Here is a 55558-nt window from a genome sequence, read left to right as displayed (position 1 = left end):
GTCCGCAGTCATCCCCTATGCTACCATAACACAAATATAGCACGTATAAGGTCCACAGTCCTTTCCTGTGCTGACGCCTATCTACAATACGTATAAGGTCCGCATTCCTTATCTACGTTGGCGTCTATACCTACAACACGTATAAGGCCCACTGTCCCTATCTACGTTATAACTATCATCTATATCACGTATAAGGCCTACAGTCCTTAACTACGCCACCACCTGCCAAGTCTATGTCCAACAGAAGTTAGAGGGGTTTGCCATCCTAACTTGCTACGTCGGACGTAGAACTACCATACCATTCATGTACCTACATACACATCTTCACATACACAATTTATAGCATAAAAACACTCTAAGCGTTCTTTACATCATTCATTTAACAACCATACCCCTTGTCGATACGTGCAATATCCGAAGATCGTTCACGCCCCGACAAGTGTTCATTTGTAATGTTCATACATTTTCCATATATAATATTCATACCTTTATTTATAACCTGACCGTGCGCGCAATATCCGAAGATCGTTCGCGCACCGACAAACAATCATTCATATCTATCACATATATCACATATGGCATACACTTATCACTTAGGATAAATGTATTAACAAGCACATCGAGTATGCACACAGCCCCGAAAACATAACAAGGAATGGGGCAAGAAACTCACCTGAACCCGGTTACTTCTTCCGTTAATGTTTACTTCTTTCTTGAGTAGTGCACAACTAACTGTATAACAATTACACGTATCAATTAACTATCACTACCCATATCGTCTTTCTAGTTCAATTATTACCCTCAACGAACGGGGGTCCGGGGGCAGCGCCCCTGGCAGCGGGGTTCTAGGGGCGGCATCCCCTAGCGGGGTCCAAGGGGCAGAGCCCCTGGCTGGGGTTAAGCTGTCTTAACACATTTTTCACTAGGATTTTAATTCATTTCCTAATTCGTTAGCTCATTCCTCATAACAACTTAAGTCTGATTCGCTATCCGATTCGTTACCAAACTTAACTTACGCGAACTTAATTGTAAGCGAACTTGTATACAAGCGAAGTTATATACAAGCGAACTTAGCATTAAGCGAAGTTAACTACAAGCTAACATATTCAAAAGCGAACTTAACATGCTGCGAACTTAACCAGGAGAACTTAGCATGCTGCGAACTTAGCCAGGCGAACTTAGCCAGGCGAACTTAGCAGGCTGCGAATTTAACCCGACAAAGTTTAACAGTAGCGAACTTAGCTACGGAGAAGTTGCCCAACAACAGTAGCTACGGGTTTTGTCTTAACTCACTAATTGCTTATGTTTCAACGTATAAACCTCGGATATGATCTTAACCATTCCCGTAAACGTTTCCATGACTAATTTCGGATAAGACTCGGCCCGGAAAGCATAAAGTTTGGACCTTTAGCTTAAAAATGTTCAATACTAGGTTTAAGGGTTCATTTAATCGGGCCGCATAGATTTATGAGTTCATTAGCTTCGTTTTAGCATCAACTTTGCATTTCGTTTACACCCGATCTATTCCCGTTCTAAGTTTCAAGACTAAATGTTTATAAAAACGTAAACTTTAAGGTAAAGGAACATACCTTTTGTGTTCGTTTGGAACTCGTTTAGCTTGTTTATGAACTCTAGATCTTGTATAAGCTTGTATAATAAAGATCTAATCACCAACTAGCGTTGTTTGGCCTCGAATCTCACCCTTTCTCTCTCGGCCGTATATGAGTGGTGGTGTGTGTGTGTGTTTTTGAGTGTGTAGAGAATAGGATGGAAAGAAATGAGGGCTTAGGGTTTAAGGGAGTATTTATATCCCTTAAAGCCCATGGACCTAAGGCCCATTCTCTTTAATCCATCCTAATTAGTCCAAGTCCATGATCTTTATTAATACTAATTAATTATTTAGGCCCAATAACTAAACGCGAATTTCGTTTATTAAATACGAAAATTTTAGGATGTTACATAAACCGTGTAGGTTGTTAAAAGTTTGTGTGAATGTATATGTTAATTTGGTTCCATAAATATGTATAAACTGTGTAGGTTGTTAAATGTTTGTGTGAAGGTGTATGTTAATTTGGCTCAAAACGTAGCAACTGTGTAAGCTGTTAAAAAATTTGTGTAGGCATATGTTGGTTGTGTAAGGGTCTGCTATTTAATTGTTGTGTATTAGTATGTTGGTTGTGTATGAGGTTAATGGTTGTGTAGGGATAAGTTTGTTATGTAGGAATATGTTTGATGTGTAGTTATTTAATCTTAGTATTTGAAGTATATGTTATGGTCTTTTAACTACATAAAGACATGTTGATGTGATACAACTATTTTTGTGTAGGTTATTTCAGATTAAGTGCATGTGTATGTTCTTTCTAAATTGAAATGTTTTATTTCGAGTATATATGTTATGTATTGTATTGTGTGTACGATGTGCAGGTTCGCTCTATTTGGTGGGATTAGATCAAGTTTCGTATGAAATTAGTTTTTTTACGTTACTATTAGTTTTTTTTATAAGAGATAATACAAGATTGTGCATGTTTGATTGGTTTGATGTGCATGTTACTTTATAAACTCTAGGATATGATAAAATTAATGTGTACGTAGTATGAACAGTTTGATATTAAAGAAAACATTTTCAATAAAAGTGTTTGCTATATTGTTCATGAGAAAGTGTATGTAATAATATATTTTTGTACAACTAACCTGAAATACGTCAAGGATGAATGAATATGTTGACATGTACTGAGATAGTTTTTATATTAAGTGTGTTATGTGTTGTCATCTAAGATGTTAAAAAAAAGTAGCAATAGAAACCAAAATTGAAATTTAAAAATCATTTTTTTATTATTTACAAAAATATAAACAACTTAATCACTGAATGGATAAAAATATGATATGAAATTAATAAAAATGAAATTAAGTGTATAATCTAATTTGAGATATAAATATTAAAAAAAAACATATCAGTAACTTCCTCAAATAGTATAACTTACCAAAAATAAAAAAAAATGATTCTTACTATTATACCCCTACAATTATATAAATAAAAAAACAAAAGATAAATTGTGATTGGTTAGATTCATTTCTCGCACTTCTCGCAATAATCTCATTTCTTTCTTGAACTTAAACTTATATATATATATATATATATATATATATGTATATATATATATATATTCATTTCTTGTTTTCCAAATTAACCAACACGTAACGAATACTATTGTTTGTACTATCGAACGCTCATCCTTGTTGGTTTTGTGCTTATGAATGAAATCTAATATCTCATTAAACTTATTCAAAATCTGTCGAAGCCGGAAGTTTCACCCAACATTGGATGATGGCCTATCAAACTGTGACTAATTGTATATTGTAATTGTATATTGTGTTAGCAAAGGTACAAGAGGTCTCTATATATTGTGAGAGACTAAAAACTAAAAGCTAGGACTAAGCCTAATATAAAGCCTAAGAATATTCTGGAGCAAAATAACTAGCCTAGAAACAAGTCTTAACATAATCTTGCCTAATTACAATAAAGTCTGTTTAATATTCCCCCTCAAGCTAAGGCCGGGGAGCGGCTTAAATCTAAGTAGAAGAAATCGTTGGGATGATAGAGGCTTGGTAAATACATCTGCAATTTGATCATCTGTGTTAATAAACTGATAAGGAGCTTTCTTTGAGCGACTTTCTCTCTTAACAAAATGAAAATCGATTTCCGCATGTTTTGTGCGTGCATGAAACACCGGATTGGCAGAGAGATAGGTAGCTCCGAGATTGTCACACCATAAAATAGGAGGAGAGGCTGTGGTAACATGAAGTTCCTTTAGGAGTGCCTCAAGCCATGTTAACTCGGCAACGGTGTCAGCTATGGCTTTGTATTCGGCCTCGGTTGATGACCGAGAGATGGTTGGTTGTTTGCGAGCACACCATGAAACAAGATTAGAGCCAAGGTAGATTGCATACCCCCCGGTCGATCGAAGGTCATCGATAGAGCCAGCCCAATCGGCATCGGAAAATGTTGTTAGTGACCGTTGTTGGGCGTCGGTATAGGCGTGAATGACTGCAGCTGACTTTTGTTGAATCAGTAAACCAAAATGAGAGGTGTCGTTAAGATATCGTAGAATTCGTTTAACTGCTGACCAATGATTTTCTGTTGAAGAGTGCATGAACTGACATACTTTATTGACTGCAAAGGTGATATACGGTCTTGAAAGAGTTAAATATTGTAGAGCTCCAACGATTTGTCTAAATTTGACTGGATTGTCAAATTAAGGACTATCGCCAAGAAACGAGATGAAATTAGGAGCCATCGGGGAGTTAGCGGGTTTAGACTGAGAGAGATCGGCATGCTCGATAATGTCATGCCCATATTTTTGTTGAGAGAGGAGCAAATCGTTACTTTTGGGAATCACTTCAATTCCTAAAAAATATGACATCCGCACCATGTCTTGGAGGGCAAAAGTGGTGCTTAATCGTTTAATGGTACTGTTAGTGAGCTGCGGATTGTTGCCTGTTAGGATAATGTCGTCAACATAAACGAGCATGTACATTAACATACCATGGTGGGAGTAAATAAACAATGGTGGATTCGTGAAACCCAAGTTGTAACAAAGCTCCCGTAAGACGATTAAACCATGCCCTTGGAGCCTGTTTGAGTCCATATAAGAACTTGTGATGAAGGCATAAATGATTTTTCTTTTGTGGGTCAATGAAGCTTGATGGTTGTCTTAAGTAGACTGGTTCTTTGAGATCACCGTGTAAGAATGCATTTTGCACATCGAGTTGGCGAAGCGGCCATTGGCGTGTGACGGCTAAGGACAGAACTACACGAACAGTTGTAGATTTACCACCGGACTAAATGTTTCATGATAATCAATTCCCGGCTATTGGCTAAACCCTTTTGCAACTAGACGCGCTTTGTAGCATTTTATATTTCCTTTTTCATCTCGTTTCAACTTGTACACCCACTTACAATCGACAACATTAGCATTAGGAACATGTGGTACCAAGGTTCAGGTGTCGTTTCTCATCAAGGCTTTAAATTCATCTGTCATTGCATTGCGGCATGATGAACTTTTATTGGCAATAGCGAAAGAGGAGGGCTCGAGCGAGGAGGAATCCTTTGAAATGTGAAAGGCGGAGGCATTGTGGGGAGTTCGTTTGGATTTTGTCGGAGGTTGGCTGGTCGGGTTCGAGATTGAGATTCGGCTGTGGTTGAAGATGTTGCGGGCTAATTATTGGTTGGAACGGTCGGCTGATGAGTGGCAGTAGGTGGAGTTTGGGTGCGGCGAGTGTAGGTGTATTGGAAAGGAGGCTGATTATTGGTAGCTGTAGCAGTGGGTTGGGCTAGTGGAGTGGACTGTTGTGTGTCTTGGGCCGTAGGGGAGATTTGGGCAGGTTGAACGTTTGTATTTGTGACTGGGGTAGGTGTTGGGTCTGTGACAGCCTCAGGTGGTGGAGAGGCTGCTGGGGTTGTGTTGTTTGACTCTTGGTCTGCCAGATTTGGGCAGCCTTGTGAGGTAAGTTTATTTCGAATAGGGGATGGAAATGAGGAGAAGTAAGGGTTAGGAGATAGTGTGGGAGGTGTAGGTGAGGAAGGTTGTAGAAGAGGAGAGTGTGCTTCGTTAAACCGTACATGTCGGGCAATATAAATACGGTTAGTGACGAGATCGAGGCATTGATACCCGTGATGAGCGAAGCTATACCCTAAAAAAATGCAGGGTAAAGAGCGGAAATCCATTTTGTGTGGATAATATGGTCGAAGATGAGGGAAGCATTGACACCCAAAAACACGTAGGAATGAGAGATTGGGTTTGCGCTTAAATAGGTGTTCAAAAGGAGAGATGTTTTGAGGAAGTGCGGGAGGGCATACGGTTTATGAGATATGTTGCGGTCTCAAAGGCAAAGTTCCAGAAACGCTTTGGAACATCGGATTGTGCCAAGAGAGTGAGACCGATTTCAACGACATGCCGGTTCCGTCTTTCAACTAAACCATTTTGTTCGCTTGTATGGGGACAAGAATGACAGTGCAAAATTCCAAGAGGTGTGAAAAAGAAGATAAACTTCTGAATTCTCCACCCCCATCGGTTTGAACGAACTTGATTTTTTATTGGAATTGTCTTTCGGCCATTGTATGGAATTGTTTAAAAGTGTGTGAGACATCAGATTTGTGTTGAATGGGAAATAATCACATGTAACGAGTATAATGATCAACACCCAATAAAAAGTAACGATGACCATAAAAGGAATTAATGGGCGCGGGACCCCAAACATCACAAAAGATTAAATCCAAAACACATGTACTTCTATGGGGTGAACTAGTTAAATGTGTTTTTGTAGATTTCCCCATTGGACAAGAATTACAATCAGAAAGAACTGAATTATTAATAGCTGGAACTCTGGAAGGCCATTGTTGGAGATCATACACTTTAACAGTTGCGTGTGAGGGTGGCCAAGTCTTTGATGCCAAGTTGTGGGAGATGCACGAACGGTGGAAAAAGCAACATAGAAACCGTAGAAGCTTCGGCAGATTGAAGGAGTAGATATCGTTTTTAATTGGACCCACGAGGAGGATAGTACGGGTAAGCGTGTCCTTCACACAAATAAGTTAGAATGAAATTCAAATAATACGTTATTGTCTTGACAAATACATTGAACCGAAAGAAGATTACGTTTGATTTGTGGAACATGAAGAATATTTTTAAGAGATAGGGTTTTATTTAGTGAATTAAATGTGGTTGAAGCAATATGAAAGATGGGTAAACTTTTGCCATTACCAACAATTAAAGTGTCGTTACCATAGTACGGTTCAGATTCATCAAAGCCATGGAGATCGGGCGCCACATGACTACTTGCACCGGTGTCTGGCAGCCATGAAGAAGATGCTTGTGAGCGATGATAAGCAAAATTGGCTTGTGAAGGCTGTTTGTTTGAACGAGCTGTTGCGGGGTCACGGTTCTGGCATTGTGACGGGATGTGCCCAATGCCCAAGGAAATCTGGGATTTGTAGGAGGCAGTTGGCGGTTGTTGTGACTGTGGTTGATGTGAACTTTTGCCATTACCAACAATTAAAGTGTCGTTACCATAGTATGGTTCAGATTCATCAAAGCCATGGAGATCGGGCGCCACATAACTACTTGCACCAGTGTCTGGCAACCATGAAGAAGATGCTTGTGAGCAATGATAAGCAAAATTCGCTTGTGAAGGCTGTTTGTTTGAACGAGCTGTTGCGGGGTCACGGTTCTGGCATTGTGATGGGATGTGCCCAATGCCCAAGAAAATCTGGGATTTGTAGGAGGCAGTTGGCGGTTGTTGTGACTGTGGTTGATGTGACGTCCACGACCACGTCGATGGTAGGAAGTATTATAAGGTGTGTTCCGGGTGGTGTGAAAAGCTTGATTCTGTTGTGGGTTGCTTTGGACACTGAGTCCCAATTGTGTTAGAAATTGTTGAAGAGATTAAAGAGTGTCGGGTAGGATTTTTAGGTTGTTGGGTTCGTGACTGGTAGTGGCAGTGAAGGCTTGGGTGGATGGTATGGTGGGGGCTGCTTGTCACACCCTCAAAATTCACTAACGGAGTTTTACCGTCAGAGGGTGTGAACTAACAGGATCAGAATCATTAGTTATAATCTAACCATAAAAACAAAGTTTCAAAACCATGAAAACGTTTACGAGTAATTAAATGCGGAAGCGTAAAAACCATAAAATAAATGTTGCGTCACGCAGGACGACTTAAACCCAATGATAACAGTTTTAAAATAGTTTGCATAACAAAAAACGTTTTCAAGCAATGCATGATCCTATACCGCGCGCCCGCCTCGGCTACCTGAGAATAACATACTAAAAGTGTCAACACAAGGTTGGTGAGTTCACAGTTTATATAAAATAAAGCATTTAGCGTTTGCGTTCAGCGTTTTGCGTTACAGCGTTTTGCGTTACAGCGTTTTGCGTTACCAGATAATGTTATGTCAATTATATATCTATAGGTAGCTAGCCTATAAAACAAGTATCACTAAGTGTTCGACACCGAAGCTGACTGTTTATCGTTTGCCTTGCCACCAGGTCATCCAGACCATGGTATGTGTTTTGCCAAGATTACACCCACTCGACCTCCAGTCGAGTTTAGCGTTGGATGGGGTTTGTCAAACCCAGTAGTACTACTCAACAGTGACTCGCTATTATCCAAATATTAACCGGTTCGATGTTATGAAGGACTTTAGTTATTGCGTTTGCCACTTAGTCTTTACAAGTGATATATAATCTATATTAACAAAATCGTAAATGCGTTTCGGAGTATGTTATCTCCCCCAAGTGAAAAGCGTTTAAAAAGTTTAAAAGGGGAAAGTGAAACTCACTGTTTGCGAAGTATTCCCAAAATAATTCACCAAGATGCGCGTCACAGAAAAACTCTCTCTAGCGTTCTAAAACAATAAAGAGATTTTTCTAAGTGTCGGAATATTATCGAGTCTCTAGACCCGGCACATAATACCTATGCACATAACTTGTTTCGTGTTTCGTTTGTGAATCATGTGTGACTTTAACAAAGGTATTTGTGATACGTTACATGTGTAAGCAATTATTTACGTGTCATGTATTCATAAAGTACATTACTAGCAATTACTCCCCGTAAGGGCAATTTGGTCAACACATAACAATTAGCTAGCAATTATTCCCCATGAGGGCAATTTAGTCAAATCATGACAATCAATTAGCAATTATTCCCCGCAAGGGTAATTTGGTCAAAACATATCAATTATATAGCAAGTATCATGTTTCATGCATTTTCACAAAATTCAGCAGCTAGTTTCACCGAAACAGAAAGCCTACTTGAAAGATTGTACTATCTCACCGATCATAGCATCACAATTAATTTACCAAAAATCATCACAAAAGCATATATGTCTTAGGTTTCCAGAACATATTTTATTATATTTTTATTCCACATAGGTTTCTCACAATCATCAAATCATTACAGCAAACTCATAACAGTCAAATTCATGCGCAACAGAATGTTATTTGAAATTTCTGTTAAACGAAAAATCCAATAAATGCGAGACCACTTGGATTAGGTTCCTAACTCAATGAGTCAACTTCCAGAAGTGGAACCAACCCAATTGGTCTCGTAGTTCATGAGATATAACATTTACAAAACAACCTAACAGCAGGTCTAACAATTCAGCTTTGCACAATGTTTTTGTAAAATCATAAAAGTTAACCTTTACTTGTCCAAAAATTACATGTTTATATTCTTTAGAAACTAGACTCAACCTAGTTTACTGTAGTATCAATAATCTCAACCAATTTTCACATTTACACTTCGTTACAGTCAATTAAACATCAATAACACAATCTGTCCAGAAACTGTTTGCATCCAAACTCAACATATTAACTATCTATGGACCATCATTCATTCATATAACACTCTAGACTCCATAATCACTACTCATGCACATCGATTATACATTACATACATGATTAGGGTTTTTGTTTGAACTCAAATCAAAGACACAAGCAATTAACATGTAACCATATCCATTCTAGTTATCAAATCATCAACAAATCAACAACAATCATAAGAACTACATACACACATAAAATCGGCCTCTAGGGTTTTCAATTAACCCATTAAACATCAAAATTAAGTATAAAGGATGCATAGGATAGTCGTTTATACCTTCCTAGCACCTTAATCTTCAATCAAAGGCTTGAATTCTTGGGTGTATGTGTGTGTATAAGTGGCGGCAGCCAAGAGAGCCAAGGGAGAGGAGTCCGATCGGGATTGTGTGAGGAGAGAAAGAGTTAGGGTTTAACATATTATAAATAATAATATGTTACACTTTGGCCCCTCCACTTCTAAATATTACTTATCTAGCTTAAACTAACTTGTTTACATCTTGAGTTAGTGTTTATAACGATGTTATCACACAACACATAAGTCTAACACATAATTACTGTTTTGACGTTTTTCGTTTATTCACCAATCGTTTGCGTCAACTCGTTTGCATTTCGGTGCAATTCCCGAAAGACTACACATGTAGTAAGTGTTAAGCGTCATTTAAACCCTAGTTTAAATGTAATGAGGTGTGCGTTATAGATTCAGTGATTTTAAGTTTGAATTGACGGAGTTGAGTTAACGGAGTTAACCTGAAATTGACGACTGTCACACTGCTTTTCTTATCATATATTCATAATTAGAAATTAGACCTGAAAGTTCTAGGAAGGTAACAGCAGGTTCTCGAGAGACGAGAGTGGATTTGAGGGAATTGTTTCTTCCCTTAGGCCTGAAATAGTTAACATAACAATATCTTTATCTTTCATGGGTTCACCGATGTTGGCTAAGGCGTCCGAATACTCTTGTGCTCGTGTAAGGTATTCAGCCGATGTCTCATCCGGCTTCATCTCGATTTTGAGTAATTGGGTTTTGAGAGTGTATTCTCGGAAGGATGTGTGAGGCGCATAGGCACGTTCCAAGGAAAGCCATAGGAGACGTGAGGTATCACCTTGCACATGTTTAAATGAGGATTCAGAAATTGTAGAAAGAAGGGGCATTCGGATGTGAGCATCATTGGAAATCCATGCTTGATATTCGGGATTTTCAGCATTTGAAACGGTTGTAGCGGGACAAGAGAGGGAGCCATCGATGTAACTAAATAGATCATTTGTGATTAAGAAGGGTGTGATCATGGTTTTCCAGAATCTGTAGTTGTTGGCGGTGAGTTTGAAACCAAATTTGTGAGAATTATGGTTTGTTTTAGTTTCAGTGGTGAAGGTGGTTATAGCCATGGTGGATAGGCGAGAAGAACATTGGCCAGAGGTCAGAGAGAAAAAAAAGAGAGGAATGGGTTGTGGACATATGATAGTGAAGGTATTATGATCGAATAGGCTGTGATACCATATCAAACTGTGAGTGATTGTATATTGTGTTAGCAAAGGTACAAGAGGTCTCTATATATATAGAGACTAAAAACAGAAAACTAGGACTAAGCCTAATATCAAGCCTAAGAATATTCTGGAGCAAATGACTAGCCTAGAAACAAGCTTTAACATAAGCTTGCCTAATTACAATAAAGTCTGTTTAATATGGCCCAGATCCATTTCACTACTTGACACTGAACCATTAGATATTCGGAAGACTCCGGGAGCAGACTGCATAGCACACATGTTACATCTCCCACATTAACCCCTCTTGTTAGAAGGGTTTACCTACATTGGGACCCAGTTCAACCAAAAGTTACCGCCCACTGTAGGATAATTCAGATTATCGAACTCCCACATTAGATTGTTTACCATGAAATTATCTATAGAACCGTCACACGATTTCCATCTTTAAACATCCGTTCTCCAGTTTACATTAACCTTTGACACCACCTCATATTTAAGAGAGCTTGTGATCGGCTCCGTGAGCCATCTTACCTCATTAATTATCTTATTATAGCAATCAAATTCCAGGAAATCCCTGTGTCTCTTTAAAGTAAATAGGGATTAAACATGCTAGTTATACTAGTAGATGTTGTTATTAGTATTATTATTACATAATTGAATTAAAATAGTTAATGACATTTATAAATTTAGTGTATATGCAGAGGTGTTTACGAAAATTTGCCAGGGAAGGTTATAGCATAAGGCCATAAGCCTAGTCACAAATCACAAACAATCACAACCAAATACGTCTGCTAACCCATACATTAATCCAATCGCAACCCTAATAACCCCTCAGATGGCAAAGCGTAAAGGTGAGAAAGACGTCGTGTGGAGGTTTTGTGTTAAAGTTGATGCCACATGTGCAGTCAGATGCAAGTTGTGCGACGAGAAGTTTAATAATGGAAGGTCTGGGAGGATGAAAGCACATTACGCAAAAGAATGAGATCCAAACATAAAACCATGTGGTAAGGTACCTGAAAATGTACGTAGGTATATGAGTAATATGTTAAAAGGTTTACTAGTTGATGATGCTGATTTGATTGAAGTTACTGAGTTGAATGAATTACTGATTTGAATGAGAATTATGATGTTTATAAAACAAGTGTTGCTGTTGGGAAGTTTCTTTTGAGTTCCAAAATCCCTTTTAGTGTTACGACTTCACCTTTCTTTAAAGATATGCTTGAAACCATTGCTCTTAATGTGCCACATATTGCTAGGAATGATGATATGCAAGAATGGGTGTTAAACTGTTAAATGAAATTGATAAAAAATTACAAAGGAGGTGCAATCAGGTGTTGATTTATGTAAAAAACATGGATGCTCAGTGTTGTTACATGAATTTTTATCAGAAAACAGCGTGAGATATGTTACGGTTACACTTTATACCAATGGAAGGTCGTTTGTTCTTGACACCTTCATTATCAAATCACAGGATTGTTTGCTTCAGTTGATTGCTGAACTTTTAGAGTTTTGGGGGCCAAAAAATGTGTGGCAGATTATCACAAACTGTGAAAAGTTCTATCATGACGCCCTTAACGAGGTACTGAGTACTGATTCTACTTTTTCATGGACTCCTGTTGACCAATCTGTGGAGCTACTTTTAACAGATTTAAAAATGTTGAATGGATTCATCAAGTCATCAAAAGGCCCAAGCAATATCTAAATTTGTTAAATCAGATTTGGTTACATTATCCTTAAATCGATTTTTGACCAAAACACACACATTTTGGACTTCTTTTGTTGCCATTATGAAGTACACTGGGGTGAGGAACATCTCAGCCCAAAAAAGTTACCATTAAAGATCAACTTAGAACCTTATGTTCTTTGTCTCCCCAACTGCATACACCATGATGTATGGATTACATAGGATTCTAGACATGATTATGTGATGGTTTCTATGACCATTTTAAAGAAAATAAGAAGAAGATTTACAACAAAATGAAGAATAACACATGATTTAATATGTACAACTATTCTATTACCTTGAAGATTGAAAGAAAATATGCAAGAGAGGAGAGTTGGGCAAAAAAGGCAATGAAATATGACTGAATTTATAATGAGGCTATTAGGGTTTAAAGGTAAGGACGTTGGGTTTGGGCTTGAAGGAATGGAATGAGGGTTGGGCTTGGGTTTTAATTATTTTTGTAAACTAAGGCTTATAGTTAAACCTAAACATGATTTGCTTGGCGTATAGGGGTATACTTGTACTTTATGCATTATAAATTTTAAAACTCTTAAAAACAAGCGTCTTAATTTACCCTTTACTCATGTATTATATATAGTACAGATGCTTGTAAAAGAAAATTCACAAAATAAAATAAAATAAAACACTTAAAGAGGTATGTAATAAACTTCATGTCATTAAAAAAACCGATTACATATAAATACTGGGTAACTAGGGTATCGTATTTATGAAGAACATATAATTAATATTACATAATCTGTTTGATTACGAAAAATTAAAACACAAAAACTTGATTAAATGTGAATTAACTTAATGTTAAACTAAAGTGCAATTAAATTAAGCAAGACGGGACAAGCAACACAAAATAAATTACACTACAAAAAACAAGTGATCACAATTAGGTTTGGGTTCAGACTACACAATATGTATCCTGATTTATAAAACCAATTAACCAAGATAGAAAGTTACATAGACATAACTTTTATTAATATGAATGTGTAAAGTGTAAATTGATGAATAGACCTTTTACTGTTACCTAAGCCGTAAAGAAGTAACACGGATAAAATGGTGGTCACCTTTTTCTTTATAGGAAATAGACGGGTAACAAATCTGGTGATGTTTGTTATTCTTTAGTTTCGAAAAGACAAAAAACAAATTGGCAAATGGATCTTAATAATATTGTAAAAAGCAGTTTCTACTTTCTAATATCAGTACCATGTGAATTAAGTTGAACGACTTGCTCATTATTTGTGTTTATGTACAATTAAGTTTCTTTTTTCTTTTTTTTTAAATGGTAGTACAATGAAGTATTTTAATATAATGATTCAGGGCCGGCCATGGCCTATGGCAGGGTGGTCGACGGTCATAGGCCCGACTACCCGCTAGGCCCGAATTTATTTATTTATTTTTATGAAAAACGATGTGTGTATTTAATGTTTAAGCTTAATTAGATAACAACTAACTTGGTCTAGTGGCAAAGGGGTATGACTTCCAACTCAAAGGCTGTGGGTTCAAGTCTCATTTGAGACATTTTTTAAGCCTATTTTTTATACAATAGTTTTTTTATACAACCCAAATCATAAATCATAACTAAGGAAGCCAAATTAAAAATTAAATTGTTTAAACCCAACAAATCCTCTTTTTTACTTAAGGCCTAAAATATTTTTCGCCTTCGGCCTATTTTTTTTTTTTCAATTCTCGGAGCCGGGCCTGTAATGATTATAAGAGATAAGAGATCATTTATATATAAAACTAAAATAAATAAAACACTTTTATTATTCATGTTGTGATTTTGGTTACTCAAAAGGTATTCATGTAATAACCCTAAAATAGATATTTTAAAGGAAAATTGGATTTTAATAATCCCTATTGGATGATATTGGCCAATAATAATCTCTATTCATTTTATCGCCACTGTCGGTCCCAAATTCAAAAAAGTTGGCCCCCAATGGTCCCCCGTTAAAAAGGACTTAACGACGTTATACTTTTTTTCCGAATTTCAAACTAACTTTTTAGGGCTATTAATCGGAAGGAAGATGTGAGTCGAATGATATAAAACTTAGCTCCAAGCAATGATCCAAACGACATGAATTTGGTTAATTGTAAATTCAAACACCCGAATTGAAGTATTGTTTCGTCATTTTGAAGCACTGTTTTGAACTAAGTTTTACACAAATCGACTCGTATCCTCCTAACGATCAAAAGCCCTAAAATGTTGGTTTGAAATTCAGAAAAAACTATAACGCCGTTAAGTCAATTTTAACGGGGGGACCATTGGAAACCAACTTTTTTGAGTTTGGGACCGTCAGTGGCAATAAAATGAATAGGGATTATTATCAGCCAATACTATTTAATAGGGATTATTAAAATCCAATATTCCTATTTTAAATGTCTTAGTTATTATGTAGACATCTCTCTAGACTCGAGGCCGAAATTTGCAGTTGGCATCCATGCATACATTGCCCGTTAGGTTATTTCTCGTAGAGAATATGGTGGCAAGGTAAAATATCTTACTTTTATCTTAAATTTTTTTGGTAAGGTTTTTTTGTAGCTGTGAGAACCTAAATTAAGGTAAACTCGTGTGACCTTATTCTATAAAGTAATAGAAAAACACAAAGATAATATAACAAAAAAATAGACATAATTTTTACAAATATATTATTACCATTCAAAGACCATGATAGTAAAAAAAATAAAACTGAAACTTTTATTCAGTAAGAAAAGGACAAAACAAGACAAGAAAACAATTAAAATAAAAATAATATTGTCTAGTAAATATCTTTGTGTACTATATAGTCATTTTTATTGAGTAGTCATTGTTACCATGATTACACCCAATTAACTAAAAATATTTTATAACAAAAATGTACTTAGTTATAAAATATTTATAAATTGTTTTATTGGATGTGACTCAATGGTAGAGCACTAATTTTACTAGTGAGAGTTATGGATTCAAACCTCACTATCACCAATTTATATGGGGATATGTGGGATGACTCTGACTTGCCAGAGTTCGAGTCATGATCTCACCCCGCTATTTCCTGGCTCCTCGTTGTCGTGTCGTTTGACGGGCGTGGGGGTCGGGTTTAACTGGGGCTTCGTCCGTCCGTCCTGCCTCATGGCCGGCTCGGGCTACCTTTAGCCAATGGAGACCGCATACTAAGTACCGGCGTTACTTAGTTGGCCGTTCTAAAAAAAGTTTCAATATACATATACCATTTTTTAGTAATTAAAATAACAAAAGATGTATAACCCAAAAAATATAGACACGATAACAATATAAATTACAAAATCAAAGAAAAATATAGTAAAAGAAAAACTAAAGCTTCTTAGGCAACAAAAAAAAGGGGTAAAAAAGACCAGGACATAAGTAAAATAACAAATATGTCTAGTCAATTTATCTGTTTGTTTTGTTTTTCTGTTACTTTATAGAATAGTCCTTGTTACCTAATCTATACATTTAAAAGAAAGTAAGACAAGATTTACAAATACAATATTGAATCTGTACAACTATTTTATTACCTTGAAGATTGAAAGAAAATATGTAAGAGAGGAGGAGAGTTGGGCAAAAGAGGCCATGGAATATGATTGAATTTATAAGGAGATTATTATGGTTTAAAGTAAAGGAATGAAGGTTGGGTTTGGGCTTAAAGAAAAGGAATGAGGGTGTGCTTGAGTTTTGGTTATTTTTTGTTAACTAAGCCCGCACGCACATATAGTATTAAACATAAATAATATTTGTCTGACGTTCAATGGTGGCACGGTTTGATATTGTGTGGGTGGGGGGGGGGGGGGTGGAGATCATAAAGTCCAAGGGGCCATTGTAAGCAAGAAACATTGAGTCATCGAGTTACCGTTAGTTGGTAAATTTGTTTGTGTGTGTTAGTTTCTATACCCACTTCCAAGTTCAACAACAAATTGACAATTGGATCTTAAAAAATATTGTAAAATGAAGGTTTTTTGTACCATGTGAATCAAGTTTTAACAACTTGTTTCTAGAATTAAGTGTTTCAATACATTGATTGCAAAAGAAAATTCACAAAATAAAATAAAACACTGTAGAGAGGTATGTAATAAACTTTATTGAGTTATTAAAAAAACTTATTACATATAAAGATAGGGTAACTAGGGCATCATATCTATGAAGAACATGCAGTTAATGTTACACATTTTGTTTGATTATGAAAAATTAAAACACAAAAGCTTGATTAATTGTGAATTAACTTAATGTTAACCTAAAGTGCAATTAAATTAAGCAAGATGCAAGCAACACAAAATATACCACACTACAAGAAACAAGTGATCACAATTAGGTTCGGGTTCGACTACACAATTACCAAAATAGAAAGTTACATAGACATAACTTTGATTAATATGAATGTGTAAAGTGTATATTAATGAATAGACCTTCTACTGTTACCTAATCTGTAACGAATTAACACATATAAACCTTAGGTTACACACAATGATCACAAGCAAACACCCTATGAATGTGTTCCAAAACTATTGCTGCGTTTATTTTGATTATGTCGATGTCACACTCCAAGCTCCAGACTCCAGAGCCCGGGCCCAATTGATGTAATTGTATTTCACCAAATAGTCCACGGAATTTAGTTTGAGCCCGCTCTTAATTCTTTAACTAGCCCAGAAAGAATTTAAGTATTAAAAACTCAACATTTAAAGATGATCAACGTCGAGGTACCAATCAAAGATAAAAAGATTTGTGTTTGGTGTTCCTAGATATCTTAATTAGTTCAAGCAAATATGATGTCGAACCATGAAGAAATTGGTTAATGCTTAGTTCCAATTGATTGATAAACATAATGCGAAACTGATTTGTTGATTGGGTATTTAAGATTAATAACTTGCAATCTTGCATAAATAAGAAACAACTTTGACTGATTGAATCTCAAATAAGTAAACGTGATCACACCAAGTTTCGGGTTTAATACATTCAACATCAATAATCTTACTGATATATTTCAGTTCATTACATTCATGCATCGGATAATTAGTAGACTTTTCAAGAAAACAATAACACTTATAACGTTTATAGACATATATTACGGGTTTTTTTTACCAATTACAATCTATAATCTAACGTTCGCAATTCTAGTACTTTAACCAAATAACAATTTAGTAATACAATGTGTTCAAGCTAACAAACTAACATGATAAGCCTATGTAATCACCATAGGTGTAATGCACTAACAACCTAGACTAAATACATATACAAGGTTAGAATAGTGTACATCGGCTTTCAAAACAATTGGAGTGAAACTAATTTTTGCATTGTCACATGACACATTTCCAACTACCTAGCTAGGCCCTTGGACACCCGCTAAAACCACCACGAACCATCAACCAAAACTATGAAACAACAAATATACTTGTTGTCGAGGTAAAAAGTTGAAAAAAATAAATAAAAATAAGTGAATGTTATATGTGGGGGGATAATTAACGTATAAATGAAATTAATGTGTCAAACATGAAAATCTAGTAAAATAATTTTATATATAAGTAAAGTAATTATGTACTTATGTAATTACATAATGCCCTACTTGTATATAATTATTCTACTTGTTTCTCATATTTATCACGTTAATTTTACATAAATAATATATATAATATGTAAGCTCACTTAAATTCCAACAAGAGACATCCCTCGTGTAGTCGTCATGTTCTCTGTCATGTGTAAGAAAAATGACAAAAAGTTTACGTTCAACAAACCCATTCTTTATTAACTCGAATCCGACGGCCTTCATTCAATCAAATCAAACTCTACCCACGTGGCTGCATCCTTTTGCTCATCAAACTAAGCATACTCCATACACTATTCGTCCTCCAAGAAAAGAAGAATCCCATTGGTCTCTTTGTCCACCAAACGAACGGTCGAATTCCTGAAAAGAAGGACCCACACTGAATCGACTACACCAATCCAACGGCAGCTGGAGAGTGTATAGTCCTCTCATCAACGGCCATATTCTCTACAGTAGTTTTTTCACCCATATAAAACCCCGCACTTTCCTATAATACACTCACAGTCTCACTATCATCTGCCAGCTATGACTTCACTCCTCTACACCATTTCCTTAATCTTCTTAACCTTAATTCCACTACTTTCATTTGCAGGTACATTATCTTATTATTGTTCAACTAATTCTTTTTATGTCTTATTAATTCTAGTTTCATTCACACTGATTTTGTTTTTAGGGTTTACACGATTTTTTCTTATTTACATTTGCTACCAAGTAAATTTACCTGTTTTCACATGAATATTTTTATACTTAATGTAAATTTACCGGTTTACAACTGAAAATTTGAGGATCGCACCCATTGCTTATGAATATCTTTATACATTTTAAGCTTCGCCACTGAATTAGTTATAGTTTCAATCACACCGACTTTTTTTTAGTGTTTTTACTTTTTACACGATATTTTTTATATTTTATGTACATTTTCCACCAATTAGTTCTAGTTTCAATCACACCGATTTTGTTTTTATGGTTTACACGATTAATTCAGTGACACAACAATGTAAATTTACCCGTTTTTTCTTCTGAATTTTTTTTTACTTCGGGTAAATATATCCGTTTACAACCAAAAATTTAAGCAATGACACACCTTGTTTATGAAAATCTTTATACATTTTGAGTCAGGCTGGCGTTTTCGTCTAAGTTTCGCCACCGAATCAGTTCTAGTTTCAATCATACTTTTTTTTATTATTATTTGCAGATGGAGGATCAATCGGAGTAAACTACGGTCGAATCGGAGGCGACTTACCATCCGCTTTCAAAGTCGCAAAGCTTCTCAAATCTCAAGGAATCGACCGGGTTAGGGTTTACGACACCGATCCAGCCGTCCTCAAATCATTATCCGGAACCGGGATCAAAGTCACAGTAAACCTCCCAAACGAGCTTCTGTACGCCGCATCAAGAAAACCATCATTCGCGTACGGATGGATCCGTCGAAACGTCGTCGCTTACTTTCCACACACTCAAATCGAATCAATCGCCGTCGGAAACGAAGTATTCGTTGACCCGAAAAACACCACCGGGTTTTTAATACCCGCCATGAGAAACATTCATCAAGCGTTGGTTAAGTTTAAACTTGATTCCGTTATCAAGCTTTCATCTCCGGTTGCTTTGAGTGCGTTGCAAAACTCGTATCCATCGTCAGCCGGTTGTTTTAGACCGGAGTTGATCGAACCGGTTTTTAAACCCATGTTTGAGTTTCTCCGGGAAACCGGGTCTTCGTTAATGGTCAACGCGTATCCTTTTTTTGCTTACGAGTCAAACTCTGACGTCATTTCGTTAGATTACTCACTGTTCCGTCAAAACCCGGGTGTTGTTGACGCGGGTAACGGTTTACGTTACTTTAACCTGTTTGACGCGCAAATTGACGCGGTGTTTGCTGCGATGACGGCGTTAAAATATGACGATATTCCGTTAATTGTTTCGGAAACCGGGTGGCCGTCGAAAGGCGATAGTAATGAAATCGGAGCTAGTTTAGAAAATGCGGCTGCTTATAACGGGAACCTAATTAAACGAGTGCTCACGGGCGGTGGCACGCCTCTCAAGCCGAAAGCGAATTTAACGGTTTTTCTTTTTGCTTTATTTAACGAGAATAAGAAACCCGGGCCCACATCGGAGCGAAACTATGGGTTGTTTTATCCGAATATGGAAAAAGTTTATAATATTCCGTTTACGATGGAGGATTTGAAGAATTTTAGGGATGAGAGAAGCAATAATGGTGGTGGTGGTAATGATGGTAGTGTGGTTAGGGGTTTGACTCCGGTTAAACGTGGAGTAAATGGGTCGGGTGAGTCGTGGTGTGTAGCAAAGGATGTGGGGGAGGATAAGCTTCAGTCGGGTTTGGATTATGCGTGTGGAGAAGGAGGGGCTAATTGTCGCCCGATTCAACCTGGAGCCGCCTGTTACGATCCTAATACGTTGCGAGCACATGCTTCGTATGCGTTTAATAGTTATTACCAGAAGATGGGACGAGTGCCCAATGCATGTTATTTTGATGGGGCTGCGTACGTAGTCACCAAACCACCAAGTGAGTTCTCTTAAAGTATAAAAAATTTAAAATTAAAATATTTATAATTTTTATGTCACTAGATTTGGTCTTATTGCCTTATTGGCATGATAAGGGAGTGCTAAAAAGAATTGCCGTTATTTAAAATGTCCATTTTTGGGGGTTAATGTGTAAAGTATGGGTGAAACATACTAAACGAATCATGACTCCGACTCATGACATTGAACACCTTGTGAGTTTTCAAAAGGTTACCATGAGTTGGTCATTAAAAAATAAAAAATAAAAAAAGTTTATTTTGCACATGTACAAGTTGCATGTTGCCAAAATCTTATCTCACAGCACGTGCGTTTAGTTGATCCCCCGTTACGACATTATCTGATGTTTGTGAACTGTCCATGTTCGCCTGTAAATTGTCTATAATGCCCTTTTGCTTTTTAATAAAATAGAAAATTGTTTGTTTTACTTTATGACAAGAATTTTAAAACAAATTTCTGTTTTCTTATGCAGGATTTGGTAAGTGTGAATTCCCTACTGAATACTAAAAAATTACAGTGCAAGGAAGGAAAAGGAAGACATTTTTGTATCAATTATTATTTATTATCATCTTAAGTAACATTATTTGTAATTATCTTATTGGAAGAACCTTGTATTAACTATTATTATTTAATATAAATTGTTACCCTTCTCTTTATAGTAAATACGGGTAACAACTTTAATTTAGAAAACTTGCTATCGGTTGTTATTTGTTAGACAATTTACTCTTATTATTTTGTGTTGGTAACAAATTTAATTTAGAATACTTGCATGTAACTCATAACTATTTTTTTAACTAAAAAATATTCGCGTTTTGTTCAAGCTCTATAAGTGTCTATCTCACGGGACTAATAAATAATGTTTCATATGTTGCTGATATTTATTTCATTTAAAATTGTTCAAAATAGTTATCTAACATGCAAGTTCTTCAAAAGGTATGCCTTTTTTCCAACACAAAGATGTTATAAAACATCGTTTAGAAGACCAAGCAACGACGGAGGAGACATACATGTATATACCATTTTTTTGTAAAATACTTCTGCATACATGGGTGTCTCATGCATGTTAGTTTTCTGATGGAGAAGATAGGTTATAACTTATAATGTTTATATATATAGAAAAGAAAAGCAATGGAATGGAAACATCCCCATGTTATCCACCACAAATTCAACGCCTTTTGTCCCAAACATTTGTCTTTATCTTTGTCATTCACTCATTTGCATCATTTTTCTTCTTTATGCCTGATTTTTAAATTTTTTACAGCTCCTAAGAAAAATAAATCTAAACTAATAGTTTGAATATAAGAAGATACTTAGTAGTTTAAATTTGTTATGCTATCAACAGTGTTTTTTATATTAATAAAGACATTACTGAATCTATTACAAAATTACTAACTTTTTTTATTTTTAAGAACAGCAACAAAAAATTGATTAACTTGAATGAATACAACTGGATCTCACTACATGTAGTAGAGAGATTCCATCTAGAACCCCACATGCATTCATGGACCATAAGTCATAATTGCTCAAGAAGACCATCATTTTATTAGTATTTTTTTTCTTCTGATTTGTATTTCATAACATATTAACATTCAAACTCCAATTCTTATTTACAAAAACTTAACATTATAAAAAGATGGAATACATTAATCTGGTTAGGTATCTTATTCCAAAAATATAAACTAAAAGAAATTCACATAAGGTTTAATAACTAGAATGTCATTGTATATTATATACATTTGTAATTTTTGGTTTAAAAATGCAAATTAAAGTATTAGAAGGTTAAAAAAAATAAAAACTGTGTCAAAAGGTAGTGTTAGGTCAATCCGCGAATATGTATGCTGTGTTCACATGTCTAACACTATTTTTGGGTTCAGGTCAGGTTCGTGTTAATTTTTCAGGTTTGTGTCAGGTTGGACCAACCCACGAACATAAACACCCTTAATTTTGACCATATTGTTTGTTGTACAGAATTTAGATCGCATAATGTGAATTTTTTTATCTCCATAATCAATGTGTCAATGCTTTATGAAGAAACAAGTTAGCAAAATTATATTGAAACTACTATATTTTGTTGTCTAATTAACTTACTTTCTATTGCTTATTGCTTTCATGTAATCACTACTTCTCTGATTACATATTGGATGCAGAATTTGCCCTTAATATTTAAGTCATTATCTATTTTAATAAGTTACTCTTATATGATCGTATGATCATTTATGCACAATGTAATGCTGATTTTATTGATTGCAGAAATATAACGATGGCTAACCCTGCAAGCAACAATGAATCTGCTAATGCGGATTCACTGACGAATAACAAGCCTAGAAAAAAGAAATCCATGGTTTGGGAACATTTTACAATTCCTGTTGATGCTGGATGTACCCGAGCCTGTTGTATGCATTGCAAGAAATAACTTTCACATACTTCAGGCTTAAAATCATCTAGCACTAGTCACCTAAACCAGCGAGATCTTGCCCCGTTATTCAAATGGACAAGAAAAGCGGTGAACTTATACCACTAATCTCTCAAGATAGTAATATTAATAACAATAATAGCGTCCCAAGCAAACCGCTAAAAGCACTTCAAAATCAAAAAGTGCTTTCTTTAATCAAGAAAAATTCAGGCTGGGTGTACCCTGCAAACAACAATGAACCTGCCTTTTGAGTGATTGTTTAGTGTTATACGAACGGTAAAGACAAGCCCTTATGAATCCGGTTACTTGCAGCGGGTCGTCTTGATTGTTAACCTCTCTCTTGAGTTCCTGGCCATGAATCAATGTGTCGGGTACGTATTCATAACGGGCCAGTTTGTTGACCACGATTGTGAAAAGTCTTGTGCAAAAGAATGGCTGCAACATGGAAATTCACACGCAGGTACCTTCAGTTCTTGAGTATTAATAGTTGCAAGATTTTAATTCATTTTGAAGTAGGCAGTAATATTATATTTTTTTTACTTTTGTGCTTATGTTAAACACCAATTTATGAGTTCATGGTAGTAGTGAATTGTGTTTGAATCTTGCAATTGAAATGTGTAAATGTTGACTATGAGACAACATCAATTTAGAAGAAATCAAGCAATCGAGGGGCCATCAAGCAAATGTGAGAAATTCTTGACCTCTCTTATGTAAGCAATTTCATGAAGGAATTGGGTTCGTTTAGGCACAAAATTTGATTGTAGTTTTAATGACCAAATTGGCAAATTGTGAATAGCTTGATAATAAATTAATACTAGAGTTCTGAGTACACTTGTTTGGGTTCTATATTATTAACTCACTTAGCTTCTTGGCTTCTTGCTAGCATGCCCGTGTATGCTTTCAGGTGAATCGCACGCTGCAGGTTGATCACAAACTGAGTTTCTAGTGGAATCGAACACGTTAATGTTTTGCGACTGTCTTTTGGAAATGTGTCAGCTTACTTTTGTTGTATATATGAACTTAAACCTTTGGCATAGTTATAACGTAAATGAGTTGCTACTAGAACATATTAAACAAAAAATTAGGGACCTGCTTCTTCTGCAAATTATCTTTTAAAATGCCTAGTCATGGTTACAAATTTTCGGACGTTATGACTTATTGACTTATATCTTGAGTTATTTCAAATAATTGACAGAATCTTGTGATCAATTAACTTAACACATAATAATAATAATAATAATAATAATAATAATAATAATAATAAAAAACCTTATCATTTAGCCACGGGTCGCATAACTTCCATACATGTCGTATGGGTTATAGATGTATGATGTCATATGAACATGTCTTCCACATGAGTCGTTTGGTTGGATGGTCGTCATACGAGTCGTATGCAGTCCATAAGGGTCGTATGGGTCATGTTTTTAAGCATTCTTGATAGAAATATTCTTGAGGTGCTTAAGAGTACACCAACCTAGTAATTATTATTGTAAAAATGAAAATGTTTTTAAGCATTCTAGATAGAAATATTCATGAAGGCTTGAAGGGGTGCTTGGGATTCCTTACTTTACCTTCTTATATCTTATAACTTAACTTATAGGTAAGTTGTAAGTCATAAGGCGTTTGAAAAAGTTAGATTTTATGAGTGTATAAGTCATAAGTTACAACTTTATAACTTATTTGTCAAAAGAAGGTAAAGTAAGGGTTTGTTTGGTATGAAGTAATGGAATAGACGAGGAAATGGAATGAACGTGGTAATGGAATAGACATATGAATGGAATATGTTATTACCATTCCAATGAAATGTTTGCTTACCACATTAGAATGAAATGATTACTTTGTGTAGTTTGTTATGTAGGAAAAAAAAAAGAAAAAATAAAATTAAAACGGTAGTGAGTGGCGGTGGTGGTGGGAGGTAGGTGGCGGTCATGGCATTGGTGGGCGGTGATGGTGGTGGTGGTGGTTGGTGGTGTTGGGGTGAGTGGTGGCGATAGCGGTGGTGGGAGTGAGCGGCGAGTGGTGGTGGCGAGGGGCAGGGGTGACGGTCGAAGGTGGCGGCGGGCGGGTGGCGGTGGTGGGCGGTTGTCACTAATGGCGATGGTTGGTGGCGGTGGCTGGTGAACGGTTGTGGTGGTGGTTGGTGGTTAATGTTGATGGTGGTGGTGATAGGAGGATGGTGGAGGTAATGTATGGTGAAAAAGATAAGGAATGAAAAAAAACATGATGTATTAATGGAATAAAATTGAGCTTTTTATAAAGAACGGAATGGAGTAGGTAATGGGTGATTTCATTCTTTTGATTAACCAAACACACTTTTCTCCATTCTTGCATACCAAACGCTACCCAAAAAATCCCAAACAACCCCAAAGGCTTATGCCTCTTACACTCTTTTCTTTTTTCAAAACAACCATTGATAGGCTTGGCAAAAAAACAGTATCTATTTACCTAAATCGATGCTTTAAAAGCTAGTTTTAAGATTCAAAAAGACTGAAGAAAAACATGTATGAAAACTGTGTTGAAAGAAAACTTAAAATAGATCAAATTGACTTGGGTAAAGATGGTACACTATTTCGTTACAACACGACTCAAGTTCAAGATAGAATGGCAAAGTTCGTTATTCAACGAGGTTTGCCGTTTAACCACTTTGATGACCCGGAGTTGACGTCGTTGATTCGCGAAACTCTACAACCGAGATACACACATGTAAGTCGTACTACCTTAAGACGTCATTGTATCAAGTTGTGGGAGTGTGCTAAAAAAGAGTTAATCGAGTCTTTTCATTCTTTAGAAGCCATGGTTAGTTTAACTACCGATGTTTGGTCGGCACCACACGGGTTGCCCGAATCATACATATGTGTCACCGCTCATTGGGTTGATCCGGTGACATGGCAATTGATGAAACGCACCATCGCTTTTGAAAACTTCCCGTTCCCACATACCGCCGAAAAATTGTTTGAATTAATTGATGAAGTTATAACGACTTACAACTTGAGAAATAAAATATTTTCGATTTCGTTTGACAACGCTTCAAACAATACTAAGGCGGCTGAAAAATTTATCATTAAATATTCACCACCTTGTTTCGGGGATTTTTTTCATGTCCGATGTGTTGCACATATCATCAACTTGGTTGTTCAAATAGGTCTTGACAATGAACACATTTGTGATGATTTAAAATACTTTAGACTTATGTTACAAGATGTCTTCAAAAGTGGTAAAAGAAGACATCTTGAATATAAGAACTATTGCAAGTCGGTTGAAAGAAAGTATTTGGGGCCGAATTGGGACGTTCCAACCCGTTGGAACTCAACTTGTCATATGTTAAAGTGTGCTTTTGCCCAACGCAAACTTTACAAGCTTTTCATAACAATCTTGTTGAAGAACGCGAGGCCGATATGTTTCCTGAAAGTGTTTGGGTCCAAGTCGGTTATTTGTTGGAGTATCTTGACGTGTTCAAAAAGTCAACAACAAAATTATCGGGAGTCTATTACCCTACTAGTTGTTGGGTTTTGCAAGAATTGTACTATATGTCTTGTGTTTTTAAAAGCTTTGCGGAGAAGAACAAACTCTTCGAAAATATTGTTGCGGTGATGAAAGAAAAGTTCATAAAATATTTTGAAATCATACCGCCGGTCTTTACTTGTGCCGCCGCATTAAACCCCTATTGGAATGTTAATGGGGTTGAAACAACGATTGAGGAAATATTCGACAACTTAGGTATGCACGAGATTGACCCGAAGTTGTCGACGGAAGCGAAGGACAAGTTCAATAAAAACCTTCAAGACCTTTATGACCATTATTTTCAAATGTATGGTCCAAGCACGAGATCGTCTTTTGTGAAAAAAACAACTGGTAGCCGTGCAATGACCCACTTATAAACTTGATGAATGGGATTCGTGAATCGGCATCTAAGAGGCAAAGAGGAAACACACCAAGTAGCGAACTTGGTCGATATAGTGGAGCAAACTATGTTGAGGGCGCAACGGTCGACGAAATTCGCAATATTGATTTGTTGGCTTGGTGGAAAGGTAAACAAAACGAATTTCCCATTCTATCCGCCATGGCTCGTGATTTGTTTGCCGTACAAGCCTCAACGGTTGCTTCCGAATCGGTTTTTTCTCTTAGTGGGAGGGTGTTATCTATGCGAAGAACAAAACTAACTCCCGAGTCTCTAGAGGTTTGCATTTGCCTAAATGACCATTTGGATGCGGTGGATCGTGTACAACACAAGGCGAACTTTGAAGACGAAATACCAATAGAGCGTCATATTCATGATGAGGAGGCGGAGGACGGGGTTTCTTCCGGTAACGAAGACGAGGGTGAAGACGAAGAAGAGTTGTAATTATTTGTTTTGGTAAAATTATTTGTAACTTGTTCAACTAATATTTAGTTTTGATTTGTTTTATTATAATTACTGTTGTTACTCATGATTAATTTTTGTTACTTTTTTAATAACGACGAACATTTTATTTATTTAAAAACTAACTATTACAAACATTATTAAAACATAAACGATACTAAACATAACAACTAAAACATAAAAAACAAAGTCAATCGTTTTAATCCGGGAATACTTATTTTTGGGTTGTAGAGCCGGACGACTCTCCCACTTCCGTTTTTTTAGCTTCCAATCTTCTTTTCTCTCGACAATACTTATTCGTATGTTTTCGTAATGTCGAGTTGGACCCTGCTTTAAGAAACTTCGAGCAATATTTGCAACGTGCCAACTCATGTGAGTCGGTCATGAGACACAAATCGTAATGAACCTAAACATCGGGGCATCTTGTTGTTTCGATCACCATAACAACGTCATCATTGGTTGCCATTTGTTGTCGGTTTAAGGTTAATTGTGGTTTGGAGTGTGTTTTATAGTTTTGGAAGTGATTTAACAAGTAAACAAACAAACCTTGCTATTTATGGTAAGAAAATAACCTATTTATAGTTAAAAAACCGGTTCCAACGGTCAAAAACGGCTATATAGCCGTTGGAACCGGTTCCTAACGGCTCTAATATTTAAATTTCAAAAAAAACCGGTGGAACCGGTTTTTACGTAAAAACCGGTTCCGGTTCATGCCCTACCCGGTTCTTAAAAGTTCGCATATCTGGGCATCGGTTCGGGTCGGGAACCGAACCGGTTCTTGATTGGAACCGGTGCCATTTTACAACCCGGTGTGAAAAAACCGGTTTGGAACCGATTCGGGTTTTCCATTTGAACCCAATTTGTGCACCTCTACTTTCAGACAACAAAATGCTAGATAATAAATAAAAGCAGCAGCATAGCTTAACAACATTGCAAGTCAAAAAACTGGTAGACAAGAAACATTCTGAAAATGTCACATTTGAAGAATAAGTATCCAACTCTCAAAAAAAGAAAAACAAGTGAACAATCTATAAATTATAAAGCTGGACTCGCTGTGACATCAGTACCACCCATCATCACTCTAGTTCATCCTCCTGATGAGCTCGTTGATGAAATCTTCACGGTTTCCAGCATCCCCACCCTCAACATAATGGTTTCTCTTCTTTTTCAAACCACCCAAAGGTGCCTTCAACTTGAATGGCCACAAGAAGTTGTTGGCTTCCTTGAAGTGAGGTCCGGCTGTCAAGATCTCGTGAATCAAATCCTCAACACAGATGATCCCGAACTTCCCAAGTCCCTGTTATACGAAAAAACAATTCAATTACTGTTATTGTAAAAAAATTTCAAATGTTTTTAGAGAAATTAACAGAAATGAAAATATAAACCTGCTCGACAATTGAGTTGTCAGTTAATGGGATTCTTTGTTTGTTCAGCTTTCCATATCCTCTCTTGTAAATCAACTCCTTCACACTCTTCAAGTTAGGGTAACTGGGAAAAGATTGGAAGTTTTAATAAAAATTATGGTACAAAAAGCAATATAAGGAGTGTTTCAAGTGTAGAGATGCATACCCATAAGTAACATATGGTTCAACCCTGTGAAGCATGTTCAATGTGGCTTTGTTGCATTTCAAGAAAACACCATTGAAAATCTGTTGACAAAAACAGAATAAGTTCAAAAAATCATAAAGGTGGCCAAAAAACTCATTTGTTTTAAGGATTTGCTACAACTACAAGTTTACAACCAAAATAAGGACAAATGAATCAACTTCAACCAAACACCAAGTGCAAGTTTCATTGCCCATTTAGTTAGCATCAATGTTTAAAAAGGCACAAACGAGCCTCCCTTCGAAGTCTCACCACCTCGCAAAGGTCGAGGGTGAGGTTTCAGTAAATCCTAATAAGGCTAAACCTCTTATGCGTTTTTCCACCAAGGCGTATGCCTCGAGGCGCGCCTCAAAAAGCCTTTTTAAATCATGGTTAACATAGAACATCCAAGACAACGTAATAACATCACAAGTAACCCACAAATGTATTCAATGAAAATATAATAATCTTAAAAGGCATAGTGAAGTAACCTGTCTCAGACGCAAAAGCTGCAAGATCTTCTTTGACTTTGGGTCCATGGCATTGATACTAGACAAATTAAAATGAAACAAAATTTTAGCTATTACAATAACATATGCACATAAAAACCCAACTAATGTGACAATAATCATAAATTAAAAACTAGAAATCAGAAGCAACACGCACCCTCTAATACGGATGATGAAAAGCATCTTAGCCTCAGGGTTGACATAAAATCCACCTTTCAATCTCGCCTCACGCTTGAGCTGAATCAACTCCCTGTCCTGCGTTCAATAAAAAACCAATGCATATAAAACATATAACAATTCTACAATCAAACCAACATATACTAACACGAATAAAACAGACAAATAACAAGATAAAATACCTGCGCTTCATACTCCTTGCTGTATTGCTTAGCCCTGTTGAAGATCAACTTCCTGTTGGCTGCATTCTTCTTCTTCAACTCCTCAGCTGCTTGCTTCTTTGCAAGAGCCCACTCTTCATTTCTTTTCTGTTTCTTCAAAACAGACTCCGGCACAATTTGTCCTCCCTTAGCAACTTCAGCCATTTCTTATACCTACTCCACAAATACAATATTAAACAAACAAATTACACATTGTCTAAAAAACAATTCCTTATCAACTAACTTTTATCATAAAATACACACACACACATATAGTGTGTTGATCAAATACAAACAACTGTTAACGTCAAATGCGTACACAATTACTCGAGTTATTTATTCGTTTAATAGGTTAACTGAATCAGTGGATGCACCAAGCCGAGCTTTTTCAAGCTCCATCCTAACCCGAGAATCTCGAGCCTTGGATAAGAAACTCATTCAGGCTCGCCGAGCCTTAAAAAGCCTTATGTATTAACTTTGCATTGCACAACTGAGGCCGAGCCGAGCTTTAGCACATTTATGATACACGAGCTAAAGCCAAGCTTAGGCCTGTTAAAGTTCTTTTTTCAAAATATCTATAAATAATTAAAACCGTATGAAAATTATTTAATATATAATAAATGAGCCAAAATCTTGACATAACAACTTACGAGGCAAGCTCAAGCTTTAAAAAAAATAGCTAAAAATAAACCGTGCTCGAGCCTGAGCGCGGGATCGGCTCGTTAGCAGATATACATACATTCATACAGACACAAACTTATATGAATATAAAACTGCCCTAATTTGATATTTGCAACAAATACGGATTAAAATAAAGATATTAAAGCTTATATGTTTTAAAATGAAGATATTAAAGCTTATATGTTATCAAAATCAAAGATTTAAATCGTAAATGTCTGTTTATGATTTGATGTGATCAAAGAACTAATAATAATAATAATATGGAAGTGCTATTTGATGAAAAAATAATAATAATAATAATAATAATAATAATAATAATAATAATAATAATAATAATAATAATCTGATAGTAGCTGAGTTTAGAGAAGCATACCTAGTTGAAGCGGCACCGGCGACCAAGTGATTTGCATGTGATACAAGAAAGAAAAGAAAAGAAATTAGGGTTTGGTTTTGTAGGGTGTGTTTGTAAAATGAGACGCATCCAATGATTAGGATGAAGGACTGTCAATCTCAGCCGTTGATTTTCGGGCTTAGCCCATTGGGCTTTATAGGCTTGTTTTGTTATACGATGATTTACATTTTACAGGCTTCTGTTCGTTCTCTTCTCGGCACGGTTATAACTTATAAAACTAGATAATGTTATTATTAAATATAATTAACTAGTTTGATCCTCCCTTGTTACGGGAGTTTATTTAAGTTTTTCTTTTTAATCGTTTTGCTATTTTATAATAAATTATTTTATTTTTTAACGTAGTTTTTAATCGTTTATTTTTTAATATTTTATAGCGTAGTTTGTTTTTAATATTATTATTAATGTAGTTTGTTTTAATTAAACGTATTTTTAAGGGATTATTTCACAAATAAATGAGATGTTATAACCCGTTTAAGGGTTATCCGGTTTTGATGAGACCCATGACCCGTGAAAATTATTGTTTGATTATGAAAGAGTTTTAAAAATAAATGAGATGTTATAACTCATTTAAATACTATATGGGTTTAGTAAGACCCATACTGGCGATTTCGGGTCAAATGCATGAAAAGTCTTCATTTAAAAATTAAGCAATCTAGTGGCTCCAGAAAATAGGGGAACAACCTGAGAGCGACAGGTAAGATTTTATGGTAGGCAATTATATAGATAGTTAGATATAAAAGTAATAAAGTATAAAAGTAGAGAGTTATAAATGGGGCGATTTTAGGGTGATTTTGGGTGAAAATCTCTTTCACACCGCCCCCTAGGCAATTTGGGTTGGGGGGGGGGGGGGGGATACATGTCGTCGTTCAATTTGGTAAAATAAAAATATTATATTATTATTACTGGTCGATCTTGCTGATATAATGTCACTTTTCGAATATTGCCCCACAAAGTAGCTCCTCCACTACACATGGTCTAAGTGGTGGTTCTATGCATACTGATAGGACATGTGATTGAGTGCGTTCGCAATTTAACCTCCCACCGTGGTTTTTATTTTAATCCTTGGGAAATTTAAGGTGGTTCATTGATGATAATGTGCAATTCATTGATTCAACCTGTGTTTCAATAAAGATATCAGATTAACCATGGGCGATGGTCCAAACCTTAATTGGGCCAGTTTCGACTAAACCACCCACTTAAGTTTATAAAACAATGATACAATACCTAATAGCCCTGTAAGAACCAAGGGACTTCGATTAGTTGGCATAAAAGTATACAACATATACCTATTAAAGCATTAGTCGAAACAAGAGCAAGCAAAGGTTTGGGTTCATGACAATACGAAACCAATCAATTGGATGGTAGAAGGTGTGAAGGTTAAGATCGAGAATGGAAGGCAAGGTGGGTATAATAGTGGAAGGCAAGGCAAAGGCCTATCAGATCAAGTTTATGCGCATAATGGATGGGATCAAGTTAGCATGGTCGAAAAACAACTCCATGAAACTAGAGCAGGTTACCCAAACAGTACAAACACAATTGATTTGAAACCAAAAGGTTGGAACCAAGGTTTGATTTACTAAATACAATATTCACTAGTTAATGGTAGGTTTAAAGTATTGGCTTCAAAGTGTAGCTTTGGTCCTCTGGACGAAAATAATTGCATGAGATTCATAGCTTGTAATATGAAAGAAAATCTTTACAAGTATCAGGCTTCATGTAGTCTATTGATTTCCACTATTGGTTTCGATATTAAGTAAAGTGACTGTTGGACTTGGATGTGGAAGCAAATTTAGATATTCTATAAGCTCTTCACAGCTTAAGGACATGAAAACATGTAGTGTTATGATAAACATATTTAGAAGTTTTGTATGCGTTGAATTTGTGAGATCCCAATTAACAACTCATTTAGAGATAAGTGTAACTTTTGATGCAGTGAGAGAAAAACAAGTTTTAAGTTTATAAGTTTCTTTAAAATGGTTGCTGATCTCATATCTCTTCTCCTACAGCCACTATTGCATATATCTACTTTCGAGAAACTAAGATATGTTTATTTGTGTCGATATCTGGTATCGTCATTACTAAAAGATGACGACTGGGACTTCCTAGAGGTTAAGTGGTACATCTCGCAACTAAAGGTTGGGAGTTCAAATCCTACAAGATGTATCTTATTGTGTATTATCCTAGAAAGGTTAAAAAGAGCCAACTCTCATCTGATTCTGGTTTTGTTGGCCAGAACAGTTATCAGCCATATTTTAGCCACTTGAAAACACAAGGATAAAAACAAGTTCATATAACAGACTTCGTTCAAATCAATCCATCTTACCTTTTGCTGGTCAGTCCTACAGTTGAAAGTTTCATAAACCTTGACTTAATTACAAAATCTGTGACGTTCCACTTAAATAGAATCATAGCAAAACTGTTGGAAATCAAATGGCTATCGTCGTTTTGACTTCTTATTTGATGACTTTTTGCTCTTCCCTTTATACTTTTCAACTTCTTCCTCTTCATCTTCACTACCTCTTCTTTTCTTACCGCCTCCAGTTTCCTTCATTTTCTACAAAAAACAGAAAATAAAAACAAAATTAACTTACCATAAACCACACATTCTAAGCAATCCAAATAAAAATTCTTACCGCACGGGTCATACGCTCAGCCTCTGTCACACGTTCCAACAATAACAAAACTTCCTCTTCTTGCGCATCAAACTCTGGCAACTTTTTGCCTAAGCCATACAACAATATATATCATATATAACTTTATAAAGATATCGCCCTTTGCAACAAAATAATAAAAAAAAAATTCTTTAGTATATTACCAATAAGCTTTTCTATTTGAATATACCACTCCAGCTCATACTGGTTCACTAGAGAAATAGCAACCCCAGATCGCCCTGCACGTGCAGTCCTTCCAACTCGATGAATATAATCCTGAAATTTCAACTAATAATGGATATATTAAAAAGCCCGATTTCAAATGTCACTTGTACAATAATCATTACATACCTTTGAGTTTGTGGGGATATCATAGTTTATAACCATATCAACAGATGGAATATCGAGTCCTCTACTGGCCACATCAGTGCATATAAGAATATTACACTCTCCAGCTTTAAATTTGTTCAACGCACCAAGCCTGTTTGCCTAATTCGATAAAGTTATAAATTAGAGGCAAAATACACAATGTCACAATCAAGAAAAATTTATGAAAAAGTCAAGGAGTACCTGAGTCATTTGACCGGATATGGGGATTGCACGTAACCCAAGGTTCCTTAGCATCATAGCCAAATGACGAGTTGCTTCACATGTTCGGGTGAATACCATTGATGTACTTCCAGATTTTTCAATCAAGATATATACAAGATAACAATTCTGTAAATAAAATGATTATTTAATTATAAAGCCATATCATATATTTGACCTGTAAACGAACCGAAGGAAAACGAAATAGGAACGTTCATGTTAGTTCGTTTAGTTTAGATTTAATTATCCAGCATGCATAATTAAACGAATATATTTTCTTGTTTGTGTTTTGTACTTATAAAAATGAGTGTGTTCATGTTCATTTAAGTCGACTTTTTAAAAGTATAAACAAACAATTCACGAACTACAGATTATGAATTACAAATAAGGGTAGTGTTTTTGTTTACCATTAATTAGAGTATGCTCGGTTATGTTTGTACATCTATTTTCAGTTATGTATTTTATATTTGATAAAACTATAATAAATAGTATTGGAAATTAAAACAAACATAAATAAACATTCAAAGACATATGTTCAAGTTTGTTCATTTAATTAAATAGACAAAAAAACAAATCTGTTCATGTTTGTTCGTTTACATGATAAACATACAAATAAACTTCCCACTGAATGCTACTCTAAACGTTTGGTTCGTAATACACGATAGTAATCTAGCATCAAATTGCGTACCTTGTACTTAGCTGGAAGAAAACGATACTGCTGTTTCAAGGTATCAACAGTAGAGTATTTAGATGCTGCTTCAATCTGGAAAAAATTAACAAAACAGATTAACATATAAATATGAAAACAACCATGTGAAGTGTAATAAAGTTCCTATTGCTACCTTTACAGGGTTTCTTAGACAAGCTCTCTGAAGTTTTTGCACCTGCAATGCGAAACTTTATTAGCAACAACATTTTATTGTAAAAGATGACGATAACAACAACAATAATAATAATAACAACAACAACAACAACAATAATAATAATAATAATAAACAAAATTGTACCTTTTTGGTCATAGTAGCAGAGAATAAGTATGTCCTTCTTTCACGAGGGATGGCATTTAATATTTCATCAAGAGATTTCTCAAAATCCTCATTTAACAGTCGGTCTGCCTCATCTAACACCTGTCAAATATGCATGTTAACATAATCACAAAATAATGCAGTATTCAAATAAATTATTACCAGATACTGTATTGTGCGAAGAGAAAAACCCTTGGTGTTAGATAAATGATCCACAAGACGTCCAGGTGTTGCAACCTGCATTAAGAAAGAACAGGGAGGCTTTAAAAGTGAGCAATGAGGACGTCCAGCCGGGGCACGTTGTTTTCGGGGGCACAAAGTGTTTAAAAAAATTCCCAATATTATGTTTATTGCTATGACTTTTATCGACGTTTAAACAAAAAATAGCTTACATTATTTAGTTCGTCAAGGCTTAAGATAACATTTTTTCCCGTTCGGCCAAGGCACGTGAATTCTCATGGATGCCACTGAGAAAGATTCAGATTATAATTCATACGTAAAATTTATGAACCTATATAAGAGTTTTAAACCTTCAAATAGACCGATAACAATTAACTATGCTAACAAATCAAACAACAAAGATAATCAGAAAGTAAAACTTACAACAATGTGAGGTCGTTTTCCAAGTGCAATGCTTTGTTGCACATGATCCACCCCTCCAACAAGCTGCAAATTTATATTGCATAGTAATTCAAATAAATTTCATCATATATCCGCAAACTATTATAAATCATTGTCACAACGGAAAATCTCACCACTGCGGATTTTACACCAATGACCGAGCCCCAAGGCCTCAAACTGCTCAGCAATCTGAATTGCAAGCTCCCTAAAATAAATTCAAGACAATTAAGAATAATATTAAGTGCATACTCACAACAAATTTGCTAAACAAATATCCAAACAAAACACAAACCTAGTGGGAGAAAGCACACAAGCGAAAAACGCTTTCGGAGTTTCCAACAGCGCTTGGATTATCGGCAAAGCAAAAGCTCCGGTTTTACCCGAACCGGTTTGCGCTAACCCTATCAAATCCTTACCTAAACATTATAATACATATAAGCTACAAAGCTACACAAACTATGCAAAATATACAAACTGAATAGTATTGTAAAATATAAAAAAGTAATGTAACCTTCAAGAGCATGAGGAATGGCTTCAGCTTGTATTTTAGATGGATGCTTCCAGCCTAAATTGTCACAAGCCTCAATCAATTGGTCAACAATACCTAGCTCTTTGAATGATTTCACTTCTTATTTCTCTTCTTCCATTTTTTAATCTGAAAACAAGGTTTTTAACCTAATTTTAGTGTAAAAAACAATATTAATTGAATTTGAATATGTAGAAGAAATAAAGGATTAGAGAACAAACAATACGAGCAGAATTAGGTTTTGCAGAGGCTAACAAGTGTGTTCAGGAAGACTTTGGTGAATGAATTGTAATGGCAGTTGATATCCGGTTATTGTTGTGGTTCAAGTAAGTTTGGGTTTAGGGTTTCAGTATGTCGGGTATATTTTAGCTTATTATTTTATGGGCCAGCCTTGAATGTACATTGACGTCTTGTGTTAACCCGTTAAGTCAATGGGTTTGGGTTTTAGAAATCACGGTTTGTCAATTGTCATTGGAGGTAACGAGAGGCCATTAAGCGTGGCGCGTGATAGCTACTGAAAATGAGTGGAGTTGGGTGTGATGTGTAGCTGACGTGACACGGTGAAGAAAGTATGAAATTGGTGTCCACATCACACGTTCTAATGGGTGATAAGTTTAATCAAGAGATTCAATTCAATTATATACCGTCCTTCTCTCAATTTTGTTATTGTATCTTACTTTTGTTACGCTTAAACCTAATAGGTTTTGTTAAGGGTAACCGCAGTTTTTACAACATAATATAAGGCAAACAGAAAACAAATTGCGCCACTAGCCCCATTCAAATGGAAAAATTAAGTCTCTTGAAAACTATATTTATGGATTTTTACTTTTTAATAATATGTGTGTGCAAAAAATATCAACTAGTGATTTAAAACTGCATTAATGGATTTTACTTTTCAATATGTGTGTGCAAAAAATATCAACTAGTGATTCACTCTTCCTGTATTATTTGATACAATATTTGGTTAAAATACATTAGTGGGAACGGGTTTTGTTGCTCTTACATATATGGAAATTGCTACAAAATGTGCAAAAATATTATGAAAGAACATTACTCTTTCACGGGTAGACTACAACTTATTAATTCAGTGTTCGATTCGATTCAAGTGTATGTACTTGTCGAGTATCTTCATTCTTCCTATATCAGTCTCCAAGGAAATTGAAAAGTCTATGAGAGGTCAAGCAAAGGTAAAATGGAAATATTTGTGTGTGAGTGCCAAGACACCAAGGAGGCTACACTTGAAAATTTGAAGAACTTGTATTGTTGTTTTTGAACGCCGACATGAAGTTTTCTTCCGTTTTTGTTGGGATATTGTTGTTTCGAAAGTAGTTGGGTCAACATTAGCAAAAAATGCAAAGTCAACAACCTCATTAAAGTTGAGGATGTTAAAACTACTCATTCTTTCAATATAACTAGCTGGGTGCCCGCACGATGCAGCGGGGTATGTACGCAAACATGACATCGAACGCATAGTGTTACTGTTTCAGTAAGTGCGTGACTTCACAACAGTATATGCGTAACTCAGCGATAATATGCTCGTCAAACTGAAGCATTGGAAGCTCAAACCGGTGTACGGTGTTAGTAAGCACGTCAAACGACCGTACGCGCGCAATCAGGTGTCGGTGCACACGTAACGCTACATTGAATGAGTCTTGACCTGCCATCCATTCCGCCTAACAATGTTATAACCCGAAATCCGTACCGATTTAACTCCTTTCGACCCAAACCCGTCTTGACCCCAAACCAAATTAACCTTTTGTGTATCGACTCATTCCAACCTTAACCTTTTAGACCCATGACCCGAACGGCGAACCCGCCCGACCCGTTTTCCTGTTCTTAATGGTAATCACGTAACACATTAAGTTTTTAAAAATGAAAAAAGTATAGCAATGCCACTCAAAATAAAGAGAATAAAATACTCGTTTTCATGGTATAATGTTTTTTAAATGATATTAACATGCGAATAATGGGGGTAGTTGGTTTAAAATAAAAGCTATATATGTAACTATGCTATAAATTAACAAAATGTAATTAAAGTTAAATGACCAAATTTGTAATTATTATTCAATAAATTGACATTAAGTGTACATTATTTTTGCTAAAAGACAAAATTGCCCATAAAATGTTTTAATTATATGCATTATGGTTTGTACTTAAAGCAACAAGTTTGGTACCTCTTAAAATTTAAGAGTTCCCTCACTCATGCTTTATATATAGTATAGATATAACACATCTTTGGTCTCCTTTTACATTCTAACCAGTGTTGGTTTGTTTTTCACATTTGGGTTGCTTGGAGCTTTATGAGTTTATCTTCTCATCCGTTGTGCTAAATCATCTTTCAAGACTTGTTAACCAAATCATGAGTATCTTGGCCCGCTTATTAGCCCATAACTATGGATCCTTCCAACGTCCCATGTCTTGCTTCTCTTTTACCTTCACCAACGGCTCTCGTCCATTTTGTTCTCCAACAATTATGGCTGGCACTCGACCGTTTCTAATCAATCAAGGATTGATTTGGTTACAAAAGGATCGCTTATTTGGAAGGAAAGTAATCTCAATCAACAATATAGTCTTTAATCTTATTTGTTGTTATGGGTTCAGCCCTATAATGTTCATCTTCTTGTATTTGAATATTCTTGTACAAAACATTCGGTTCCAAATCCTTTGTTCAATAATAATCATATCATATCACTCAATTTCTGACAAAGGATTGCTTGAGTACGATCATATGGACCGGTTAGTGTTCATGTAGGTGAGTATAGAACATGCTATACTTCGAGTGGTACACAAACAGTTTGTTGGGCTTTCAATTCGTTTACATGTATATATGTTCTTACACACAAAAACTTCATCCTCTTTCATTTGAACCAACAATAGGTTTATAAACTTTAACCACACATTTTAACTTTTGTTAACCTATTATTAGCCACTACATCAAAAAATATAAAAATTAAAGTAAATCTAAATAAATGAGAATTTCCTAGACATATTTCCTATGCCCATCATTACACCATCTTCTTGCGTATTCAAAACTTCAAATTTCTAAAATCATTTTAAAGTGAACTTCAATTTTTTTTTATTAAAACACTTTATGAAGTGAATAAGTTGTGAGTGTTGGTCAGAATTCTAGTATATTTCTAGAGATTTGTGAATTTATGAGAGATGGTCATTTGTTATAAAGAATTCGATCAAGAGATATCTACCTTGACCTATTGACACAACTTATGAACACGTTGGGTGTTCACATTCGGTGATAACTCAACATTTTGTATCTTTCTTTCTAATTCTAATATATAAAAACGTCACAATTGAAGATAGTTTAGGTCGGTAAGAGGATCAACCGAATTAAGGACTATACCAGGTTTCCACTTGGTTTACTTTGACTTAATCAAAAACTCCAAAATTTCGTTTTTGTTTGAACTTTAAATAGGCAATGCATGTTGAAATGTCAAACCAATGAAACCATAAAGCAAATGAAAGAAAATAAAACATTTTAGCCCCTTTTGACCTCCTTCCTTCCTTCCTTTCCCTTTATCTTTTCTCACACGAATAAAGAAAAAGCACTGCTAAAATCGACTTTCTTCATTGTCACATTTTCACATTATCCAATGTAAAATAGAAAATTAATTATCATAGAGTTATAGTATATTTTTATGCGTCGACAAATGTATAGTGAGAAAAGTAATCTAGAACACTATGACCCATTAAAAGAATACAATAAACTATTTGGGTCATGTATATTTAAGTTTTAGACCCTATTGTGACAGAACTAGTTGGGTCATGTATAATTAATACATATTATATATTATTAGATTCAGGGAATAATTGAGAGGGTGATAGTTTATACGATCAATGATGAGGCACACTATACATTGTAACAGATTAATTATATGAAGTGAAAGTGAACCTTAAGGACGAGATTATGCTCAACTGGAAAGGTCGTTATATAGTCAATTTTTAGTTTGTAGATAAATGGTATGCCTTTAAGAAGAGAGAATACAAACAAAACGCCTTTGAACTCAATAATTGGCGTATAAGGTGGAGAATCTTATTCCTTTTATCACTCAACGAACTTTTCTTTTGTAAGCTGAGCTACATATAGTATTGTGTTTTATATTCAACGGAAAATAAAGTTTTAACCATTTAAATTATTATTCATTGATCGATAGGGAAGCAAACGAGCCAAGGAGCTCATAAGCTAATCGAGATCAGGTTGATAACAAGCTCCAAAGGAATCGAGCATGAGGCCTGAGCTTGAGCCATAGCACCAGTGACATACCTACTCTTTAAGAAGGGGGGGGGGGGTTCAAACATTTGAATTAAATTTTGTAGGTTCTATACGTCTATATATGTGTTAAAATCTCGATCGACCCCTAAGAAAATTGACACCGATCGATGTGAAATTTTGAGAAGGACAAAACGATCTTGTGAAAATTCGAGAACGACCGTTTGAAATTTCAAGACCAGTCGTAATAAAAAATAAATTTATATATTTACAATGTATTTATATAAAAATTAATTCAACTAATTTTGATTTTAATATAAACAAATTTAAACCCAAATGCCTAATCAATATATTCCAAAATTTTAAGCTCAAACCCAAAACTCTCAACGCAATCTATATTTAATCTAGTAAAAGGAAAATGTTATGATGTCGTAAGTAATATGTCGGGTGAGTTAAACAAATTAAAAGTTTTAATTTTAAAAGGAAATGTTTCAACTTTATATATACACATTGTTTCGCTTATCAACATCATTTGCATTGATTTATCGTTTATTGAGGTTAACTCGTATTACCCGTCGCAGCCGTTAACGTTGAAAATGATTTTCGGCGATAAAGTATGTGATGTCCGATTTACATATGAATGATAGACTAGACGTTTTGGTCATGCTTCAAAAAATAAAAACTCATAAATAACAAGTTTAGAGGTTTGACATTTTATTCATGCAATTCTATTGAAGTTTCACGTACTTTTTTTGTTATATATTATTTTGTTTGATTAACTTTTTTCTATATTATCTGACCCGATTCAACCTGATTGGAACGGCATAGCGAACCAATTATATACCGATTATCTGATACGACCGTCGAGTTGAAAAAAATTATGAAGCGATAGTCAATTCAACTGAATACTGATCCAAAAATATATGACCCTTGTTAGAAAATATCTGACTCTCGTTTAGGCTCATTGAGCCTCATGCATTCTTTACCTTTTCTAGTCTTTTACTTCAATGTATAAATTTTATTATCCACAACCGTGCTTGAGCTTGAAAATGACTCACGATGCGAGCTCGAGCTTTAGAAAAAAGCCCGAGCTCGAGCTCTCATAAGTCAAAACTAGTCAAGCTCGGGTTCCACTTGTTTACACCCTTATAGATCGATAATAATCCATTTTAATAATGTGATCAATGACACTTCTAAAACTGATTCTTATTTCATAAACAATCACCCTTCGATAGAAAAAAGTAACTCCATATGACCCTAACGAACAATTGAGTGAATTATATCCCAATAAGAACATAGTAAGCTGTTTTAACGCAACATAAATGAAAATCAAAATGACATTACACTTAACGACGAAAGTTAAAGCTGTGACTATCACCAATCACACTAGTGTGAATTCCAATTAACCTATACTTTACAACCAAAAACCATTGATAATATTGAAGTGTATTTCCCGGAAAGAAGGGTATATTGGTAATTATGTTGGCGGGAAAGACAAGAGAGAGAATGTAGCAAATATCAAAGGGGCCAATGGAGCAGAAATAATAAGAGAGTGTGGGGCTTTACAGCTACTAGATGCTGTTGCTTTGAAGGGACATCACAAGAAACCCTCTGGACCCCTTTCACCTTTGATCATAAAAATTTAAAACCCACCCCCACCCTGACCCAACCTTTATTATTATTTGCCTCTGGTGTATCAAATAAGGTGCCACCCACAGTCTGGTTAGTGGGACGTTCAACCATTTCACATTCTGCCACAATCACCACCGCTACAACACCCGTGATCATTTTTAACTACTTTTTAATATTTTATTTGTATACGGTTAAGGTGCAAGAACAATATAAAAATTAAAAAGATGATAAAGCTAGCACAATGAATAAAATACCCTTTAATTTTTTGACTTAATAATGGTGTCCCTTGCCTAAATGCAAAACCATCCTTTAATTACGCCGTTCATTCCTCTTACTTTATATTTTGATCATCATTCATTTACATTGTTAAAATCCAAGAACTAAGATCCCGTCCTGAAAACAATACTAGCGATAACGACCCGTCACAATATCCAAAACCGCCCACATCTTTATACAAATGTAATTATTATTAAAAAGTAAAAGAGAATAACACAAGTAGATATGAAAGTAAGTATTTATATAACACAAACTCAATAACACCATTCACACTTTCTAACTACAGAATTGGCCATTACACTAAAAACAAGTAGCCTCATCTAACGTATATTAAAAATAAAAAAACAAACAATAATCACTAATAGAAAAAAAAAACGAGGATACTCCCTAAAAACCGCATCCACACCGTTGTTATGTAGTTTTTTTTGTATAATACTAAATAAATCCTTTTTGGGATTTTTTTTTCATATAATAGGACAAAGATAAAGTAGATTGTTACCAAGATGTTTTGGTACTTGGCTTCTTTAACAAGACCAGTAGTTAGATGAGTCCAAACCAAGCCTCCTACAAAGCCAACATAAATTTAAGTTATTATTGCCCTTATTTAAAATTGGTTTTCATGCAATAATAGCTTGTAACACATGCATTGGTGATTGTACTTTCACTGTTGGTTCACGAAATCTAACTTCACGGATTGAATTAACGAAAGAGTCATGTGAAAGCACATTTACGAGTGATTAACAAACAACGGACCCACCGAAAATGGGCCCACCACGTGATATATGTTCCCAAAGGCTTTTTTGTGGGGTTTTACTTCACATTAAATGCTCTTCAGGAATCAAAACAGTCAACAAAAAGGCTAATTTCGTCATTCTATACTAAACTAAATTAATATCCACGTCAGCATTTAAGCCTAGCTGGCAGATTAGACGACTAACACGTGTAGTCTAACACTTTTAAGTTTTTAAGTTAATTATTATTATTTAATTAAAAACTGTAACCAAAATTAATTTACCTTTTTCTTGGCGGGTATTAGTGGACTTTATTCTTATTATTATTCCCTCCAGGTCCGGCTGAATATATGCATCAGCCGGTTGCCGGAAAGTCTATGCAACGCCTTTTTAGCTCCGGCAACTTCCAATTCACTCAGCTTCTGTAAATAGCCTTGTGCACCGGCGTCCACTAGTCTCTTCCGGCAGCCGTTGCTTCCTCCGGTCATCAACGAGTGCACAATCGCCACCGAAAACCGCTTCGGAACCGATTCGTTAATCGGATCCAGCATCTGGATCAATCTCATCATATTCTTCTCGTCCTTAACGAAATCCTTACGGTTAAGTTTAACCTTTAATAGAGAAATTAAAGCCTTCAAAGCCGATTCTTGTAAACCGGCCGGTTTAGCGAATTCCATTAGCTTCATTAGAGATCCCATACATCCGGCTATCGCTCGCTTGTTCGATTCGTTTATTGATAAATTAGCTAAAATTGAGACTGAGATCTGTTGTAGAGTGAAGCTTCCTAGCGAAATGAGTCCGGATAGTTGAGTTATGAACATAGACGATGTAGATAATAACCGATTAACCGAATCGGATGACGATAGCGAGTGAATTGCGCGTAATACGTGTTCTAGCGTGTCAGGATTTGAAGAATATTGAAGCAATTGTAACAGCTTTTGCAAGGGCTTTTCTTGTATTATCAAAGCCCTAAAATACTCACTCGATGATGAAAGTATTGTAATACAATTCGCAGCCTTCTCTTTCGCAGCTGCAGAACTGGATACAAGCAATCCAACTATCACCGGAACACCAGCTTCTTCGCCTATCGAGATCCGAATATCCTCAACTGAAGCCACATTTCTAATAGCTCCAATCGCGTGAGATTGAGCGGTTAACGATCCAGACCTGCACACATCTAGGAGTATAGGAACACCTCCGTAAGCTGAAATCGCCCACGCGTTATCCGGATCAGCGGTTATTGCTTCTACGGCCATAGTCGCCTTTTCCTTCAATTGAAGCGATCCGGATTCAACGATTCTCAACAATGGACCTAATCCGCCTTCTTCAAAAACCGTTTTCCTTGACTGATCACTCGCACATGCCAGAATAGATATCGCAGTGACCGATTGTTCTCGGTGAGCATTTACATCAAAGAGATTAATCAAATAGCCGATATTACCTATTACAATAGAGTTATATCAATATCACGATTTATATAATTAGTTTAGATTAATATTCGTATGAATCATAATCCTGATATAACTTTATTGTAATTTTACCTTCTTTCGCAACCAATGTGGCAGCCTTTTCGTCTTCAACAAGCAATTGAATAAGCGATTCCAACGCCTTCCTCTTAAACTCCACACCACCGATCTGCAACCTGGTGAACACATCTCTAATAAACAAGCTCAAATCCTCCTTAGCAGATCCAGGAGCCGGTTGCGAGAGGACAATGGCGTTAGACTGCCGAAGAACACCCGAACGTAGCAACAAATCAAGGTCATTAAGCTGATTAGAGAGCCATCCAGTAGCCATATCGAGATCACTCTGCATCAAAAGCTTTCCGGCAGTGTAATTAACATCACTGCATCGTTCACACAGAGTTTGAACACGGCCGAGGGTGGATAAGAGGTTAGGGAGTAGTGTTAACAAGAGTTGGTTTTCCGACCAGTGAGGTAGGTAAGAGAGTTCAGAGATTAGGGATTTGAGTGTGGCGAGTTTGGACCGGATAACCTGCCAGCGGCCTGGGAAAGAGTGGATTGATAAGGTGGCTGGGAGGAGGTGGGACAAGAGGGTGGTGGTTAGGTCTAGGGTTTCGGCGGGAGATGGTGGCGGGAGGGTGGTGGAATGCATGGTGTGGGTTTTGGGAGAGGTGAGTTTGGCGTGGAATGAAAGGGAAGGATTGAGAGGCACGAGAGAACGGAGAAAAGTGAAGGTATGTATTTTATGTATGGTATGTTATATTGTTATGTATTATAATGTGGGGTTTTAGGCAGGGTGGGTGGGTATACCGTGATGTTGAGCGCGTGACTGAATTTAACCTAAGCGTAACAGACGCGTGGGCTTGTGGTAAATGGAGATTATTGTGGGTGATTCTGTTGACCAGGCTTGATTTTCTGGGCTTTGTTATGTTGGGCTTCATTTGGATCCGGAGCTAACTAAATGATATATTTTGTGTTATATTTTTTTTATCAACGACCAACGAATAAAGTCTTAGGTAACTCAATGACAAGACGCTAAGAGTGTTTATATTGAAGCCAAATAATGTTACCCTACGAAGACGAAATATGAAAGCCAGTGTTATTTTGGTAAGTTTTAGTTCAAAGTGTAATTTGGTCAATTTTACAAAATAATCGTAAGCACTTGGGAAGTAATGAAATATTGAATTTTACTTGACCAATCAAATTACATATGTATGGTGCTCGTCTGCTCGATACTATCAAACCAGATGGTGATGGCTAACGTGCCCTTGAGTATGGCATTTATATATACCACATCGAATAACAAAGACACGATAATTATGCATACAATTACCATAGTAACAGCGTATTAAGCAAAAGTTAGCTAGTTTTGTCAATGAACCAAAAATTTACCTTCAACAGCGCAAACAATGACGTCCTGTGCAGTAGACGAAGTTATAGAAACCTAAAAGCCCATCACGTTTTAAACCCAAAAGAATCATATAATGCAGAATTAAAAACAACTTTAAAAATGTAGTACGAGATATTAATGTAAACATTATATTAGCTGTTCAATTATACTTAACTTCTAGTCAATACCAATATCAACATTGATAATCGATACTACTTTTTACATTAGTATATTTATGTTCTTGATATAAAGAATGGATATTGGATTTTAATAATCCAAACTTTGTCTCATCGTCGGCCCTAAGCCAAACTTTAAAAATGTATCACAACAACTCCAAGATTCGACTTATTAGCCGCCAACGAGCTTTTCAATAACGAGGTTAGATTCCATTAGTATGCATCAGGATAGTGTAAGGTATGCATGAAAACAACTAGCAAAGTTAGACGGTACAAAGTACTATAATTTTATATATTACACAATACATATTAACCATGGTTTATATTGCACCTAGAGCCGAGTACTCGACGAGTAATCTCCGAATTCTTCCTGCCTAGGCTGGGTACTCGTCGAATAATTCCGAGTACTCACAACTCCCGATCGACCAACTTGGAGCACATAGAGACTTATTCAATCATGATGTTAACTATGTTTTGAAATGACCCGCTTCGACGCGAACCGGTTGCCTCGCCCCGCCCCACCCCACCCGTTAGGTTTTTCCAAATAAGGGGTTGTCTGATAGACTGTTACTGATTCCATTAAGATGCTAAATTTGAATCGGTCCCTCATTCTGCAAGAAATCCGAATCATTCTCTTGAAGCTCAATCTACAAGGACTCTTAATTATTCTCTTAAAGCTCATACTCTTCATTATAACGCTTGTCCCAGGGAAATCCCAATTCATTGGACGGGTTCACTTAAAAGATGCCTCTTAATGAGTAAAGTTTAGAAACATGTTGGGCAATACATAGACTACATTTTAATCGATCAAACCCTCTTGACGTCTAGTGTATACAAAAGTTTTAATTTGTAAATGAATTTGATTGAGTAAAAAGTTAGCCAGAAAAAAAAAGGACAACTGATTATGGGTGTTTGGCCTAGCTTTTTTAACAAAGCTTATAGTTTTTTAAGTTTTTTACAACATAAGCTTAACTTAGTGTTTGTTTTAGCCTTTTAAGCTTACGCTTATGAGCTTATATAAGCTAATTTGAAGAGTTTACCTGAAGATGGTTTTTAGCTTATTTTAATAAGCTTATTTGTGTAAGGGTGTAAGTTACTTATTTGTCTTAAATGGTGATGAATTATTAATGATTGAAACAACTTATTACTCTAAGGTTGGTCGCTATGGGGCTTGGTTGGGATGGTTTTTGGGGTGTGGTGGGCGCGGAACACCGCGGTGGGGCACGATCCAACTAAGGTCAAACGGTCGGCGCGGATGTGTGAAATGTGTGGACCCCCTTCCAGCAGGTCTCTCCATCTCTCTCACACACATGCATATATATATATATATATAGGGGATGGATCTTGCGAGAAGTAATCTTATAACGAAAAGTGCGAGAAGTAAATCACAACCATTGATTACAAAGATCAATGGTTTATGTTACAACATGGCATTTTAGTAAATATCAATAAGTTATAACCAGGTTTTTATTGCTTGAAAGGGCATAATGGTAAATCTTGTGTAGCTAGCAAAATGGAACGGCTGATGTATCCCTGGTTATACTCTATAACTCTTGCACAAGGCTTGAGGCACGAAATCTTCTTCATTTATCCAACTGATACACTAAATCGTCATAATTAAATTCGATTAATTTCAATTCCTTGAGTATAAGAAGCAATTGATGTTCTCTCAATTGAACGACATTGGTTTTGAAGTGGAATTGGGGGTTCTCGAATGCTAGTGGGATTGAACCCTGCACAAAGTATTGAAGGTATGTTCATCAATTTTAGGTTTTGTTGTTTTTGTGTTGGTGGTTTATTGGTTTTTTTTATATGATTATATGTAGGCTATGAAGTTACTAATGGAAGCTTGTTTAAGTAAGGGTTTTCTGGTACAAAAATTCATAATCGATTCAATACCTCTATTGTTTGAGTAAAAAAATAGGTTTTTTTTGTAAGTAAGTTGATTGTGGTTTTCGTAATTTTAGGGTTTATAACTTGATAAGGAATTAAGGATGTAGACTGCTATTTTTTATGTATGGTCATATTAGGTTTGTATGTATGTTCATGGATACATTACAGATATATTGTGTAGGTATTAATACCATGGCGAGTGACTTATTTTGATGTGTATCTACCATGAAATTCTATATGTATTTGTTATTTTGTGTAGGGATGCTTATTAATTGTGTATGATAAAATTATAATGTGTGTATCTAACCCTTTCGAGTATGAGTCAGACAAGGTTTTGAGTAGTAATTAACAATGTGTATGTAACTAAGGAGCTTATGAAGGATGTTATGTTTTTAGCAGAATGTAACTGTCTAGATAACTAATCTATTCATTTAGATAGCTATGTTATTTGTGTATGGCATAATTTAGGTGTGTATATTATATTTTTGAAATGTGTAGGGATTACGTAGAGTGTGTAGGAAATAACTATATTATGTTGACTGCGCTCTGTGTATGCTGAAGTAGTTAATATTTTTCTTGTTTTATGTGTAGAGATAATAAGTCTCTTGTGTACATAATTTGTTTATTATGTAGGGGTGACTGTAGTGTATGCAGGTTGTTTACCGTGTAGGTTAACTTAAATTCTTGTGTATGTGGTTTGTTTTTTTGGGTTTGCTTATTTAGGTGATGTGTAGATTGTATTTTGTGTAGGGGTGACTGTGGTTGTTGTGTATGTTGGTTATTTACAATGTAGGTTCACTGACTTTCTCGTGTATACGGTTTGTTTATTGTATGTTAGTAATGTCATGATTGTATTTTGTGTAGGATTATTGTATGGGCTTATGATCTGTGTAGGCTTATACTGGTTTTGGTGTTATATGCTATGTTGTTGTATGATGTTAGGCTGTAAAAATTTTAGGATGATTTGTGTAGAGTTGTTTGAAGTTTTTTTTTGTTGGTTTTGGTGTCTGGTGAATTGTTGTGTATGTGTTTTGTTCACTGTGGATGATTTTACTTATATGAATCGTTAATATCTTCGTTGGTTCAGGTCATTATTATATGTAGGGAACGTTACGAATTGTCTTTTGTGTGTGTGTAGGATATAACAAGAAGTCCTCTATAATTCAAGATTTGTATGGGTGTGATGATATGGATACCATCTTAGTCACTGCACCAAAAGGAATACTAAATAAAGGTTCTTGTATTTGTTGCACGATCAGCCCCCAAGCAAAAAAACCAAAAAGATTCACACATGGTTTAAGTATATTAACGATCTTGATTATTGCACATGTAAAAAAAGAAGAGAGAAGAAGATAACAAAGAAAACGAATCAACTGTCGATTAATTAAATTGTTTATCTTATATAAAATATGTTATATTGTTTTGGTCAAGTGTTTTAAGTGTTATATGTTATTTAAAATATGTTACGGTGTTTGGTATATTGTTTTTTTATCTCTGATTTTGGTGTTTATCGTTATCTTATTAAAACATGTTACATATACCAAGTGAAGTGATAATTAAAAATATATTCAACAATCCTACTCATACATGCCTACATAGATATTGGTTGAACTCCTTTCCTAATTCTTAAATTACAAACATAATTTGAAATTGTATCTTGAAATTGAATATGGTGTTGAGTTATTTGAAATTAAAGCTTGATATTAATTTAGATGGAGGAGGCGATATCAACTTTAGTTGGTGGGGTTAAGTACTTATGTTTATAATTAAAGATGAAAAAAAAAATGAATTGTAACTTACTATTAATTGTGATTAGTTACCAAAAAAATAATAACTAGCATTTTACTAAAATACCTATGTATTTAAATAATCAAAAAATAAAAAAGAAAATTTTTGATTGGTCTAATTAACTTCTCGCACTCCTCGCTATAAAAATACTTCTGAAAAGAACCAAATCCTATATATATAAATAAATAATAGGGGCGCTCTTGGGGCATTAAATCATAACGGGACATCATTGGGGTTGGGCTTCGAAGCCCTTGGTGCTTACGTGGCGCTGACGTCGCACGGTGGAGGGGCTTTGAAGCCCCCACCATAAAGGATAACCTAACAAATTAAAAAATGATGGATTTAACAGCTTATAAAACCCATAATTAACTTATATAATATAAGGTAATCCAAACAATTAAAAATAGAAAGAAGAAGAAAGAAGCTTGGCCAAAAATCCCCTTAATCAGTTTGAACCCTAGCCCTGTTCCGGTGGTTGTTGGTTCACTGCTTGCTGCTTCTACGCCGGTTTGCTTACCAAATAACATACGCCATATCAGTAATGTAACAGGTATTTTCGTTCATATCAATTTGTTCTCATAAAATATTATACAGCGTTGTTGATTTCTGGATTTGGGTAATTTTATGTAATTTCATTTGGTTTTAATAATTGATACCTTGAAAACATTTATTTTCATTTAGTCTGCTTAATCCTTAAATGAATTATGAGGACTTACATGCTTACAAAGTAAGTATACCATTACCGTTATTTGTTGCATTTGGTGCGGTGATTAGATGCCTACATAGGGCTGTAAACTAACCGAACTCTGGCGAATTGTTCGGCGGGAAGTTCTTTTATGTTTGTTCATTTAACAAATGAACTAACACTTAGGGGGTGTTTGGCCTAGCTTTTTTAACAAAGCTTATAGCTTTTTTAGCTTTTTTTACAAAATAAGCTCAACTTATAGTGTTTGGTTTAGCTTTTTAAGCTTATGCTTATGAGCTTATATAAGCTCATTTGAAGAAGCTTATGTGAAGATGGTTTTTTAGCTTATTTAAAGAAGTTTATTTGTATAAGGTTGTAAGTTATTTATTTGCCCTCAATTGGTGATGAATTAGTAATTATTGAAGCAACTTATTACTCTAACAAATTATTAAATTGTGGATTTAACAACTTATTAAGACACATAATTAACTTGTTGAATATAAGCTAATCCAAACACTTAAAAGGAGCTTATCAAATAATAGAAAATAAGCTATAAGCTACTTTATAATATAAGCATAAGCAAAAAAATAAAAGCTAGGCCAAACACCCCCTTACAAAGGTCATGTCTGATGTGTTCGTGAATGTTCGATAATGTGTTTGTTGATGTACATCTACGCCTGTTTTTGTTTGCTAATGTTTTTGTGTTCACGAACAAGTTCATGTCCCTAATAAACTGACACGAACAAGAAATTGCGTTCGGTTAGATGTTTGTGAACCGTTCGCTTGGCCGATAAAAGCTTAACGAACGAACTTGAACAGGGTCTTGTCCGGTTCTATTATTAAAGCTTACATCATCATGCTACTCAAAGTGTAATGAGTAGTCTCATTGTTCCTATTATTATATTTTTTTTGTTTCTATACATTTGGAGATTTTACTGTGGAACCTTTATATCTGTTTCTTTTTATGTTCTGAAGTTAACATGAACTATTTTTCTATGCCTTCATAATGATCAAATGACAACTGCTATGTTTGATTTAGAAAGTTGTAGCAAGTTTGCCGCATTGTATTGTTTTAAAATTCAGCTATTATGTACCATGCCTCTTTTGTGTGCTTGTGTATTAAAGAATGATTTATCTTAAATAGATTTTCAGAGCAGGTAATTTTGCAGCCAACAAGTACATCTTAAGATGGACTTAATCAGCAAGCTTCCTATAGGCGTAATAGAAACCATTTTATGTTTACTACCGATTCAAGAGGCAGCAAGGACAAGTATCCTCTCTAGGGAATGGAGGTATCGTTGGATCAATATCCCTAAACTTGCGTTTAATGAGGATACGTTTGAAGTATCGACAGATGGGGCTGAATATTCTGTTTTGGAGCAAACGTTTGACCATCCAAGTAACAGGAGAGTAATGACCAAGAGGTGTAAACTTTTTTATGCTATATACCAAGTTCTGTTAATGCACCAGGGTCCAATTTATGAGTTCACCCTTTCTATGGCAGTAGATGGCTCATGTGTTGAGATCGACCATATAATACTTCATTTGTTGAAGAACAATAATGTCAAAATATTAAAACTTGACTTTAGAGGGGGGTATACGTTACCCTTATCTTTCTTCTCGTTACATCATTTAACTGAAGTCTATCTTACTTGCTGTGATTTTTGCCATCAACCATCATCCAGTGGATTTCGTAGCCTTACAGCCTTAGATTTGCAAGAAACATGGACCAGTGAAAAAGCACTTTTGCGTCTTTTATCAAGTTGCCCATTACTTAAGAGATTGGCTATTGTAAGTTCATAAAAAAATAAAATGTTATTCCTCACGGTCGTTCACAATTTACCTAAGTATTATAATCTTTGCAGATGAGTGATCATGGAACTATCGATGTCAGTGGAGATTCCACCATTGCTGATTTCATCGAGTGTTTGCCCGTCATTGAATATCTGTCTATTTGGTTTTCCATCTTTTCGGTAATTAATTATTAAATCCACACGGTATATGTTTGATTCTACTTTGGTCTTCTAATTAGTTATTACTAAGGTTTGTTTTGTATATGGTTGAAGTTGTTTCGTCCACTTCTGAAAGAGGTTCCAACAACATTTGTCCACTTGAAATACTTGTCTATGGAATGGGTATGGCTTAAGCACATATATGCGGTACCTCTTCTTGTTCTTTTGATTAGAAGCTCCCCAAACCTCGAGAAACTTAAGCTAGAGGTAAATAAAAAGAATCTGTATTCAACGTTTCAATTTGTTTTAATTCTTATGTCAAACTACACTCACAGCACACTTGGTGTAGATTTGCGTCGATGATGACTTGTTTGATAAATCTGTGACGGGCTCAGTTACATTCAAAGACTATTCAAATATTATGTTGGAGCCTCTTAACGAGTTGGAGATTCTACATATTAGCGATGCGTATAATGAGTTGAATTTCGTGAAGCTTATTTTGGCGAAGTCACCTGTACTAAAGAAGGTGGGAATACTCCTATGGGATTGGCTTGCTAAGTATAAAAAATTGCAGATTTCACAAATCATATTATGCTCCCCGTGCGCATCACCAACAGTAAAATTTAGTGTTAGTTGAAATCCACTCATTTGTAGCACTTGGTGGTTTTGTTGACTGTTAATTAACTATTTTGTTTCTACCTCATATGGGAGAATTGTGATCTTTTGCAACTTGAATTTGTTAAAGTATTTTCGTCACGTGTATAGCCAAAATTAATCACGAGTTGCATTGTCACTATTTAGGCTAATTGTTTTTGGTACTCAACTCGTGTATCTCCTCTTGCTGGTCATGTTACCTATTTCCTTTGGTCCAAAATCCCTTTGATTTTTATAAAGGATTAGTGCCGTATGAAATCCAAAACGTGGAATTTGCCAAAAACGTGATACATGTTCATAGATAGTTGTTGTATATGCCTCTCTTTCACTTTAGTATATAATTGAAACACAATAATTTGAAACGAAACAAAAGAACTTTTTTTATAACTGTAAATTATCACTATTATATGCGCTAAATTACCTTAAGGAACGACTTCTTTAAGATTAATGATCCACGGTTACAACTTGAGTAAAAAAGAGTCGTGTGAGCTCAATGGTGTCGTTTTATCGGTCTAGAGGATTTCTTTAGTCGTCTTTCATCAAATAGTCACTGGATGGATTAACTCATTCGAACCTGTTTAAGATAAGAAAAGGTTACAACACTTGCTAGGTTAAAAAGATATACTAATGAAGTTAAAAAGGACTGCATCAAGATTCAAGCGTCACCACCAATCTTGCCTCCAAGGGGCCAAAAGCCCACATCTCACATGCACGAGACCACTAACATTAAATGAACATGTTAGTAAATTGTCCCCTATCTTTATGATTTATGAAATGAATTATCCAATCCCATTATTCAACCTCATCACATGATTATTTTCACAAGTTATTGAAGGGTGTTTAAATTTTAAGGAGCCTTTAGTTTAGACAAAGAGGCGTTTAGTTTTGACGGTTCAAGTTAAAAGCGTGTTTAGTTTTAGTGATTACCATTAAACAGTCATTTTAAACTTGGGTTTCACTTCTAAAACATGTGTATAGCGTCAAATCTTAGCGGTGTGTGTATAGTAATGACCAGCTAATAAAATAAATCTATAACTTCGTACGGTTCAAACACCATGCACCAATCTGCGCCTAGTAAGTTCTATAACACTGGGTGCCATAGTTGAATTTAAATTATCTAGCTTGTGTTCTATAGCATTAGTTTGAGTAACTTTCAGCCACCATTACCTATTTCTTAAGTTTTTACACCTTATGAGGACATTCTTTTACCATGTGACCTGACCTAACCCAAGGCAGACCAAATAATCTAAAATCAAGGGAACCGGATATTTCCAACACCTATGAAAAGGTCAAAAGGAATTTTGGTTCCACCATGAAGAAACCGACGTTCAACAGCTAGTAGCGACTATTGAACGAACACGTTTGAAGTCTACTAGCATTTCAATGATTAAAAATATTTTGATGTATTAAACTCCTTGTCTCATACATACTTAATTTCTATTTAAGAAATAAACTGTCCAAAAACGTTTTTATAAAAAAAGCTTTTTGAATAAATATTATATTCCGAGTACAAACAACAGTGTTATCTTAAAACACAAATCAAGTGTTTCACATGCAGATGGTTGGTCAAGTTGGATTTGATCTCACAAGATTTCACACCACTGGTGGTTTAAGCATCATGAGTCACCACCTTCCATGTCTGTACTTTTCATGTGTTGATCAAATAAGTGATAAATTATATTTATATATATTAAAATCAATTAATTTTTCAGTGTGATATCTGCTCCTAACACGTGTTTTTTTTTGGAGTATAGTATTTAAGGTTTAATTTCAGGCTCACGAGCCCGGTTTATCTCTATATATTATAATCGTTTATTGAAGAAAATAGCAATCAGTTTTACAATGTTACAGTTTTTAGGTAATATTTGACTGTGCTTTATTGGTTTGTATAATGTCACACAAAGATTGTCATGAAAAATGTGGGTGAAACTATATATATATATATATATATATAATATAGAGAACAATATGTCCCATAGAATAGCCAATTATAAATACAACCGCATATCTTCAGAAAAAAGTTATCTATTAATTGTATTGTCACTATCAGCTAACTTATTAATGAAATGTTTAGTCTCTTCATCAAATAATTAATGAAAGACTACATTTTTTTTAATAAAATATTGTATGAATCTTATTTAAATCGTTAAATTAAAATGTGGCTTTTCTATCATATTGTACAATATAACGTTTTATGATAAACTGCTAGACTTAAGAGATGTTAACCAAATACACGCATACTTTTAAAATTCTTTTTTTTCTTTTTGTTACGCCCATTGTCAC

At 35.3% G+C, this 55558-nt stretch overlaps 6 protein-coding genes across 7 annotated transcripts; 2 read left to right on the top strand and 4 right to left on the bottom strand.

Moving 5' to 3' along the window:
- Positions 1-10196: 10196 nt before the first annotated feature.
- LOC143585673 (uncharacterized) lies at positions 10197-10766 on the bottom strand. Its single transcript, XM_077067415.1, has one exon. It carries the CDS (start codon positions 10764-10766, stop codon positions 10197-10199), a length of 570 nt encoding a protein of 189 aa, XP_076923530.1.
- A 7523-nt stretch (positions 10767-18289) lies between these two features.
- On the top strand, positions 18290-21188 carry LOC143587444 (glucan endo-1,3-beta-glucosidase 12-like). Its single transcript, XM_077068739.1, has 3 exons — positions 18290-18720; positions 19324-20649; positions 21136-21188. The coding sequence occupies exons 1-3, from the start codon at positions 18654-18656 to the stop codon at positions 21168-21170; spliced, it is 1428 nt and encodes a 475-aa protein (XP_076924854.1). The 5' UTR covers positions 18290-18653; the 3' UTR covers positions 21171-21188.
- A 7122-nt stretch (positions 21189-28310) lies between these two features.
- On the bottom strand, positions 28311-31035 carry LOC143587428 (large ribosomal subunit protein uL30w-like). 2 transcript variants are annotated; one of them, XM_077068733.1, is made up of 7 exons: positions 30961-31035; positions 29889-30083; positions 29687-29784; positions 29512-29569; positions 29006-29085; positions 28822-28924; positions 28311-28733 (listed from the first exon to the last, which is right to left on the bottom strand). In XM_077068733.1, the coding sequence occupies exons 2-7, from the start codon at positions 30069-30071 to the stop codon at positions 28518-28520; spliced, it is 738 nt and encodes a 245-aa protein (XP_076924848.1). In that variant the 5' UTR covers positions 30072-30083; positions 30961-31035; the 3' UTR covers positions 28311-28517. The 2 variants fall into 2 exon arrangements, with proteins under 2 accessions (XP_076924848.1, XP_076924843.1); XM_077068728.1 differs by having other exon boundaries at positions 29889-30080.
- Positions 31036-33272: 2237 nt separating this feature from the next.
- Positions 33273-42423, bottom strand: LOC143585412 (DEAD-box ATP-dependent RNA helicase 10-like). Its single transcript, XM_077067209.1, has 13 exons — positions 42301-42423; positions 36177-36228; positions 36019-36089; positions 35867-35929; positions 35426-35500; positions 35246-35365; positions 35081-35122; positions 34927-35001; positions 34221-34367; positions 34002-34139; positions 33815-33926; positions 33633-33721; positions 33273-33553 (listed from the first exon to the last, which is right to left on the bottom strand). Exons 1-13 carry the CDS (start codon positions 42421-42423, stop codon positions 33434-33436), a joined length of 1227 nt encoding a protein of 408 aa, XP_076923324.1. The 3' UTR covers positions 33273-33433.
- Positions 42424-42748: 325 nt separating this feature from the next.
- Positions 42749-45390, bottom strand: LOC143587419 (uncharacterized). The gene is made up of 3 exons (XM_077068721.1): positions 44816-45390; positions 43559-44715; positions 42749-43107 (listed from the first exon to the last, which is right to left on the bottom strand). The coding sequence occupies exons 1-2, from the start codon at positions 45387-45389 to the stop codon at positions 43598-43600; spliced, it is 1692 nt and encodes a 563-aa protein (XP_076924836.1). The 5' UTR covers position 45390; the 3' UTR covers positions 42749-43107; positions 43559-43597.
- Positions 45391-50452: 5062 nt separating this feature from the next.
- Positions 50453-53329, top strand: LOC143585441 (F-box/FBD/LRR-repeat protein At1g13570-like). The gene is made up of 5 exons (XM_077067232.1): positions 50453-50534; positions 51827-52460; positions 52535-52642; positions 52736-52888; positions 52971-53329. Exons 2-5 carry the CDS (start codon positions 51858-51860, stop codon positions 53256-53258), a joined length of 1152 nt encoding a protein of 383 aa, XP_076923347.1. The 5' UTR covers positions 50453-50534; positions 51827-51857; the 3' UTR covers positions 53259-53329.
- The last annotated feature ends 2229 nt before the right edge of the window (positions 53330-55558 follow it).

The sequence above is a fragment of the Bidens hawaiensis genome, unplaced genomic scaffold (genome assembly GCF_021521415.1).
Source record: "Bidens hawaiensis isolate Kalapana, Puna unplaced genomic scaffold, B.hawaiensis_p1.1 tig00001575_1, whole genome shotgun sequence".
Taxonomy (NCBI): Eukaryota; Viridiplantae; Streptophyta; class Magnoliopsida; order Asterales; family Asteraceae; genus Bidens; species Bidens hawaiensis.
Note: the sequence above shows the minus strand (reverse complement) of the source record. Positions and strands in the feature narration are given on the sequence as shown.

Bases quoted from the DNA above. Each gene is read 5' to 3' on its own strand.
- LOC143585673 (XM_077067415.1), bottom strand. From the start codon at position 10,766: ATGGCTATAACCACCTTCACCACTGAAACTAAAACAAACCATAATTCT.
- LOC143587444 (XM_077068739.1), top strand. From the start codon at position 18,654: ATGACTTCACTCCTCTACACCATTTCCTTAATCTTCTTAACCTTAATT. The intron at 18,721-19,323 runs GTACATTATCTT...TATTATTTGCAG, and splicing joins TCCACTACTTTCATTTGCAG to ATGGAGGATCAATCGGAGTA. The intron at 20,650-21,135 runs GTGAGTTCTCTT...TTTCTTATGCAG, and splicing joins CGTAGTCACCAAACCACCAA to GATTTGGTAAGTGTGAATTC.
- LOC143587428 (XM_077068733.1), bottom strand. From the start codon at position 30,071: ATGGCTGAAGTTGCTAAGGGAGGACAAATTGTGCCGGAGTCTGTTTTG. The intron at 29,086-29,511 runs GTTACTTCACTA...TTTTGTCAACAG, and splicing joins AGCTTTTGCGTCTGAGACAG to ATTTTCAATGGTGTTTTCTT. The intron at 28,734-28,821 runs GTTTATATTTTC...TTCGTATAACAG, and splicing joins ACAACTCAATTGTCGAGCAG to GGACTTGGGAAGTTCGGGAT.
- LOC143585412 (XM_077067209.1), bottom strand. From the start codon at position 42,423: ATGATCACGGGTGTTGTAGCGGTGGTGATTGTGGCAGAATGTGAAATG. The intron at 34,368-34,926 runs GTACGCAATTTG...TTTTATTTACAG, and splicing joins TTCTTCCAGCTAAGTACAAG to AATTGTTATCTTGTATATAT. The intron at 34,140-34,220 runs GTACTCCTTGAC...TTATCGAATTAG, and splicing joins TATCCGGTCAAATGACTCAG to GCAAACAGGCTTGGTGCGTT.
- LOC143587419 (XM_077068721.1), bottom strand. From the start codon at position 45,389: ATGCATTCCACCACCCTCCCGCCACCATCTCCCGCCGAAACCCTAGAC. The intron at 44,716-44,815 runs GTAAAATTACAA...CTATTGTAATAG, and splicing joins CACATTGGTTGCGAAAGAAG to GTAATATCGGCTATTTGATT.
- LOC143585441 (XM_077067232.1), top strand. From the start codon at position 51,858: ATGGACTTAATCAGCAAGCTTCCTATAGGCGTAATAGAAACCATTTTA. The intron at 52,461-52,534 runs GTAAGTTCATAA...TAATCTTTGCAG, and splicing joins TACTTAAGAGATTGGCTATT to ATGAGTGATCATGGAACTAT. The intron at 52,889-52,970 runs GTAAATAAAAAG...CACTTGGTGTAG, and splicing joins TCGAGAAACTTAAGCTAGAG to ATTTGCGTCGATGATGACTT.